Below are 70434 nucleotides of genomic sequence, written 5' to 3'. Positions count from 1 at the left end.
GACCCTTCCGGCGGCCACCACCTTGCCACGCGCCTTGCCCCTGGCAGACGCAGAGGATCCGGCACCACTTCCACCGGCCATGAAAAAAGAGAAGAAACAAATAAAAAGGAAGTACCTGGTACTCCTCCTCAGAAAACAACCCTAACAAAGAAGGGACTACCGGAAGCGACGACGGCGACGGAAGCGCAAAAGAGAAAGGAGGTAAAGGGAACCAAGAAAAGCTCTCGTACTCGAGAAGTCAGAAGAAAGACAGGGAAGAGGCGCGAGAAGAGAGAAAGGCTAAAACTCTCCCCGAAATTCAAAACCGACGCGACACGTGTCAGTTGAAAGGCACACCCGAAGACACACTTATTACCAAACCATCATTAAAAAACCGTCACTGCCCCCAATACGTCAATCAAACGTCTCCAGAGCATGAACAGTCGCGACACGTGGCGAGCCTCCAGCTAGCGTACGCGCGAAGCCACCTCTCCTCTCACGAGCCCGACCTTAACTCCTCGGCCTACGGCCTTCGGAGCTCGGGGGGCTAGTGTACTGACTGCATTTTGCACCCGGGCTCTCAGCCCGGGTTGACATTATAAGGGTCATCCCGGGCACGCGTTGAACAACGTCAGCCCGGAATCCGGACAGACCACGCCCGAGCCCGGAGATCTCGTCCCGGGCCAAAACCGTTCTCCAATTATACCATATTATGTCACAACGTGATCATATCATATTATATGATATCGTATCATATCATATCTTATCTCAGGCCCAAGACAACCCTAATTCACACAAAGGTATGTGCATTATATATACGAGACTCATACTCATACAAACCATAACTTTAGCATCGGAGTCTCTTTTGCAGGTACCTCCCCCATCTCGGAGCACCAATACACCCAGCGAAGGAGGCTCTCCAATCTTACCCGGCGGATCAGCTCTACAGCAGATTTCTGGTAAGAACAATTATTATTATTTCTAACATTCTCCTTTAATTAGCAATTTCTTAAAATAAATTATGCTCGCCGAGTCTTACTCTGGATAATCTTTTAAAATTTTCAAACTTAAGAGATTCAATGATCAACTAGCTCTACTTCATTTTTGTTAATACATTTTCTAATATACTTTTCTGTGACTTCATGTTAAACTCTTTCAAAAATCTTGTTAGCCAAATAGCATAACAAGTGCAAGACGTCGTTGTCACAAACTCAACTTCACAAATAAAAAGTTTAACAATTGTGTACTTTATAGAGTTCCAAGCAAAAGCACAACACAATCACCTATGAAAAAAAAATGAACTAGAGGTGATTTTTCTATCATCATTATAAAAATTGCATTGTTCTCCGCTTCCTTGGTCACATCCACATCCTCTTTTCCATATTTTTCCAACAAAAAAAAAACTTTGGTTTTGAGGATTTGTTCTAATAACTCAACGTGTCTTCTCTTAAATCTTTATTCATGCACTTGAAGTGAACATATCAATTGGTCTACAATCGTTTATTCAAAATTTTCAACTCCTCAATTGCACAAATCACAATCAAGTTTTACAATTAAAGAATAAAAGGATCTTCTCCATCACAAGAAATCATTCCACCTTTTCTCCATGTTGCTTAATTGGATTCACAACATTAACATCCTATTGCAAAAATCTAAAATTAATTCACTCCTTTGTATGCAAAAATTCAAACTCTCCACATAAAGTTTATAGATGCATCATCTTCATCTTGTTAATACCTTAAAGGTAAGTTTCAAAAATCTTTTAAGCTTCTTTGGAGGTACGAAAACATTAGATATTATCTCTATCATAATTTCATCTAAACTTTGATGAATGCAAATGTTTCTCGATCATTCTTGTTCATCTTTAAGAAATTGTTCTTCTCATTTGATGACAAAATAGTCTCATTTCAAATTAAGAAAAACTTTCCTTACAAGCATATTAAGGATTTAGTAAGACTTTCAAATAACAATATTAATTATTATAATTCTCATTAATAACACATGAAAATTAAAATAATTTCAAGGTATTGATTATCATTTCTCATTAAATGTTGCTCTTAATTTGCATAATCTAAGCTCTAGTACTACTTTGTTAAAAAAATTATAAATAGACAAAAAAAAATTATTACTCTTCTCAATTTAGCTACATGAATATATTCTAATTATAATAAATTAAGCCTTGACCATTAACCAATACATCACCTTTTATTAATATGTTAAATTAACATAATAACAATAACATTTCAAATACTTAGTTGTTATAAAATAATAATACCCCACATTACATATTAACTCACAATAACAACTATTTTTATTTTCAAATTATTATTGTTACTATTATTTGTGACTAGGTCCTCTCAGCTATGCTGGCGATCTTTGCTACGAGGTCTTTTCTTAATATCTTTCCGGTGATAGACTTTGGAATTGCGTGAACAAAATGCACTTTGTGTAGTCTTTTGTAAAACACTACCTGCATACGTTGACAAACATATATACCATTCCTTAATTAAATTTCTTCTTATGATTTAACATCTTTTAGGAACATAAGTATATATATATATATATATATATATATATATATATATATTTACCTGTTTAGCTATAAAATCCTTTACAGCCTCTTCTGTTAGTGTTAGATCAAAGCTGACGACAAAAGCCACTGGAAGTTCACCGGCAACATCGTCCTTTTGGCTGTTAATTAACGTTTAATTTGGTTCGAATCATAAGATTAATTATAATATAATTAATTAATAGTACTAGCCCCTAGGTAGCTGTATATATATATATATATAGCAATGATATATACTTACGGGACAACAGCGGCATCTGCAATGGAAGGGTGGCTCATAAGAAGGTCTTCAAGTTCTGCTGGAGGCACCTAATAATTGATATGAAATATATATATTTATAATTAATTTGAGGGGTAAATGAAATAAGTTAACATTAACATGAAGATATATACATACTTGGAAGCCTTTAAATTTGATGAGTTCCTTTAATCTTTCAACGAGGAAAATGTGATCATCGTCATCGACGTAGCCAATATCACCCGTATGAAGCCAACCATGTGCATCAATCATGGCTGCAGTAGCCTGGGGGTTATTGAGGTAACCTTTCATGATCTGAGGGCCACGGACGCAAATCTCACCAGGGTGGTTACGTGGAAGAGAAAAACCTGTTTGAGGCTCAATTACTTTCAACTCTGCATTTCTTACAACTGTTCCGCATGAGCCTACCTTGGTAGGCAATGGCTTCTTTGCAAAGCCCAAACACATGGACAAGACAGGGCCAGACTCGGTCATGCCGTACCCCTTAACATGCATGAATAGTTAATGTTATATATGTTAGTTAAGGTTGTTAATTAATTATATATTATTAAAACAAGGGTAGGTACGTATACGTAGGTAAGTACCTGTCCGACAATAGCGTTGGGCAATATATTGGCTAGAGCCTCTTGGAGCTGGAGGCCGAGAGGGGCAGCACCGGACATGACGAAGCGGATGGAGGTGAGGTCATAATGATGGAGGGCGGGGTTCTTGGTGAGGGCTATGATGAGAGGTGGAACCACCATGGCCACCGTGACCCTGTGGCGCTCTATGGCCTCCAGCAACGCCCTAATCTCAAACTGAGGAATGAGCAGAATAGCGCTGCCCGCTCTCAGGCCACACATCATCACACAGTGCATAGCGAAGATGTGAAACAGCGGAAGCACGCACAGAATAACGTCCTCTTCCGTCATGTACAAGTTAGGGTTCTCTCCCTCCATCATCTGCGCCACGCTCGTCATCAGACTCTTGTGCGTCAGCACCACCCCCTTCGCCACCCCCGTCGTGCCCGACGAGAACGGCAGCGCCACCGCATCCTCCCAGAATATCTCCACCGCCGGAGCCTCCTTCTCGTCCGCCGCTGCCACATCCCAGAACCTCACGCAATTCTCCGCCGGCTCGTCCACCGTCACCACCGCCTTCAGGCCCCACCCCATGTCCAGCTTGTGGACGTTGGCCGCCTCCGTCACCGCGAGCGTCGGCTTGCAGGCGGCCAGGTACTTGGAGATCTCTGCGGCCGTGTAGAAGGGGTTGGCGGAGGTGGCCACGGCACCGAGCATGGAGACCGCCATGAAAGAGAAGATGAACTCCGGGGAGTTGGGTAGGAGGATCATGACGACGTCGCCCTTGCGGACGCCGAGCTTGGACATGCCGGCGGCGACCTTCCGCGACAGGAGGTGGGTTTCGGCGTAGCTGTAGGTTCTGTCGCCGGCGATGAGGCATGGGCGGTGGGCGATTTCGGGGAGTTTTTGGAAGCAGTATGTGTGGAGAAGGACGTTGTTGGGGAGGGGTATGTCTGGTAATTTTGACTTGAAAATGTGGGCTGTTGCTGTTGGTCTTGCCATTTCTTCTAATTTAGCTTCACACAATTCTGTTTTCTTTTCACTTTCAAACTCTGATATGCTGAATTTGTTAACCCTTCTTGATTTCAAAGTATCGTGTAGCCTTTTGTGTGGTTTCGGGCTACCAAAGTGGATCGATCAAAAATAAATAAATTAAGTAGAGAAAAATGACAAATGCCCAACCAAGCAAGAGGTTTTTGATATAGGAATGAACTCAAAGGATGAGAATATACATGTTTATATATATATATATATATATATATATATATATATATATATATATATATATATATATATATATATATATATATAATTCCATGTCATTCCCCGGTCTCATAATATCTCTCGTATTGATTTTTTTTTAATATGTAATACTAATCATTATTTTTATTTAGGTACCTTTCGATGGGCAAAATCCTATTTTTGGACTTGATTTTCATATATGTATATGTGTGAATTGTGTAACTAAGTGATACTTGTTATGTGTTAAGTAATAAGTGATTGTGATAAGTGGTGAAGGATGAAGTGTTATCAATTTTAAAGTGATAAGTGATGAATTATGGAGTATTATTAATTATAAATTGATAAGTGATGAAGCATAAAGTGTTATGAATTATAAGTGATAAGTGAATTTGTATGGTAAATGCATTGAGTCTTGAATGTCATGAATCATGTGCATTAAGTGTTTTGTGATGGGAAGACCCCCTTGTGTAAAAAAAATTGAGGGTTAGTCCTTAGGGATAACTTAGTTTGAAAAGCCTCAATCTTGCTCATTATGTGTGTCAGATATATCTTGGGTAGCTTATTTGTTATCCCGATGAGATTCTACTAGTATATTTTTCTACTGAGAGTTTTGTGATGACTTGATCTGACATGTATTCCTAAACTACTCAACCTTGGAATAGAGAGAAATGTTTTTACTAATGTCACATGCACTAGTGGAAAAAAGACTTTTAAGATTGGTTATTTTATACTTTTACGATTGGTTAAAGAATTGATCTTAAAAGAGACAATGTTAAAAGTATCAATTTTAAAGATGAACAACGCTGGCTAATGGAGGGTTGCATTCAGACCCAACATCGTTGGAGATGAAGAAAATACATTCAGGTTGGGTTTACCAAGTGAGGGAGACCAAGCGAGGGAGGCATATGCAAGGGAGAATGATTGAAGGGGAGTGATGAAGGCGCAAGGGGCTACATTTGCGAAGTAAGGAAGATCGAGCAAGGGAGAACAACTGAGGGGGAGCAACAGATGTGCAAGGTGCTACGTTCGTAGAGCAATGAAGACCAAGTGAGAGAGAACGACCAATAGGGAGTGACGAAGGCACGAGATACTGTGTTCATGGAGCGAGGGAATCGAGTGAGGGATGCGTGTGTAAGGGAGAATGACTGACGTGGAGCAACAGAGGCATGAGAGGCTACGTTCGCATAGCGAGGGAGTTGCACAGGAGGGAGAACGATCGATAGGGAGCAACAGAGGTGCGAGAAGCTGCGTTCGCAGAACGATGGAGACCGAGCAAAAGAGAATGATCAAGGGGAGCGTTTCATACATAGTTATGATACTTTTAAGATTGGTTCTTCTATGATCGATCTTAAAAGTTATGTCTGATACAACTTTTGAGATCGAGTATTAAAATAACCGATCTTGTATACCACTTTTAAGATCGATTCTTTTGTAACCAACTTAAAAGTTGTGTCAGACATGCCTTTTAAAATCGATCATAAAATAACTTATCTTAAAAGTATTTTTAAGATCGGTTAAAATTTAACCGATCTTAAAAGTGTTCACATTATTTACAAAATTGTTATTGCTTGACTTTTAAGATTGGTTACCTCTTAATCGATCTTAAAACCCAAATTTTAAAACTAATTTTTACACTAGTGATGGATATAGTTTAGGAAAGTTTAATCTTTGTATGATCATAACATATTGCTTGTGTTTAAATTGTATTTGATTTTATATTATGGTGGGATGAAATAAAAAATGAGTTGTGTGGTTTAAATTATTATCCTATTACCTACGTATGGATCGAAAAAAGATATGATTATCTATTATATATATATTTTTTGTGTGTGCCTACCCAACCTTACTTTACTAATCGGAATGAGATATGTTCTCACTCCCCCTATTTTTGTGTGTGTCTACCCAACCTTATTGTAATAACTAGTTATTTAGTATTTGACTTTTGAATGTGGTACTTTTTACCTTTGTTTGAGGTTATTTAAGTGCGATATTTATTTTTAATAAACATTACATTCATTTAGAGGGTGTCACAAAGTGAATATATGGGACCACCAAGTCAACTCCTCATATCCTAGGGCAAGCCTTATAACCACTAAGTTAAAAATGTTTATTCAACTACCATATAATTATCGAGTACTATATGAAATATATATATTTTTTTAACATTCATTTAATTATACATGTGGAGTAAAGGGTGTCATAAAGCGATCATGGGACCACCATGTTGACTCCCCATATCCTATGATAAGCCTTATAACCATTGAGTTAAAAATGTTTATTCAACTACCATATGTTTATTCAAATACCATGTGTTTATCGAGTATTATATGACATATATTTAAGTTAGTTTTTTCTTTTTTAATTTAAGAAATGTCATATATATTATTAAAGGTAGAATTGTTTATTTGATATTTTTTCCACTCAAATTTACATATTTGGGGTCCACTTTTTTTTTCCTGAAACTTTTCTCCCTTTTAAAATTCAAATCAACATTTAAATTCATCAATTGTACAAATACATAATCTTTTATAATTATTTACAAATACAATATTTCCTAATTATTGATATTTAAATTCACATTCCTTTTTATATAATTAGTTTCATAGTCATTTCAATATTCTCAATGAATTGAAAAGTAATTATTTATGGTGTTTAATTTTTTTTTAGTTTCAATATAATTAATTTATATTGTTATCCTCTTCAAAAATAAAATTATTTATATTTTCATAAATATATATAAAAAATAAAAACAATTTGGTTAAACAAAAGTAAAATCAACTATTTTTTTTATTAATTTGAATTGCTTAATATGATGAATTTGAGGAAAAAAAATGTGAAAATAAGATTTTTCTTTGAAAAATAAAAGATGAACATTTATTTTGAATTGATTAATAAGGATACATTTTAAAATATATTTTTTTTAAAAATCAAACATGAAAACTACTATTATGTTATGCATCCACTTATTTTCTAAAGAATTCAAACATTTATAACACTAAATTATTAACTTTTAATAAATTTATTGACGTTAATTAAGAACGTCAAGTTATTAATGATTTTTAATGTTAATTATTATTTTTTATGTTTTTTTATTTTATTTTTATAGATTTTATAAGTCATTATTTTATTGGTCTATAAAAAAACAACTATTTCTAATTAATTTGAATTGATTAATACGATAAATTTTATAAAAAAAATGTGAAAATAAGATGTTTCTATGAAACGTTTAACTTTAATTAATTAATAAGATGAATTTTAAAATATATTTTAAAATGAAAATAAAAAAGATATTGACCTTAATATTATTAAAGGTAAAATAGTAAACTATACTACAACTCACTTATTTTCTATAACATTTTTATCTTTAGAATTCAAATATTTATTAAATTAAATTATCAGCTTAAGAAATTTAATATCGTCAATACCATGTTTTTAATGATTTTTTAATGTTAATTATGTATTCTCAAAGTTTTTTATTTTATTTTATGGATCTTATGAGTCAGTTTTTTGTTAGTCCATAAGTAATCTTTATTTCATTGTATTTTCTTCCTTCACCTATTACTTTGTTAGTTCTTTCCCTTTTACCTTTGTGTTTGTTTTTATAAAAATAAAAATGAATTGATTAAAAAAAAACTAAAAATCAACTATTCCTAATTAATTTGAATTGATTAATACGATAAATTTAAGAAAAAAAATGTGAAAATAAGATATTTCTATGGAACGTTTAATTTGGATGGATTAATAAGATGCATTTTAAAATATATTTTTGAACAAAAATAAAAAAATCATATTGAACTTGTGGAGAAAAGATAAATAATAAAAGGGGTTGAATAGTGTGTATCAAAAAATTTGCACATTTTTTTGTAACGAAGTAGTAATGCTAGTCAATTGAAGTGCAAAGAGTAGTTAGATGAAATACTAGGTATTTTTATACTGATTCATCTCAACTATTAAGATTACATTCAATTCTCAATTCAACAAAATTGAATTTTACTATATTTAAATAAAGATACAAGTATTCTTTCAACAAGTTATTTGTGACTCAATCCTAAGTATTTTTTTACTTGCCTCTTCAAGTAACTACCTAAGTATTTTTTTAACAACAAACATCTCCAGACTTAACAATCAAGTATTATTTTACAGTAAAGTCTCTTCAAGCTCAAAACAAATATTCTTTTTCAGACAAGTCTCTTCAAGCTCAACAACCAAATATTCTTTTACAATTAAGCCTCTCTAAGCTCAACCTTATAAGAATGGTTATGAAAGTTGAGTTTAATTTACAAGTTCGTTTCGTTTGTCTTCATCGTTTTGTGATGGCAAGTAACTGTTCAACTCATTTAATGCAAGCATTAAATATCTTTCACCAAATGACATCTCCTAATAATTAAGGCTACTTATCAACTTTTCATATCAAACAAAACTTGTAGAAGTAATGTTAGTATAGTGCAATAATAGTAGTGAATTTATCTGCTTTTCTCTTTATTTCAAGGATCTTTGTTTTTAGTCTTGACGAAAAGTATGATCTTATTTTCCTTAACAGATTTGTGAGTTCCAAAATAATCTTAAGTTAGATCTATTAAGGAATGAAACATTGAAGAATTTTTTTATCATTAGTCTTAATAAATAATAAGTATTTAATGTATATGAGATAGATCATATGTTTTATCTGATTTACATCATCTTATAGACGATCTGTGTCTTACACTTCGTCTGATAAATATTTTCAAAGACATTTTTAAAGGTATTTTCTCTTATAAATTTTTTATTATTTGTTAGCATTAAAAATCTAAACTCAAGAGATTTAAGATCATTTTTTTACTTAACAAATCTTAATATTATTAAATGTAGGATAATAAACTACACTTTGACCCACATATTTTCTAAAACTTTTCTATCTTTAGAATTCAACATTTATAAAACTAAATTATTAGCTTAATAAATTTAATGTCGTCAAAAGACACCACATGTTTAATGATTTTTAATGTCAATTATGTGTTCTCAATGTTTTTTATTTTATTTTTATGGATTTTATGAGTTTGTTAGTTCTTAAATTATTTCTAATTCATTGTGTTCTTTTTGTTCACCTACTACTTTGTTAGTTCATTCTCTTTTATTTTGGTGTTTGTTTTTTTTTATCGAAAATAAAAATGAATTGATTAAAAAAAATAAAAATAATCTATTTTTGATTAACTTGAATTGATGAATACAATAAATTTGAGAAAATAAATGTGAAAATAAAATCTTTTTATGAAAAAAAAAGGTGAACATTTAATTTGAATTAATTAATAAGATTCATTTTAAAATATATTTTCAAATGAAAATAAAAAAAAAAATCATATTGTCCTTAATATTATTAATGTTACACTGTCATGTATCTACTTATTCTCAAAAAAAAATTCTGTCTTTAAAAATTTAAACATTTATAAAATTAAATTATTAAATTTTAATAAATTTAATGACATCAATTAAGGATGCATGTTTTTAATAGTTTTTAATGTCAATTATGTGTTTTTAATAACTTTTAATATCAATTATGTGTTTTAAATAGTTTTTAATGTCAATTACTTGTTTTCAATAATTTTTATTTTATTTTTATGAATTTTATGAGTCAAGTCTTTTATTAGTCCATAATTAATCTTTATTTCATCGTGTTTATTTTGTTAGCCTTTTTTTCTTTTATTTTTGTGTTTTTTATTATAAAAATAAAAATGAATTGATTAAATAAAAATAAAATATTTGATTATTTTGTATTGATTAATAAGGATGTCGCATTTTTAATGTGAATTATGTGTTTGAATGACTTTAATTTTATTGATATGAATTTTATGAGTCAGTCTTTTGTTAGTTCATAAATAATCTTTATTTCATTGTTCTCCTTCTTCAACAACTATTATGGTATATAATTTGTTTCCCTTTTACTTATGTGTTTGTAGTATCATTGAAGTGAATGTTACAATATTAGGGATGTTGAATTGTTATATTACTTAAAAATCAGTTCTTTGAGAAAATTTGTGCTTCATAAGATAAATCTTCTAAGTATTTAAAAATTTAGTTTTTTTATCAAGTTATCTTCTAAACAATTTTAAAACAATAACAAATTATGCAATAATAATATGTAATGCACGAAAACAATGGTAATAAGTAGGGATGTGAATAAACTATATCAGGTCACACTTTGAATATATAGGTTGAGTCTGTTATGCAAAATGAAAGTTTAAGTCTGGTCTATTATCTACCATACTTTTTTCATAGGCCTGGCCTAGTCTTTTTAAAGTCTGGTCTAATCTATTAGCCTGTTTAAAAGTTTATTTAATTTATTAATGTTAATTAAGCTAATAAACTTAATTTTTAAAATTAGCAATTTTTTTTTAAAATATAGTTTACCAAGTATTATTAAAATTTAAATTTTAAAATAAATATAGGATAAAAATTGAATCATTTTCTATTGAAGGGATAATTCATGCGTAGTCATATATGTTGATGTATACTCATGCACGCATAAGTCGTAAACTTATAAACCTATAATACAAAAAATTGTATAAAAAATATTTTAAATATTGATAATTTATTTTTGTTTTATAAATTTATTTGTTTATTTATATTTTTAATTATATATATTAATTTTTTTATTATATTATATAAACAAATAGATTAACATATCCTTTTTATAAGTCGAAACCTATCCTTTATATATATATATATATATATATATAGTCTTTTTTAAAAGTTTAAACTTGACATTTTTATTAAATAGGTTAGACTAAACTTTAAAATGGTTAGGCCATAGGCTCCTATTTTAAGCCTGGCCATTTCCCATCCCTAGTAGTAAATAAAGAGAATCAAGAGATGGAACTAGAGATATTGTAAACAAAGTTTTAAATTAGTTCACCCTAATTTGGACTAAGTTTAGTCTTCACACATTTTTGTGATATTTTTCAGTATACAACAATTGTTGTTCAAGTTACAACACCAACCACGTGTTGATATAGGTTCCACACTACACAACCACTTACCATTAGTGTTTTACACTCAGCCATCTGTTAAGATTTATCCCTCGACAACCTGTTAAGATACCCATTCTCATAACCACTTGGTATGGGGTTTCACAACCAACTAGTTGACTCCTTTTCATTTCTTCCTACACCTCTACACACCAAATCTGGGTAGAAAAGGTTATTTACAGAAATAGGATTTGTGTATCTTAACATTCAACTATGGTTACAACAAATTCTCCTAACTGGAGCTTTCATTGACGAAGATTCACACTTTGTGTTTTCTATTATAAGAATGATTTCAAATGCAAAAGTGGGGATCCTTGAGAATAGAGTATGAAGCAAGCATTACAATTATAAAAGCTTGTATTTTGATTACACTCTTTTACCTTGTTTACTTTAAATTTGTAGCCTTGATTTTCCTTTTATAGCCTTCAAAACAAGTTTGTTGGAGCTAACTTGATTTTTAAGTAGTGTTGACATCATATTATACTTTCATTTTAGTGTTGTTAGCGAATCCTTCAAAAGCAACCACCTTTTAAAGCTTCCTTTTGAGCAACCTATGAACAAAATCTTCAGTATCTGTCTTTTAAGAAGTTAAGCTTGAATTGAAGCTTCCTAATGAGTGGTTCAAAGAAGTGGACTCCTAAGCTAAGTCTTCAAGGCATCTTCTCCAAGGAAAAATGTTCATCTCGAACTCCTTCATTAGTAATCTTTGTGTTCTCATAGAACAACTAAGACCATGGCCCTACACATGAGTTCAAACAGCTTTGGTTGCTTTCTATTGGTGCTTTTGAGTTGAAAAACTTGTTAAGGTTCTGAGTATTAAGCAGGATAAATCTAAAACACTTGAACAATTTTGTTAATACTCCTCATAAGAACTCTTAATGAATAAAACTTGAAATTAAGAGTTTGTCATAATTAAAACATACATTATGACAAGATTCAACAATATCCAAATTTTTGGTCAATTTTTTTTTTTTTGTAAATGATGGATTTATGGTGACAAAGCTTGACAATTAATTAAAAGAATGCACATTCATGAGAATATTTTTTCAAGATTTTTTCTTTTATTAATTCATGATTGAGAAGATTTGATATTTTCCTTTTCACATATTTTCTTCTGTTATAAAAGTTTACCATGAAGAGTATTTTACAGTTCAATATATTATTCAGATTGACTCTATGTGAATTGTGTTAGTAATAGGTATTCAATTTTTTTCCTCTACTGTCCATTTTCATCTCGTTCTCATTATTTTCTCAAAATGTTTTGGATTTTATAACCTCTTTTACATGAGAAGGATAATTGAAAATTTGAGAAATATTGTATTTTGATTATGAAATTGAATAAGGTTAGTTGTCTTGTACTTGAACTAATGAACTCTAGTTATATGTTTGGAAGCTTGTAGTGTAAGCCAATCTAATCCTAGATTAAAAATAATATAGGTTATATTAACTTAACTCCAACTATCAAACTTAATTATTACACCTAATTAACTAATGATTACTAATATAAATTGTTGAAATGTCAAAAACCATGTGACTAATTAACCACTTGGATGGCTAAGTTGACTTGATTTTGGAGTCCAAATGAACATATGGACATGATGTTGTACGTCCAAAATGATCAAACGAACTTCTAAGCCCATGACTAAAATGGATCTTGGCCATCCAAGTCTAATAAGCCCAACATGTCTTTAGTTAACACACATTTCTTAAACTACTATTTACACCCTCAAATAAAATTAGTATAAGGATAAAAATCCCTATACTCGCTACTTGATTCAAAATACAAGATAAAAAATAAAGAAAAATATTTACAAGGAAAAGTATACACAGAGAATAAAAAGAGAAAACAAGTTAAAAAGGAACTTAAAATTCACTAAGAACTTGAACCGTCTTTCTTCATATCTAACTCACTCCTTTTGATTCCTTCAAAATTAAGTCCTTAAGCATGATGTCATCACAACCGGGTAATTACAATAATAACTAAAGTCACCAAGCTCGGATTATGAGAACCGAGTATAATGAATGACCGATTATAAATTGAGTATCAAAGTGAAGTATTATCCAACTTGATTACAGTTAACACTTTTGCTTAAGTGACTGTAATACTTGAAAAAACAGTTATTATAGGTTAAAACAATGAAAACAATTATGAAAAAAAAAGTAACTATTTAACTTTAAATAATTAATTTTATCACATAAATAAATTAATTTAATCTTCAAAGTCTCTTTTGCATATGGACAACCTCTCCTCGGAAAATTTAGAGGACGGAACATTTCATCTATTCTTTACTATCAAAGATCATAGAATTGGAGAGAATATCATTAGAGTGAAATCAGAACATCTCTTACTTCTGGTAAGAAAGAGAAGTGTGTCATGCGATGCGTGTGTAAACTTTCACTTGGGACCTTTTTTCAACTAATAATGATTTGTATGTAATGAAATACCGAGGCTGCGTTTTGTTAAGGAAAATAAACCTAAAAAAAAGTAAAAGAAAGGAAGAAAAGGGAAAAAAAAGTGTTACTCCTAGCGTCATTTAATTAGTAAAAGAATCAACAAGTTTGGTAAAAAAACAAAATAAGTTTCGATTGCTTTAAGCTTCACTGACTTTTAATTTACATTATAACTCAACTTGGTGAATTAAAATTTTACTAAAAGAATGTTAAATTAATTTTGATTTTTTTATAATAGTTAATAAATTACTATATTACTATTTACTAAGTTATAAAGATTTAAAAATTTAATTCTAAATATCACATATTATGCACATTTTCCTATTAATAGATAATTATCTAGTATTAATATAACTTTGTAATTAAAGATGATAATGGATAAGGTCTGGATAAAGTTTTATAATATCCGTCCTCATATCTGTATTTAAAAATATCCATAATCAGTCACATATTTGCGCGGGTAATAATTTTAATCCTTATTCTCATACCTGTTAGTTACTTGTGTATCTTTACCTGCACCGCGATCCACATTTTATTTATATATTGGGTAAATAAATCAATCAATAAATAACATTTTACATAAGCATATATACAATTAATTTGACCCACATTTTACTTATGTATAAAGTAAATAAATCAATAAATAGATAAATTTTACACAAGTAAAAAGAATATTAATTTGTTAGGTCTTTAACATTACGAAAATCTAACATAATAATTTTTATAAATAAATATTACAAAATATTCAATTCTTATAAATAAATTTTTAAAAAAATTAAAATAATAAAAATTGTAATTAAACTTCATATATATAGAGAGAGAGAGAGGAGAGTTCAAACGACATCGATGTAACTTTTACTAAGTGTTACACCGCCCAATAACTTTATATTAAATGTGAATTTTGTAAATCCAACCGTTATTGAGCGGTGTAACACTTAGTAAAAGTTACACCGGTGTCGTTTGAACTCTCCTTAAGTATATATATATATGCATATATATAATTACTTAATAATAATTTATTTTTATATATAAATACATATTAATTAACATAATAATATTACTATTATTTTAAATTCAAGATACAAGTTGAAAGTTGTTGGAATATTTTTTTCTTAAGCTTTATGGCAACTCACCTTCAATTGAAATTAATAATATCAAAAAAATTATACTACCCATTGTTTAAAAAGTATCAAAAAGTTAAAGGAATAGAGAAAAAATCAATTTTATAAATAAATGTCAATGAGTCAAACTTGATAATCTAAATATTAACAATTTTTTTAGTGATTATGACTCATTTGTGAATAATACAACTGAAACACAAACAAAGTTTGAAATAGAACTCTACTTAAAAGAAAAAGTTTTGTTTAGGAGTGCTACTTTTCACATTCTTGGATGGTGAAAAACAAACAAGATAAGTATCTCATTTTGCAAAAAATTGTTAAGGATGTTTTGGTAATCCTAATTTCTACCGTAATTTCAAAATTTGCATTTAACATATAAGATAGATTTTTGAATCCTTATCATTCTATGCTACATGAATTTACTCTAAAAATACTTATGTGTGCACAAAGTTGGTTGAAATACAAATAAAGTAATAAATAATTAATATTTTTATTTAATAAAATCTATTTTATTTTTTATTGTTAATTTTAATTATTAATTTAAATTATCTAATAATTCATTTTCTTGTTATGTAATTTCTATTGATATTCCAAAAGCAAAACAATACATAGACTTAGAAGACAAACGTCTACAAAAATATGAAGAAGTTGATTCTGATGATGAGGTCAAATGTCTACATATTTATTTTTTAAAATTTATAATATATAATTTAATTTATAATTTTAATCTAACTAATTCTTGTATAATTTTTTCACATGTCTTGGAGAATATTGGTAACAGTGATCGTAATGTTGAAAGTTTAATTACAACTTTTATTATGTTAATTTTTTTTAAAAAAATATTTACAAAAATTAAATATTTTGTAATATTCATTTACAAGGATTATAATGTTATATTTTTGTAATGTTAAAGACCTGACAATTAATATTAATATGCTTGTATAAAATATTATTTATTTATTAATTTATATATCTTATACATAAGTAAAATGCGAGTCAAATTAATATTATATTTCCTTGTGTAAAAATGTTATTTATTTACTCTATACATAAATAAAATACAAATCGCAAATACAAATATAAATACACAAGTACCTAACAATTACGAGAATAAGGATTTAAATTACTATCCAAACTCTACCCATTGTTATCCCTATAATAGGTTAAGATAATAAATTTTTTCATAGTAGTACCTTACTACATAAATTTAAATTAATATATAATTTTTTTATTTATGAATATGCATTAATTTTCATAATAATTAAGACTAGAATTGAAAGATATATCAATTTTCAATTAAAATAGATTCAGATTAAAGAAATTATATCAATTTTCTTCGAATTGAAATATATATACCATAAGTATTATATTAAATGTAAAAACTAATAAATTTTGTGACTTAAGTATAGTATTTATGTTTTTAATTTTTTTTTATATTAAATTAAAATATATCTTGTGCATTACTACACATTATAAATACATTAAGGAATAGAATTTTATGTTCGAATAACATCTAACGAATTCACATTAGCTTATAGTTATAAATCATATTTATTTCCTACTTAATTTCGTCATTAATAAAACAACAAATAAAATAAGAAATCAACATCAATCATATTAATGGTGTGTTTAAATGAGAGATTTTACAAATTTAAAAAATTTAAAATTCTTGATATTTAAATTACTTTGATTTTAATTTTTATCATTTTAAAAATATTTTGTTTGGATAAGTCAATTTTAAAATTCTTAGTTTGGATATGATAATTTGATTCCATTATGATAAAATTAATTTTAAAAATATATTCATATGTTGAGATATTTAAATTAAATTTTATAAAAATAAACATTAACTAATTTTAAAATATTTAATAATTTTAAAAATTAATATTAAATAATATTTAATAATTTTAAAAATATTTTTAAATATTCAATAATTAAAAGAATGAAAAGATAAGATATAAGATAAAATATATAAGTGAAATAAGAAAAATAAATATAAAAAATTTCAAATTCTTACTTTTTTGAGAAAATTTAAAATTCTACTATTATTTTAAATTTTTTTATAAATAATTAAATTTTAAATTTTTTTATAAATTTTTCATCTAAACAAAATATTTTATCTTAAAAAAATTTAAAATTCTTCAAATAATTAAATTATCTTATTTAAATTCCCCATTTCAACACTCTTGAGATGGTTATATTAGTACAATTCTCCACTATTGGGTTACAACGATTTTTTACTGGACCATTCAAATTCTAATTTAAAAAAAAAAAAATTTATACTTGATTAGCATGGTTTTGAATTCAGTTGGATTGATTCAACCGAAAACTGGTTCGGTTACTTTTAAAAATTGTTTGACAACGAATTAGTCAAAACTTGCCAAAAACTGGTTCTGGTTCAATTATTTTTTAAAATCTAATTTAAAATATTTTTAATATAAATACATATTTAAAAATTACAAATTTAAATAATTTACTTTTAATATTTTCCTTTTAAACATAATTTAATCGTCTAATTCAATTTTTAATATCTTTATTTTTAATAATTTATATTATATTAATTTGATTCTTTTTATTCAAAATATAAACTTGTTATTATTATTAATGAATATTGTTATATTTTATTAAAATTTAGATTTAATATTATATGATATTTTCTTTAGAATTTAAATATTATATCGCATTAAATATTAAAAAATTTATAAACAATATTTTATTTTAATTTTTAGTATTATAAAATTATAAAATTATATTTATTTAATATTATTTTGTGTTTATTATTATTATTATTATTATTATTATTATTATTATTTTAGTAACGGTTTGATCACAATTAAAAACATTGATGATTAGAAATCCTATTTTTTTTTAGTAAGGAATATTTGTAACTAATTTTTTCTTAAGGACCATCCAGATCTGGCAATGCTACCAAGGTAGATTTACTTTTGTAGAGGCAGATTTATGTCAAGGGAAAATTGAGCACTGAGTTAACAAAAAATGAGTTGGATTAATCTTCATTCACTATCAAACATTTCCGATTTCTGGAATTAACTTTGTAAACAAAATTCATAAGCACACAGGAATCAAGTCCACTCACTGTTATCATTCAGTTGTTAACTGAAGAAGGAAAAAGAATTTTAGGCAAAAAAAAAAAAAGTAATCTGACAAAAAGAATGAACTAATCATATTCATGGGAACTGGAATGAACCACCAATTTGGTTGGTACCAGCAGGGGGGTTGATTGCCACCCAAAGGAGTGATATTGTGATTGCTATGAGGCCTGACCAGACAAAAACAATGGTAGGTGTCCTTCCTCTTCTTCCCATCAAACCTTTTGCAAAAGGGTAGAGATGAGTCAATACCCAAAAACTGAAGAAAACACCACCTAGTAGCCGGCTCCACTGAGGTATCACACTGTATATGGTCCTGCTAACTCCAACTGCTATAGCTATCAAGTTCACCATCATGATTGTGATTGGTGGTATCATAAGGGATGTCCACTTCACAATATAGAGATCAGCAAACTCATCATCCACATCATCTCCACCAGATTTTGATGTCAAGGTGAATGAGATTTCAATCCCTGCAATCACTTTGAGCAAACCCTGCAGCACAGCAGCAATGTGTGCACTTGTCCCTCCAATCAGCCAAAACTGCTCATTTCTCCACCACTCTTCCAGCTCAATTCCAGACCACTTGATTTCAAGCACAGCAAGCATGCACAATGTCACAGTGATGGTCAAGAGATAAGCAAGAAATGTGACATTGAGGGTTTGAACTATGAATTGGCCTGAGAAGAGGGAAAGTGCAGGAAGGAAACAATACACAATAAGGAATATGCTAGTGAATGGATAAATTCCAACATTAAGGTATGCAATTCTTTGAAGAAACTTCATTCTTGGACTAGCCAAAAGTGCATTGTTTCTTGAGAAGAAAATTTCAACTGAGCCAGTTGCCCATCTAAGCACTTGATGCAGCCTATCAGTGAGATTGATGGGAGCAGTTCCACGGAATGCATCACGTTTGGTAACACAATACACTGATTTCCACCCTCTATTGTGCATTCTATAGCCAGTAACCACATCCTCAGTGACTGAACCATAGATCCATCCAACACGCTGTCCCCACTCAGTCTTGTCCTCATACCAACAAGAGATCACACTGATTGCCTCTGCCACTGTGGATGCATCGAGAAGCTCACGAGGAATGGTGAGAGCGCCGGGAGGGCGTCCATTCTTCACTGCAGGGTGATCAGCAAGTGGCCTTCCTTGGAACTCTGCCACAGGGATTGAGTCAATGAGGAAACTTGAGTTTCCAAACTTTTTAGGGAACATTGCCAGGTTCATTTCTTCTTCACCAGAGTCACCCATCCTTAGTGCCAGGTTCTCTTCAGATATGTTAGCATTAGCATTCTTCTTCCTGCTACCAAAGCAGCAACTACAGCAACCAGGGTGGTGTTCTTTGGAGCGGGGAGGGTCAAAACCATAGAGGGCAACCCTCCTAAAAAGACAACCAGTTCCTACATAGACTGGCCCTTGAAGCCCATCAAGGGCTCTCATGTTGACATCAAAGAAGACTGTGTTATGATTGGCATATCTGTCTGAAGGGTCAATCCCCTCAAACCTTTGTGGGAACTGGACATAGCAAATGCGGTCACCACCACGATCCATCATGAAGCACATACCTTCCATCATTGCCTTGGAATTGTAGATGTAGTGGTCACAATCAAGGTTGAGTATGAAAGGACCATTGGACATGATAGCTGAGGCTCGAACCAAGGCATTCATGGCACCGGCCTTTTTGTTGTGATCATAGCCTGGACGTTTCTCTCTAGAGACATACACAAGAAGAGGAAGACGGATATCAACATCAGTGAGGTCAATGAGCTTTGTATCATCAGCATTTCCAAGAAGAGGTTCATCACTAGGAGGTTTCAACATCACCTGCATCATTCATCAAGTATGAATCATTCATTATTCTCATCTCTCAAGGAATAAACTTGACACTTGGGAATTGGGAAACAACTCCACTAGGAGTAATATATTTAGTACCTGAATTATACCAGCATGATCACCCCTAGAGTGATCAGGTGAAGGGTTCAACCAAGTTCCTGGCCAATAAGTTCCATCAGCCATCCATGTTGCTTTTGGAATCTTTACATGTTCTAAAGGTTCATATTCCTTGTTTTGTCTCTGAAGTTTCATGGCCTTGATTTCCTCTCTTGCATGAAATGCATCAGATCGACGACGAATGGAGTCAGGAAGACCATTGATCCTAACCTTGAATTCATCATACTCACGCTTCACCCGCCTGCGGTCCTTGACAAAATCTGGTTTCACTTTGTTTTTGTAGGGATCTCTCTTTAGGTTGAAATATGATTCAGGATTTCTAGGCTCTATATTATGCTTACGGCAGAATGGAACCCACACATTAGCAAAACTGGCAGCTTCAGCCATTGCCTCAAATGTTAGAAGTGCACCTCCATCATCAGAAACATAGCAAGAAAGTTTCTCAACTGGATAGTCTGCAGCTAAAATAGATAAGATGGTGTTTGCAGTGACAAGAGGTGGTTCTTTCTCAGGATCAGCAGTGGAGACAAAGACATCTATGCCTGGTAGATCAGACTTTCCAGTAGGATTGTTAGGACTTGGCATTTCAAATTTTTCCTTCAAAACATTAAGATCTGTGGAACGGTTTATTGGGCATAGCTTTGGCAGTTGATCTAGAAGCCAAGAAAAAGCAAACCATATCTCACAAACCACAGACATGCCCCATAGCCAGATTGCATCTGTATTTTTGTGCTTGACCCTCCAGGTCAGAAACAGTACCAGGACAACCATGCGAACAAAAATGATGAGTCTGTAAAATTAGATTCAACAGAAGAAAGGTAATTGTCAGAAGACTCAAGATTTGATGTAATGCACATTTGATGCAATAAGCCATATAGTATTACATTTCAAGATTGGCAGTGTTAAGTCTGCAAGTCATAAAAATAATCCATCAAGTATTCTTTTTTTCTTTTTGTATATATATATATATATATATATATATATCATCCGTTCAATCCAACAAGAAATTGAATATATGTAATTCTTCATAAAGAAACAAACCATCAATTATCATTGTACATTGACGAAAACATTGTGGGGATAAAATCTTAATCATGACTACATACATGACAATGATTACACAATACTGGTTGTTTCTAAGCCTATTATTTGAAACCCACCAAAAAAGCATACTGACTCAAACATGTTATAAACTAATATATACTTTTCTTTATGGACTTACCAATCATGATGTGGCACAGTCAAACATGGTCAAACATAATCAAACCCAATGGCCATGCGGAATAAAACACGGCTTGATTAGTATAAAAAACTTCTAAACAAAACATGCAATTGTGGTTATTATTTTTGACACCCATTTAACTTTTTTCTACTAAAAAATCTTACCGATATGGGCTGAGAACAGCAGCAGGTATCTTCAGTTTCCTTGTAAGTGGTCTCCAGGGTCTGTTCATCAACTCAGTTGGCTCAACAACATCATCATCCTCGTTTCCATTTCCAAAATTCCCTCCCTTTGGCCAAATGGCGTTGCCATAGCCATAGGTACCCTTTGTTTCAAAGAGCCACCTATTGTGATCAAAGTCTCCAGTCTGGCTTCTCATTAGTGCTGACTTTGTTGACTTCATCAAGGACAATCTCCTCTCCATTTTAGACACTCCACTTGAGGGAGGAAGTGGAAGTGGCCTTCCATTTCCATCATCCACAGCAACTTCATCCAGCTCTGTGTTTTTATAGGACTCTTTACATCCAGGGCACATTCCATCTCCTGTTTTCACAGCATCTATATAGCAATCTCTACATATCTTAAAATCACACTCACAAGGAAGAATATCCTCACCACGTTCGTCACTCATCACCTTACTATCACAACCAGGAATTGCACATGAAGACCCTTTTGCACCAGCCATCTGTGGATGGTTTGCTTCAGACTCTATCACCTTATCCATCAGATGCGCGCGAGTAGCACTGTTGAACCCTCCTGTGAAAAGTGAACTTGACACATACTGCTCCTCAACTTTCTGTGATATTGATGGATCCATAGGTTGGTTATCAGGAGTTGGTGGCAAATGCACTGTATAATTCATGAAGTCATTGCTCCCTATTTCACTGTCAAGATCATCTCTGGAGTAGCTTATGTAACGACCCGAGGTAGTTCTTCGCCCAAATGTTACAGTTGGAGGCAAAGGAGGTCTCGGCCCTTCAGATGCATCAGAAGATGCTGACTGAGATAACCGGCTTGGCTTGAATGGTTTAGATGACATTTTTTGAGGACAAAGACTAATCTTAAAAATCCTGCAAAATTCAAAACTTAGTCAAATCATATCTTCATCAGCATTGTACTTCTTGCTACTCACTAGAAATAAATCTATGGTATGAACTGTAAAGATCAACATCGAAGTTCAAAGGTGAATCTTAAATTCATAATCATTACTTTAGTACTATGATAATTGATGAGAGAAATAAATATTTAAGTGAATTGTACCTAACGCTATCCTAACAATAAAGACGCATCATTCAAGTCTCAATCAAGTACAAGCTTTTCAAATTTTGTGAAAAATTCTCCACTGTTCAAAATCAAAATTTAACTAGTGAATACTCTACACCATACCGACAGTTAAACAGAGCAAAACACTGGATCTCAGTAAAAAAGTTGAAGAGTTTAAAGAAAATGGCAAGTTGTCAACAAATCTCTGATATATCAAAAAAGGAGGAAAAAAGTATCAAGGAATCAAGAATCGTTTAACATTTAAAAGGGTAGAGAATCAATCACCTGAATCTGAAGTACCCAAATGCAACTCACGGACATTTAGTTGGTTAAACTTCTAGTACAAGATCCAAAACTCTGCTTGATCATTCTCACAAATTCTGAGAAGTCCAACCAAGAGCCACATTAGGACTAGGATTCTGATGAAAAGGGTTCAATCCGAAGAAGAAAGTAAAAAAAGAGAAACAAAAACAGAAAAAATAAAAGAAACACTGTTGAACCGAACCGTTATGAGTTAAGACAGTCACATCAAGTCAGGCTGAGTTGGAAAAACCCTTTGACTTCCGTTGCATTGCTTAACCTACAAATCATCAAAAGTCTCAAATCTCAGGAAAAAAAATAAAATCCAATACAATATTGAAAAATCTTCCCATTTTCACTTTTCTCGCCTTTATTCTCGGCAATCAATTAGCCCGTTACATATGCAAGAAAGGCATCACATCACAATCACATAAAGATCACACCTTAACTCGAAAAAAACACACCCCATGAATGCATATCTCAGAAAAAGGGATCAAGCAGAGAGTGATCACAAGATGAAAAGGAAGCATACCTGATACCTGTTTCTTGAAAAACTAAATGCCACTAGAGTTTGAGATCTGACATCCTTATAAGAAAGTGATGACAACAGTGATTCAAAGACATGCTCTCCTATTGTCACCTTTTATAGTACATTAGTCTATGCACAGACACAGAGGTAGTTAGTCGTGAGCAAAACTAAGCACTACAGTTCCATGATTGAAGCCTATCACATCATACTAAAAAGTATTTTTTTACTTGTTTCATTTTCGTACTTGAAAATACAAAATTATATATGAAGGTTCTTGGATACGAAAGAGAAGTGGGCATTACTCGGATGTTATCAACTTATCATCGATCATTTTATTTTATTTTATTTTCCTTCTAATGACAACCATTTTTCAAACTACTTTCCAAATTTTGTATAGATACTGTAATAAAAGGAGAATTCTAATATGTGGCTGCCAGCTCAGTCCAATTCGGAGTTTCTTGACTAATAAACCCATTTATTGTAAATAATAATTAATGGTATACTAATTCAAAATCTATTGTAAATTAAAAATAAATGCGCCTTTAATTTGGAATTATTAATAATAATTAGTTTCAGAAATTAAATTCCAAACACGTTTGACTCATTAGGCTGTCAAGAAGCTGTAACATGTAATGTAACACGCCGTGTCTCCCTTCCTGCAATGCAATTCGTATTTTCAATTTATATTCACATTTTATTTGAAATTTCCTTTTTCTTTTGTTCTTTTTTTAATTTTTATGGAAACTTCAAAGTTGAAACTTGTCTTCCCCAATCCCCTACTAAGATATTTTGATTCCTCAAATCCCAAATAATTATTAGACAGGATTAAAACACGCTTCATCCTTTTATTATTTGTTGATTCCGAGCTTTTTTAAGTGAGTGGGTAAAATGAGTAGTCTTAATTATTAATAAAAAAATAATAGTTAATATTACATGTATTCACATAATAAATTACGTGTTAAAATATTAATCCGTATTTTTTTTATCAACAATTAAGATTACTTAATTTAACTTTAATCACTTTAGAGCAGCGGTATTAATGGGTTGGGTTATTTCGAGTTTAAGATAAAAATTAAATTCAAGTCAATCATATTTTATTTAATTTAGTTGAAGTTTTGGGTTTTTTTTTTTTTTTTTTCACTATTAGAAACCAAACTAATCTTATTAAATTTGGATTGGTTTATCCTATTACGATGAAGAAATTCATGTATTTTTTTAAAGAAATTAAATTTATTACCCATTTTATATAAACATTTAATTTATATTAATGTAAGGTAAACAAATTTCGTGTCATTTATTGATTAATAATTTACTTTATTTAAATTCTAAGTTTTTGTAATTTTTTCGTTTTACGTATATCATTATTTTATTTACCAAAAATATAAAAAAAATTACGTAATAAATATGTATAAATTAAGACACTTGATAACGCTAAAGAAGATAATAAAAATGAAAAGAAAGAAAGACTAAAGTAAAAGAAAATGTAAATATTAAAGTCTAAAATGTAGTAATATAAAAGTTAAAAAATAGATAGTTGAGTCATCAAGTTAATTTGTATTCAAAATAGATGATTAAATTTGATAATCAAACTAATTATATTTGGTTTGATTTTGATTTGAAACGAACTTATCTAACCCAAACTAGTTTAATTAATTTGATTTGAATGGTGAGTCATCAAATCAATTAAATCCAACAAACACCTAATTTAGAAGAGTTAAAACTTTGTTATTACTTATTTTTTTTATTGAGAGTTTTGTTAAAGAATAAAAGTAAAAATAAAATTAAAAAGTTACATTGAAAATTATGGAATATGTTGCTACACTTTCCGATAATAAAATTACTTTTTTTTTTTTAATTTCTTAATGAATGCTCATAAGAGCATTAGTTAGCATTGTTTTTCTTTAAATATATGTTATCCGAGGTAACACAGTTTATATTTACACTTTGAAGATTAAATAATGATAAGAAAATTTTGAAGATTTTTTTTTTTATGTATACCACACGTATTCTTAATAATAATAAAAAATGTTGAAGTCAAGTAAGACCACTTTAAAGATAAAAGTCTTTTACACTTCATTTTACCATAAATTATCATATGTAATGTAAAATCATAGACATTGCATCAGTAAAGTTATTTTTCCACGCTTGTTTTTCCCTTATTAAAGCCACACTTTTCCGGCGCTACAATATCATGGATATTCATAACTAATCAATAGGCACTTAGAGGATCACAACTCTATGTTAATGGAGACAATTTTTTTAAAAAAAATAAAAATTAATAATAATCAAGTTCACATATAAAAATAAAAACATAAATATAAAAAAAAAAATAATCATAAGTTCAATATATAAAATTAAAAAATATAAAATATCATATTTTTAAATATATATTAATAATTTAATTAAAATGAAGTCCACCCTCCCTACGATGTAATAGAAATATGTGGTCACTTTACAGTTTAGTCTGAAATCTCGCCGACTTTGATGTTATTTCCAATCAAAACGTCACCCATTTCCATTAATTCAGCTGTTTGTGGGCCAAATTGAGTGGAACTGTGGAAGGTAGTGACATGCATGAGAAGAGAAACAAAATCCAAGGGAAAGCAACGGCCCAACCACGTATATCATTTGAAAAATTGCATTTTTTTGGCCATGCTACAAAATCATACACATTTTCAAACCATTTTAAAAAGTATGGACATGTTAACCTGTACTAACAATATTGATGTTTTTTTTATCATTTTTTATATTTGCACAAAACACTCAAGTCACCATGAAAACCACAAGCCGAGGGTTACACCAGCAGTCTAGCCCATGACAAGCATTGCATTCGCATCAACCTTCCCTAGAAAGTCTATAAAACAAATTTTATTCTCACAACTCTTCAATATAACTTGCAATTTAAGAGAAAGATGAGATAAAAAATGCGAAATAAAAAAGTACTAAAAAGGATAAAAATTAGCAATAAAAAAAATGAGTTACAGAAGACATTGCAAAAAGTGCACATAAAAGTAATATAAAAAGCCACACAATCACCTGTGAAAACCAAAAATTAAATTAATAAATTTCATTTATTGTTATTCCATAAACGAAAAAATAAAACAAGATGCGAGTGTCAGGCATTCAGCCTGGTCACAAAACTGGTTTTCCATCATTTTACCTCATCATACAACAACCCAGCAAGGTTTCAGCCACAACGAACTTAAAGGCAAAGACAATTATGATCTTTGATTACCATTAGCTTTCATCCAAAGCTAATCATACTGCAGAGGACAACGTGAAAATTCTTTTTTTCCGTCATGTACTATTTTAGTTAATCAAGTTATACAACAAACTAGCCCACCAAAGAATACAAAAAAAATAAAAAAATGCAGGAGACAAATACAAGGGTCAAGGGTGGTGTGGGAGCGGATGAGCAAAACCGCAGATAATAAAATTATATAGAAAACAAAGTGATTCAAGAAAATATTGAAGCAGTATTAGTGGTGTTGCCAGGCCTGCATTCACATGTACACCGACTTCTAGACCCTTCCACTACCCGTTGAGATCTTCTGGTGTGAAGCTTGATGTTCACCACCTTGCCAGCCATCTGTAGCACCATAACATACCATTATTCCTTTAGAAAACAAACTCCAGAATACACCCAAAAATGAGTCATGGAAACATCAAAAAATATAAGATGCCTACTGAATCATCTAAATGGTTAAGAATTATCAAGAGAATCATAAAAATAAAAATCATATGATAGAATTAGAATGTAAATTCTACGATTCCCCAACAGATATTGCTGATGGTTTCCAACACAAATTAAATGTGCATTTATACTAAGTTCTCTAGAAAAGAATAACATCAGCATGTTTTCAGGAATTATTTAGAAATATCATCCAATCTTTTGACAAAATCTACAGTAACCCAAGTAAAACCAAAATCAGACCAACTAACTTCTAGGCTCGGCTTACAAACGGATATAAGCACGAGGAGATATGTAAGTAAATAGTGTCGTCATATGCTTAAGCCAAAATCACTGGCTAGTGGCCAACAACATATTGCTAGCTAGCAACCAACCTGTATTCCAACCCCCCGCCCCCGGGGTAAAGTAGTAAGTAAACAGTATCATACTGCTAGTATGATACTTCATCCTTCTATATCTTGAGACACATCTCATGGACATATGACTAGCGTTACACAAATTCATAATCTTACGTGATAACATCTAGAAAATGAAAGGCTCTTGTTACAGGCTTACAGCTTTTAAGCGAACCTAAAACTACTGTAAAATACAAGTAAACCAAAGCTTATTCTAAAGTAACAAGTCTGTGAAAGTGAAAGTACAGTTAGGTCTGTCAATATTAAACCTTATATATTTTGATCACCATCTTTATCTTAATGGCCGTTTCACTTCATCATATGGCGTCCAGAATTAAACTTACTGAAAGTTGTGGAGCATATGATATATCAACAGTGCATTGAATAAAAACAGAATAATTGCATTTCATTTTTCAAAACAACAAAACTACAATGGAAGAAACCACTTGATGGGCAAGCTGAGGGTCAAACCTCAGCTCAAGTTCATTTTGTGACCAGTGTCTAGAATTCTAGAAAGAATATTAGGAACAGAAACTAAATAGCAAAACAAACAGTAACAAACCATTTTCCAAACCAAGTCTTCAGGACCCAATGGTTGAGCAGGACTAGAATACAAGAAATGCCTCGAGTACTGAAAAAAAAAAAAGAAAACATAAAACACCAAACAAGCAAGACAGACAATGCACAAATTAGTTTTCAAAAATGAAAAATAACAGTTATTATTGCTACAAACATTTGCACAGTGCACAATATTTTCAGCTTGGCATTTTGCATCTATAGAAAGTTCTAGCAAGATTGACAGCAAAAGAATAAAGAAACACAAAGGGGGACGGAAATGAAGTAAAATTCTACATCACCCCAATTACAAACCTTGGCAAGATTTTGTTGAATTTCTTTGATATGAGCAGGTCTAATGCCTCTTAAATATTTCAAAAGCCAACCTGGCTTTACAGCGTCATTAGAAGAAATGAACAATGCTATCTGCACGTATGACAAAAAGTAATTAGCCACTTTACACTAACAAATCAAAATTAACATTTCATAAAGCTCTGGCTTATAATATAACCATATACCAGATTAGACAATGCAGTTTTGGTCACTGGTTGTTTACCTTGAGTTTTTTTTTTTAAAGGTTTTTGTAATGACAAAGGGACCAAAATTCTGTAACAGTGTGCAGTCAATTTTGTTTTTTGGTGCATTTGGTTGATAAAATGCAACTAAATTTGTCTCCTGTACTTAAATCTTGGGGATAGGATTATGATTTTAGCTTCTCTTTGGTGTTATGCCCATGGGCCACGGCTATGTTGTGGATGTTGTTACCTCCAATACATAGAGACAGATAGACTGGATATCCCTGCTAAATTTTTTGGGTTCCTGCTGTCCTTCTGCAATTTTTTTTTAAATGATTGTTGATACTTTTACACCAGCCTCATTATATTTCTCTTCAGTAAATTTTCTTTTCCTACAAAAATCTACTCAATTTTCAGAAAATGAGTAATTAAAACAAACTTAGTTAATGACATAATTCACATGAACACGTCCTGCTATCACTTAGTCTGTTCCTCTTTATGTGCCAGGGGTCCAATATGGTATTCAAATCTGGATATTGTATTCCCCCTCCCCTGCTCTCACTCAAGAAAAAAGTTCTTAGGATGAAACTAGTCAATAGACTCCATACTAATAATCTGAAATAGCAGGTATGATATAAAATAGATATTGGGCCTTATATACTCTTGTAACAAATTTATAAACCAACAGATAATCCCATAGTGATTTGCCCACACTGTCCACACCGAAAGGAATAATATCCAAAGCTAGCGAGTTATTTTCATTCACCATTATTTAACTCTCAATAATGATCATAATGTAATCAACTACGTCATATAAATAATAAATGCATACACACCTTTCTGTAATCAAGTATTCCTTCAAAAGGAAGCTCCAGCTCATCACTAATTATAACTGGGATGCATCCACTAACAATAGCATCAAATAATCTAGCAGAGGATGGAGTGTCACCAGCTGGGCTTAAGCAAAATAGAGACCTGATGATGTGCGAGGCAAGCAAATAAATACAACAAAATAAGTAACCAGAGTACATTTATTCAAGTGCTGAACTTATATTACTTGCGCATGCCCCTTTGAGCAGCTTCTTTACCCCCCTCTCCAGCTGTTCCCTCCTCTATAATCACACCATCGGCACCAATTAATTCAGCTCCAAGTTTAGAGCGAATCTTCCCTCCCTGAAATGGAAAGGTCACAAAGAAAGCAACTAAACTCAGAATATTATAGAATATGCAGGTGACAAAAAACTTGAGAATGCTGCACACTCAAGTAGGGCAATACATGATGAGACTTCTAGTCCAGAAACTATAAGATCAGACAACCAAACAATAAAAACCCATTACCTAGTCATGGTTCTACCCCAAATGGCACAAGGCCTTCCTTATAGAGTTAATGAGTTCATGAACATACATAATAATAAAAATATGGTTTTGTTAATATTAGTTCTTAAGGCTGATTTAAAACAAATAAAAGTGGAATAAAATAAATTATTGGGAAATGAAGCATTTATCATACAATTGTATTTTCAAGGTACCACTTTTTCTCTCAGTAAAAAATTTCTGCTTTTAGTTGCTTAAAGTCGTTTCTAACTCCTAAGGGCCGATGTTGGACAAAACCCATAAAAATATACTACTGAATAGATACTCTCCACTACTGACTACAATTGAAAGTTAATAAAAACATATTTCTGAATTTCAAGTGACGACATTCTCAGATATAACTTTCAAAGCATCCACCTGCCAGCCAATCAATTAATCAGCTATCACAAAACATGCTCACCGCATTTCTTTTAAGCCGGCCCCGAAAGAAAAGCAGCGTGCTTCTCTTCTGATTCGTCTCAGATAAACATTTGGCATCACATAAATCAACATTGGGAACATAAGGAAGAATGACGTCTTTCTCCAGAAAAACCTGTCCAGGCTTGTACCTGAAAGAGGCAAAAGACCACTCAAAGCCATTCCCAACAAACAATATCAATGCATTTACAAAGAATCGGCGGAAGTTCGAGAATAACCAGTTGCCAGTGGAATCCATATCAGGCAACAGCCAAATTGCATTCTTGACGTATCTGCGAACAGACTTAAAAGACCAGGGATGATGCACTGGGAGTATGTGATCTCTACCACCAGAACGCTTCCATGCAGGTTGATCAGTGATCCACTTCAAAGCTTCCTAAACCCACAACAACCAAAACTACATCATAACAACATGCCATCAATCAATAAAAAACAGAGTAAATGGAAGTTTGTATTGTATGTAAGATCTGGTTGGATGAACTTCTCCGGAAGCACTTCTGGGAGACAGGAAAAATGATACAAGCTTCCCCATAACCTAAAACTAACTTGTATACAAGCTAATTTGTAATTTTTTTAATTCTATAAATTAGCTTATGGGTAAGCTAAGTTTAATTTATGGAAAAACTAATTTCACATTTTTCCTCTTAAAAGTGGTTCCCAAGAAGTTTATCTGAACAATCTGATAATGTTGTTAAAGAGCGTTAGAAGAGCACTCACACCCTATAAAGGGCCTTGCATTGCTGTTTTTCCATGAGGAAGAAGCTGATGGTGGTGAAGAATGGTATGTAGAACAAGTCAGCGTCCTCCTGCCGGTGAACCCTAACGACGGAGGTCAAGAGCCTCTCCGATTGGGGAGCGATGAGATCCGCCCAGAGCCAGTAATCAATGGAGTGCTGCATTAACGACAGAAACAGATCAATAAACGAATGAAGAGACGAGAAATTGAAGGATTATAATTATACCTGTTCGATGAGACGGTGAACGGGGCTTCCATTGGAGGTGAGATTTGAGGTATCTGAGTAAGTTTTTTTGAAGAGCCAGAGCAAATCGTAGGTGAATTTGCGGGGCATGTCGTAGACGTAAACCCTAAGGGGAAGGGAGAGCGGGTAGTAAGGATCGGAGTAGAGCCTGTCCATGTCGGAGCGATAAACGGCGTCGTCGAGCTTGGTGGTGTCTTGATGTTGTTCGTCGGAGAGGGAGAGTGGCGTGGGAGTGTTGGCGAGGAAGTGGTCGAGGGAGGCGAGGAAGGAGGTTTCGGCGTCGGGAACGTGGAAGTGCGTGGCGGAAGAAGGAGGAGGCGTGCGGAGAGGAGAGAGAGAGAAGAGGATTAAGAGGAGAGAGAAACCGAGGAGGAAGAGGAACACTGTCATTCGCGAATTGGATCGCGGCATGTACTTTCCTGCCATTCTTTCATGCAAATCGCTCTCGCTGTTTACAACAATTTCAGATGCAACTCGCATTCACATATAATGTGCTGTCTATGAAATTAAGTGAATTTTTTCTATATTAAGTTACTTTTTTTTATTCCAAATAAATAATTAATGCCGTCGATTCATGCTAAGATAGAAAATAATTAAATCAAATTGTTCGACTCATTCAGATATTTATTATTTTTTCCTAATCTTTGTGGAAAAGAAAAACTTAATCATCACTTATGTTAAAATGGAAGGAATAATGATTTGCATCAAATTAGATTGGTATATTAACATTTCAATCCTTCAAAATTCAGACATAAGTTCCAATTTTATGTACCAAAAATACTTGGTATTCGAAATCAAGTGTTTTTCTTGTTTTTCCTTTGTGTACAACTGTGTCCGCAAAGTTTGAACATAGAACTTTCTTATCTCAGATAATTATAACATCAAATTTGCTGTAATACATCTAAAATATACCGATTTCATAAACAAATATAAAATATATTAACATCCATGCATGGAAAGTGTATCAGAAGATTCAGAACTTGGTTGATATATAATAAGCATATAGAATTGAAAGGAACAAGCCATCAAGTCAAAGGCACTGTCCTAATAATATTCAGGCTTTGGCTTAGTTGCAACTCATAAGGAGATGAGATCATCTTTAGATGATTGCTGTTTCTTTGGATATAATCCCCCATCAAATGCATCCCTTCCCTTTTTCCCAAAAATCATCTCATCAAGATCATCTATCATATCATCGTGGCTCCCTCCATGGACTCCAACTCTTGAACCAGATGGTTTTCTAATCAGGGCTTCCTCTTTTGTAAAATTGGGTGACTCATCAGGCTCAATAGCATCAGGTACCATAGCTGGTTCAGCCTCATATGGAGCACCTGTAGCCTTCTTCTTCTTCTTCAACTCTTCATATTTGGAGAGAACCTTCTGAATCTCATCATTAATATCCAAAGCCTCAAAAAGCAGTGCTTCATTATCCCCATCAGTCTCAATGATTCTATGGACAGTAGACTGGGACTGTCGACACTGTTGTACTAATGTGGTGGTCAAATCATCCTGCAAGTATATATTACAAGCAAGTTGGTCATTAGTATTTTTGCTGGTTGGTTCCTATATATCTACACCATAACTTTCTTTGGAATAGAATATATGAAGGTGCATGTATCATTAGTGCATTTTTGGTTTTTATTTCATACTTTGTTAAAGATTCTATTTATATGATGGTAATAGATTAGCATATAAGTGAATAACTTTCTCCATAAAAATAACTTATATAAAGTTGAGTTAACCTCAAATTTACATTCTTAAAATGGTATAGAGTGAAATTTGAAGGAGACGTGAAACTATAAAACACTCCCCTCACAACAATACGATAAAACTTACAATGATTTTATCATTATAACTTACAGAAACACAACCATGTGCGATTTGTACCAAAAGTAAGATTATGATCTGGAGATTTAAAGCAGAAATTGACATGCAGAAGCTATGTTATTGACATGGCTAAAACAAATGAAATTGTACCCATAAATAGAATATTCTAATTAGTCCAAACTCCAAAATATATCGATGTCAAGTTGTCAACTTAAATGAGAGCAACCAAAAATTAAGGAACACAAAGATGCAACGAGTAGTAGAACACAAAAAAACAAAACAAAATAAAATACCTTTAAAACATCCTGGTGCATTGAAGTAGATAACACAGTAGAAAGAAGCTCAATGCTATTTATCGCAACCTCAAAAGCTTCCTTTGTTTGTTCAGACGTAAAACTTAGCACATGAATATCATGCTGCTGCATATGATGTCCAAGATTGACATCAGCCTCTGGAGCAGTGGCAGAATCAGGAGGAGTTACAGGCGAAAAACTTTGTACATGAATATCACGCTGAATAAGATGCGCAAGATTCACAGCAGCTTCTGGAGCAGTGGCAGAACGAGGAGGAGTAAAAATAGGAGCTAAACTTTCATTGTCACGGCCAGGGAATCGAATACCCCTTGACTTCAAACTCTGGACCAGAAAAGTGTTAGATATAAAGCCATTCATTCATGAGCCATTCATACATTGTTATGTTGATCATAACAATGTATTGGACCATTTATGATAAACAACATATTTGGATAAAAATTTAAAAGTATTTTCGAAAGACTTTTTTTTTTTTTTTATTGAAAATAGTTCTTTATTTTTTATTAAAAAAACACTCAAAAATATTTTTAACTTATATTTAAATGTTTTTATTGAAATTCAAAAATATTTTTTTAAGGTTGCCTTAATCCTTGTTCACTCCTATCAACCGAAGTTTCTAAGGGAAAGTAGATTCATAACAAAATGTAAAGACAAAAAAAGTTCAAATACAAAAATATCACACTAATATAATTTGTTAACACAATTAGAAATTTCATTAAGGTGAACTACTTTTATTAAGGGAAAATAAAATATTTTTAATCACTTTATTTTTGGTTAGTAAAATGCGATCCAAGTCATATTGATGATTTTTTTTTTATAATATAAATTTACATTAAGACAATATACAACTTATTTCCTTATATATAACTTGAAAAAATGATATGTACAAGGAAAAAGACTGGTATTGAGTCCACTCTAAATAACACCTAATGGAAAAGAAGAGTATAAAAGAGATAAAGAGAAAGTGAGAAACAAGAGTTCTTAATGAGGTGTTTAAAGCATGGAGATTAGTCATATTGCAAAGTATTTTGGCATGTTTTGGTTCTCTTATTTAAGCTAGGAAGCAAGAAAAGTTGTAGAAGTAGACCTTGTAAGTTTGTGCATAGACAGGCAGATAGCGAAGCTCAATGGTTGACTCTCCCCACGCCTCAATCATCATCAAAGCCTTATTACGGTTAGCAAGAACAGTCTGAGGGTCATGAATGAGCTTGAGCATCTCATCAAGGACCCTCTCAGTGGCCACCTCCAAGAAAGCCTTGTCACAGTTCTTGAGCAATGCTTCAAGCAAAACCAAAGCCAGGTACTGAGCAGTAGGACTCTTGGCCACGACCCTTTTCTTTATAGCACGTACCAATTCACCAGTGTTGAGTTTATGAGCATTGGTCAAGTCACATATATGAAGAATGATGGACCAGTCAGGGTGATGAAGAGCCTCAGAAGTAGCTTCTCCAACGAGTTTATCAGCATGGGTTGGATCATGGAAAAACTCCTTCACCTTGAAGCTCACAGAACTCATGCCAGCACTCATCTTCCGACCCACCTCAGCCCCACCTACTTTGAGACGCTCCCCCAAAGCGTTGACTTTTTCCATCAAATTCTCACTCATTGCACTTGGAGAAAAGCGCAATTCACAACAAGAGAACAGAAGCGCTTCCACTTGTTTGTTGGTGTTATTGACTCTGTTCCTTGGAGTTTCAGCCTTCTCCTACATAACTCCAACACCTTTCTTCTATCATATCCAATGTCTTTTTCTCTTCTCAATTTGCATTTCCTCGTACGTTACGTTACATTACATAAAGACAAAGTCATCAAAGATAAAACAAACTTCAATCCCACCTGAAACTTTTCTTTTTTTTGGGCCATCCCTTGTGAATTTAAACAGGGCCTTTGAGTTTTGGGGGAGTGAAGTGATGCATGCTTTCTTGGCCTCCTATGAATGCGAATATAGAATGGGCCTAATAACAATGCATGAAGGCTTTAGAGTTGGGTTGTTTGGGCTGATCCACCACCCGATAAGTCAGTTAGATTCTGAGTGAAACTTCTTTTGGTGTTTGTCTCGACACTTTTTAAGTTTTAATCTTGGCTTTAATAATTGTTTGGTTGAAAAATATTTGCAATTCACTCATTTAAATATATATATATATATATATATATAATTATCAATTAAAATTTATTTGAAATTATATAATTTTTTGTGTCTCACTTTATATTTAATGAATATCATCCATAATTTTATAATATCTAATAAATCCTATCTAATTCTCATAACTTTACATATCTTATTAATATATTTATTCCATATATATGATTAAAAAAATGTGCTGACATCTGAAATATACTAATCTTTTGCATTTCAAACATTAATTTAAAATGTTAACAATAATTAATCGAATTATCATATTATGTTAGGTTAAGAAGTAAAAATAACTAATTAAGTAAAATATTATTTTTATTTAAATTGTCGAATTTATCGATCATTGAGTTCGATAAACATCATCATTATCATCGTTTTTGAAAGAGATGGTGAAATATGTTATACGTGACCATCTTCTATACTACAACTAGGTACAAGTCATGTGATTGGAATCCAATAAATTTTCAGGTACCATAAAGAAATACAACACAAACCGATATACAAAAGTATTATTATAAGTATAACATATATAAATATAAATTCATTTAACATATAATTATTATAATTTTATTATTAGTTTTAAATAAGATTTAATAATATACTACATGTCAATATTATTTTTATTTATATTTTTTAATATATATTAATATATATTATATTTTATATCTATAATATAAATAATAATAATTTTTAATAGCAAATATTACATCAATATATGATTTAGATGTCACTATTATATATATATATATATATATATATATTTATTGCAAAATTTGTTTGAATTATCGTATGAGTCGAAGTCAAACCGCGCAGAGTGCAGACTATTGTCCAGTCAACTAACGTCTTTTGTTGCGCTCCTTCTTAGATTTTTAGACCACACACAACTTACACCTTAAAATGTTTTCAAATTCAAATATACTTCAAAAATTAAATATTATAATTATTACTAAATTATAACAACTATTTTAAAAAATAAATTGTATTTTTTGAACATGAGGCTGCCTCTAATTAACCATTAAATAAAAACAAATATCATTTCATCTTCTCTTCCACCAAACAATCTAAAAATCATATCACTTTTTGTTTATTTATTTTCTTTCTTCAAATTGTACAAACAAAATTGAAGAGTGACACTTGCACAACATGCATGTCCGTACTTTCAAGTAAAACAAAACAGTATTTATAATCATAGCTTACGTCAATTTTGACCACAGAACAATAAAAGTAAAACAAAACAGTATTTATAATCATAGCGTACGTCAATTTTGACTACAGAACAATAAAAGTAAAACAAAACAGTATTTATAATCATAGCTTACGTCAATTTTTACCAAAGAACAATAATTTAAGACGGCTACTCACAATGACAATTATTTTTACAGGGAGAAAAAAGGTACTCCGTGCTTGCATTGTATTAAAAAAAATGAAAAATTACTCATAAAAAATGTAATAATTATTAAAAATAAACAAAAAATAAAATAGTTCATGTAAAAATAAAGATCAAAAGTAATCATTGAAATTGGTATCCCTTATATATTAGTATAAATTCATTAATCTCAAGTTTTTAAATTTGATTAATAAATATTTTTTTTAATTTTTTAAAATAAAAAAGTATAATGATAAAAAAAAAGCGGAGATTAAGGTGATTACTAAAAAGTATATTCCCTTTATATATTAGTATAGATTGTTTTACCACACTGGTAAAAGTGGGGCAAATCACCCGGAAATGTTTTATGTAAATTATTTTTTATCCATATATATTATAGCACGGGTCTATAATTTTTTTTAATAAAACCAAAAAATAGTCTGTAATATTTATATAAGAAAAATATAATTATTTTTTTATAAAATATATATATTTATGACAAAAGAATCTAAAATACAAAAAAAAATTACAAATTATTTAATAATTAGAGTATTAATTCTCATTTTTTTTCTTTCAATTTGATATTGTAATAAAATTTATATTTATTATCTTTTAAAACTCGTATAATATTAAAGAAGCGAAATGGAATTATTATGAATGACTTAGTGATTAAGGGTTGAAATAATATACATCAGGTCTTAACTTTGAATTATTTTATTGTCATCATTATAATTTTTATAAATAAAAAAAATTAAAATGTTAAACATTAAAATGTTAAAAATAATAAAATAATTTTTTTTTATACATTTTATAGTTTTTTGTACTCATTTAAAAAAACTTATTTTATGGGGACAATACCTATTTTTTTAGGAAATATTGTTTTTTTAAGTATGTATAATTAAAATATAAAACTTTGTGGGAGCAATTGTCCCATTAAACTTAATGTGGATCCGTCCCTGTATATTATAATAAAATATATTATTTATCATATGAAATATTAAGTATTTTATTAATTTTTGTGTTTTATATTGTAAAATAAATGTTAAAATGAATATATTATTTTTGAAGTATTTTTTTTAAATGCTTTTGAATGTAATTTGTTAATTTAATTTTTTAAAATAAATAGATGTAAGTTATTAAATATATGTGGAGTTTGTTAACATACATCCTCTTCTTTTCTAAAAGGAATATATCAACAAGTTATAAACGTAATGTTTTTTAAAATAAATTTAGATATAACTTACTAACTTTCTCCTTTTAAAAAAAATAAAAATAATTATAAAGTAGCAAACTCACATATGTATGTTAATTATAGTTAAGTAAACTTAGTCAAAAGATTATAATTTATCTAAGTTCATGTTATACTTAAAAAAAAAATATTTTAATGTAATAAATAAATGATCAAATAATGATTTTGTTATTTATATAAAAAATAATAATTTTGAAGATGTTGAAAATGAGAAAATCATACGATATTTTAGAATATAAAATATCATAAAGAATAATTAAAATATATATTTTTATCTTAAAAAATATATAATTATATGATTATTATTACAAATTTGTATAGTCTTCACTACTTAAAATTTTCTGAATTTGTAACTATATCAATTTCTTTATAATGTGCAAGTTTCTTCCAAATTTTTTTTTTTTTACATCTAATAATAATAATGCGCAAGTTTCTTCCAATTCTATTTTTTTTACGTCTAATAATAAAATAATGTCAAAGCTAAGATATAATGTATCATATGGTTCAACATATAAAACCAAATCCACCGTAAAAAGTTTATTATTATTGTACATGCATGCATTATTGATAAAAAAAATATTTATATAAATGTTTAATAAAATTTAATTATTTTATTACATCAACATGTTTATTAATATTAGTAAAAAGACAAGGCAAGCACAGGGTATTTATTTGCATTTTTAATTTTTTTTTAATAAAATGTTAGTTGATAGTTTATATGCAAGTATATAATTCAAAATAGCTCCAATATTCTAAAAAGTTTTTTCTCTATCAATATAAAACATATTATTTATTTACCAAGATTCAAGAGGGAAGAGATATCGAATAAAAGTTGTGCGATTTTTTTTTTGCTGAATAAAAAAAGTTGTTTTAATTCTTCATATATATATATATATATATATATTAATAAAGTAAAATATTAAATATTTTATTTTAATTTTTACTTTTTTATCAATATATTAAAAAAATAATTGAATAATTAAATTATTAAAATTTAAAATGGATTTATGTTTAAAGTAATAATCCCTCTTTCCCTATATAGTGGGAAAAAAAATTGTATGGAATTAAAATTTGAAACGCAACTTGTTTGTATACGAGGGTGCCGGCTGATGTGGATGGACACACTTCGTCGGGACTGACAGTGCAGAACATGCGTCAACAATAACCATTTTAATTAATTCTTTCTAAAATTCTTATTAAATGAAAATAAGTACTTTAAGTATAAAATGATCATTATATTTTTCTTTCATTAATAAGTAAAAAAATAATAAGAGAATGTTATAAAAAAAAATAGAAAATTTTTCTTAGTGAATTCTTAAATAATAATAATAATAACAATATATAATAGTAATGAAGCATAAAAAAACAAAATAATGAACCATTTATACTAATTAACATAAGCTGGTATTATACCTGATAAGTTTACACTTTATAAATATTAAAATTCTTCGGCACAAACATTACATCATGATTATTATAAATTGTTAATCTTGATTAGCTTATGTCTTTAATTTTATAAACATTATTACATAATTAATCCAACTATATTTTATTAAGAACTCTTATAAACTTGTTCCGGCCAAAGGGTGGACTAGAGTTTTTTCCTAGATCGTGCCTTAGAGCCAGAGCATTCAAAAGTGTAATCTGCCCTCTTAACTCTAGGGTTTTGGGTTATATAGTTTCTTCTTTATGGGCCTCGCGGGCCCCGAGAATGTAGGGATTTCCTTAACCGTTCTTATCCGTAACCGTTCTGACCGAGCAAATTCTTAAGCGAGGGGGGGGGGTGGTATATGGCCGGCTAGACTCTCGTGGAGAGGTTCAGTCGGGAATAGACCGACTACCTGTACCAGAGGGGTTGGCCTAGAATCTGATCGATTTGCCGTATGTGGTGAAGTCGGGGTCGGACTACGTGAACCAGTCGGAATCCGACCCCGACGGTACACTTGCCTTCCAGCCCTGAGCCTATAAGGCGAGAGGGCTAAAGTGAGGTCGGTATATGACCGGCTAGACTCTCGTGAGGAGGTTCAGTCGGGCATCGACCGACTACCTGTACCAGAGGCCGATTGGTATCGCCGACTCGCCCGTAGGCTGATTGGTGTCGTCGACTCGGCCGTAGGCTGATTGGTATCGCCGACTCGGCCGTAGGCCGATTGGTATCTCGGGCTATAAGGACTACACCTTAAGCCTTTTCGCCTTATAGGCTCAAGGCTAGAAGGCAAGTGGACCGTCTCGACCGTAGACCGATTGGTATCTCGGACTATAAGGGCTACTATGCGTGTGAGGCCGACTATAAACCTGTGCACTGCCTAGGCCGATTCACGACCTGAACTCACTCGACTGTAACCTTGGCCGACTCACCCGACTGTAACCTTGGCCGACTCTCCCTCTCAAAGCCAGATACCGATCGACTCCCACCCATGAAGGCTTACCCGATTGGACACTCAGTAAATGACGAGGTCCCACCTTCACTCACCAAGTATTTTTCAGATTGTAACGGCTAAAGAGATCCCCATATTCTCGGGGCCCATAAGGCCCGTGAACAAGAAACTATAAAATCCAAAACCCTAGATTTAAGAAGATAGATTACACTTTTGAATGCTCTGGCTCTAAGGCAGGATCTAGGAAAAAACTCTAGTCCACCCTTTGGCCGGAACAAAACTTAATTAATATTACAAAATTTAAAATTAACAAATATTTCGTATAATTACTTAAATTTTTAATATAATATGTTATTTATTGTGGCTATAATATTTGATATATCTAAAATTTAACACTTAAGAATATATGAATTTTAGGTTAATTTAACCTTATAAACTATTATATAAGGTAAAAATTATTTCTCATTTATTTATATATATATATATATATATATATATATATATATATTATTTTTGCTCATATATTTGATCAACATGTGATATCTAATATACTCTTGAAATGTTCTTAACTACACATTTTAAACATAGAGCTTGTAATATTAAATATTTATGAATAATTTGATAACGATAAGTAACAGGCGGTCTAATAAGTCAAACAACATTAACTGTTAAGATAAATTCTAATATCATTTTAAGAAAAATGAATTATATATTTAACTTAACTTTATAAAATTGACTTATATGATGATAGTTGTTTTTTATTTATATTAATGTAAATGAAATATCACTACAACAAAATAAACTATTAATGATATTAAATATTGTTTTTAGTAATAATAAAAATGACTAATATAACAGAGTTTGCATGGGACTTAAAATTTGTAAGGTGAGAATTGTTTTCTACTTATATATATATTTTAATTATTTTAACTACGATTGATGTGAGACTTAGAATAGTAAATTATGAATCTAACTCAACTTTACAAAATCAATTTATAAGATGAGAGTTATCATCCATTTATATACTCTTTAACTATTTTATCTTTAGTCGATATGAGATTGAAATTTTCTTCCAACAAATAATTGTCGTTAATAATAATTTTTTATGTAATGAATATATTTTTAGTAACTATTATATATTAATCATTAATATTTTTATTAGATAATAAAATAGAGATAATTAATTTATTTTTATTAAATAATTATTGTTAATAATAAATTTTGTTATAGTATAAAATGAATGAGTTTTATCTCATGTGTGTAAATTAAGTCAAATTGTGCTATAACATAAATCTGTTATTTATAAAAATGAAAGATAATGGAAGTAAGCATGAGTGTTATTTTGATTTAAACTGCTTCTGTGCGTACCGCTATGAACTGAATTCATGATATATTCCCCATGCAAGTTTATACTTATTAATAAATTAATACTAACCAATAGAGGAAAGCGGAATTAGTGCCGCCAAATTTATTGCGAGAGGAACGAAAAAGGAGAAATTTGGAATTAAAGATGTCAGGAGCATTTAATTCTCGCAAAGAGTACAACACTCTAGGGTCTTATCAGAGAAAGAAAATTGAGGCGTTGGAAAACATTCTTTTTCAGTTACCTCGAAACAAATGTTTTCTAGGGGGCATTTGTTAGTATCAAAAAAGAATTCGAAGATACTCGAAATACAGGGGTGCTCGAAATCTTAGGTGATTGAAAAATGACAAAGAAGTTTCTGAAGAAGATATACGAAGCCTGAAGAGAATCAAGAGATACGCGAAGACATTTTTCGTGAAACTCTCGAAATCCTTAAACCAGGAAAGATGCTGCTCATGAGAAAGGCTCACAGCCTCGCAACCTCTCAAAGTACAAGGAAATCAAGAAGCATGCAAGTATACTAATTTTTGTTGGCCACTCGAAATCCCAAGGATCCAGATATACACGAGCATACTTCGCAACCTCTCAGAATGAAGAATTTAAAGGAGACACGATTTAAGAGCGGTTGAAGTAAATCATGGGATAAGTGTCAAAGACTGCAGAACGGTTTGGGGAAGTTAATGAGTGGTTCCAGGAATTATCCAAAGACGTGCTCGAGAATGAGCCACGATGTGAAAGTTTAGAACGATTATGCATTTTCGGAGCACGTCAGATACAGTTACCTTTCCCAAATCTTTGTCTATAAATTAAACGAGCTATGCTCGTAGCAAAGGGTCAGAAAATCACACACCCACAATACCTCACACGTACTCATCGCCTGCGCATAAGGCACACCGTGCATACGAGACAGCTTTGGGTACGATTTCTCGACCACCTTTCTTTTTCTTTTTTAGTGTAGCATAACATAGCGTAGTCTAGTGTAGTGTATTCATCTGAACCATTTTCGTTATCCTTACGAATTGTAATTCTGTTACCATTTAATGAAGGATATGATTTCTACAGTCAATATACATGTCATATGTTCAATTCACATTAATTCTTACATGCATGAAATTGATTGTATAATTAGCATAAATCTTCTTATGTGCTAAAACCAGCATAGATCTTCTGATGTGCTCAAACAACGAGCATAGATCTTCTGATGTGCTAAAACAACACCCTAATTACTTAACTTTATTTGTTGTTTGTACGATTTTATTTTTTCACTGAATATCTTCGATTCTGTCATATCGCGAACACGCATAAATTAAAATCGTGCTAGTTCAAATAAAAAGAACCTACGAACGAAATCCTCCACAAACACCATTATAAAAGACTCCAAACAACCAAAATGACCGAATAATAAACTAACACATGACCTTCGATTTCGATATACAAAACTTGTCTAAATTCTTATTCTTATTTATTTTGACTTTTATTATTTAAATTTATCATTTATTGACCGCCATATTAAGAACATTATACACTTTAGAAGAACAATGCTACATAGTAGCTAGGAACAATTTACGAAATAACACGAAACCAGTCAAGGAATTTTTTATTATTATTAGTTTCATAGCAATGAAATAAATAAAAGGTTAATTTCTATGCCTAGTATTTAATGTTTAGGGTTTATAGATTTGCTTTTTGTGGTAATTCATAAAATCTTGTAAAGATGAAAATATTTGATGTGTATATAAAATCATGTTTTAAAATGTGAGAGTTTGTGGATGATGTATTTGCATTTATATAATTATATATGGCTTAAATATGTTTTTAGTCCTTCAAATTTAAGATAAATTTGTTTTTGGTCCTTCAAATTTAAAACTGTTATTTTTAGTCTATGTAATTTTCAAAAATCTTGTTTTAGTCCCTTAAGTCACCAATAACATATTTGAAAGTGACTAATTAAGATAGTTATGTAATATCAACCGGATTTAATGTGATATTTTCACTAATAGGGACACTAATAGGTAGATTTTATACAATAATATTTGATAAATTTCTTAACAAAATTTGAATATAATGACTAAATTAAGATTTTTTAAAATTACAGGGACTAAAAATAACAATTTTAAATTTGAGGGACAAAAATAAATTTATCATAAGTTTGAGGACTAAAAACATATTTAAGCCATTATATATTGAATGGCGTTGAGCATTTGCACATATAGATAGAGAGTGTGTGATGGAGTTTGTAAGCTGTATACTCCTCCTTGTGTTAGCTTTAGCAACGTTTGCACAAACTCTGCAATGGGTGGGTTCAAGAAGAAGGTCGAAACTGCCACCAGGACCTTACCCTCTTCCCATGATTGGAAACCTTGTTCAACTGGGCACAAAGCCTCACCAATCCCTGGCCCATCTCGCTCAAATTCACGGCCCAATCATGAGCATCAAACTGGGCCAAGTAACCACCATAGTCGTCTCTTCCCCTCACATGGCCAAAGAGGTTCTCCAAACCCATGACCGCTCCTTCTCAGACAAAGCAGTTCCACAAGCCGTGCATGTTCACAACCACCACAACCACAGTGTCGCCTTCTTACCCGTTTCACCTCTCTGGCGTCACCTAAGGAAAATTTCCAACCAAAACTTATTCTCCAACAACACTTTGGACTCAAACCAAAACCTCAGACGCAACAAACTGCATGATCTCATCAATGATATCCACCAAAGTAGCCTCCTTGGTGAAGCTGTGGATATTGGAAAAGCGGTTTTCAAGACTTCTATCAACTTGTTATCCAACACTATGTTTTCTTTGGATTTGGTCCACTCTGCAGGTTCTGTTGGAGATTTCAAGGACTTGGTGGTCAACATCATGGAAGAGTGTGGGAGACCAAACCTTGCTGATTTCTTCCCTGTGCTCAAAATAATTGACCCTCAAGGCATCAGGAGTAGAAACAGTGTTTATGCTGGCAAGATCATTCACACCTTTCGAGATTTGATTCATCAGAGGCTGAAGCTAAGGGAAGACCAGGGCCTTGACTCAAACAATGACATGTTGAATACTTTGCTCAACAGCCAAGAGATGAACCAAACCATGATTCAACATTTAGCTCTGGTATATATTCTCCTTAGACTGTTCAAATCCCTCATATGGTATAAGCATTCTTTTCAAGTGTGAAACGATGGCTATATGTTGGTAGGCTTAAAAATCCATAGCATTACCCTTGCATTTGTTTTCATGTTAGTAGGCTTAAAAAGCCATAGCATATTATATGTGTCATATGTCACATGCATGACAAAACCATCGTAGGGTAATCCCTATTCATTGAGTGTCTTCTAGAAATTACTATATATATCATGGATCAGAATTTCACCCTATCTCAGTGAGACTTACGGTTCATGCATGTAGAATTTAATTAAAAAGCACCAACAGGCAACAATCTAATTAATCACTACATATGTACATTGTGATGTCAGCAGCATTGAATTGATTGTGCTGGTTTTGAGTTTATTTTGTTGTTTACTAGACTTTGTTTGTTGCGGGAACGGATACAATTACATCTACATTAGAATGGGCAATGGCAGAATTGGTGCAAAATGAAAAGGCAATGTCAAAGGCAAAACAAGAGCTAGAGGAAATCATTGGCAAAGGAAAACCGGTTGAGGAATCAGATATTGCTAAGCTTCCTTATTTGCAAGCAGTGATAAAAGAGACCTTCCGGTTGCACCCTTCGGTCCCATTTTTGGTCCCTCGTAAGGCCAATACAAATGTGGAAATTGGGGGGTACACAATCCCAAAAGGTGCACACGTGCTAGTGAACGTGTGGGCTATTGGGAGAAATTCAAGCGTGTGGGAGAATGCAAAGGTGTTTTCACCCGAGAGGTTCTTGAACACCAATATTGATGTGAAAGGTGGAAACTACGAGCTTACACCGTTCGGTGGTGGGCGTAGAATTTGTCTTGGCTTGCCCTTAGCCATGAGGATGTTGTATTTGATGTTGGGTTCTCTTGTGAACTGTTTCAATTGGAAACTTGAAGAAGATGGTATGAACATGAACATGAACATGAACATGGAAGACAAGTTTGGAATAAGTTTAAGGAAGGCTGAACCAGTTAGAGTTATTCCCGAGAAAGTAATGTGATGAAATGTAGTCCATTAATGTTGAATAAAATCATGCATTGCAGTGTATGATTACTGATTAGAAATAAAATGTTGTATGTTCAACTCAACATTCAAACAATGTGTTAAGCAGATAAAATACTATACTATATGCTGTGTTAATTGGGTTATATTGGAAATAACAAAAACTATAAAGTATATGAAGAAGGTATGGACTGGACAGCATGGTGAACGGTGCTAAAATAATGACGGATTGACGCTGCTGCTAAAATAATTATCAAAATTCATAACTTATAAGGATAAAAATATATTTTATTTTATTTTATTTTCTGACTCTCACCATCACCTGTTGTGTATCCCTTACGTGTTCAAAACATGGGTGGCACATCCCCTTTAGTCAGCTAATTGTTCATTTTTAACGTTCCTTATTGTTTACGTATGTGTTAAAAACTGCTGTTCAAATTCATTTAGTCTTTTAAAATTTTATCCTCAATTTATTAATTGATTTCTTATTCTTTTAGGATGCCACAATGTTAACTTCTATAAAAAAATATTAATGCTTACTTTGTTTGGTTTACTATGCTACCACGTACCATCAAATTTTGTATTATTTGCAATAAGGTTTAGATGCAAATATACATGAAGATAAATTTGAGACAACTATTCATTAATCAAAATGCATGAATTTATAGTATACATAATATATGCTACAAAGCTTAATTTCAAGTTTATTTTATTGTCAATTGGTATGATTTTGTCATTTGATAAAGGAGTTATATATATATATATATATATATATATATATATATATATATATATATATATATAATGGATTTGAATTTGCTCTAAACTAATGTCTTAACTCAACAGAAGTTCAAATTGTGACTCAAATTAAAGTGAGTAATTTGCTAGTTTAAAACTAAAATTGGAAAAAGAATTTTCAAACCTTAAAGTTGGAGAGCACATTCAATAATCACCTAAGCCTTCCTTCTGATGTCAATATTTTTAACTTCAGTTTATAGATATTGTTAGGATAATTATATCCAAAATATTGTTCATTTTAATATTAAGTCGTCATAATTTTATATTAAAAAAACTTAAAAAAATTAAAAATTGAGTGTGTATAAGTTATATTTAACCTCAACTCTTATGAGATATGTGATTTTATTTGTCATACTATAACAAAATCTCAAAAAGACATTACACGTAATGTTAGAGAGTTCCAAACGTTTCTTCTCAATCTGGTACAAGTATGACAATTGTAAGACATGCACTATTTTATAAATTACTTTGCCAAATTTTAATTATTCATTTTTAGTAAAGAAATCAATTGAGGATCAATTAATCTTTGGCATCACAATGAAACGAAACCAAAAATCAATCATCGGAAAGAATTTGTTCAAAAACAACAATATCCAATTACAAATTCAAACAAAAGTCAACAATTACATTCTCTTGTTTACATTATTTTAAACTGAGAATTAAAACATCTAACAATTTTAAAAATATATATTATTAATCTAATAAACTGTATATGAGAAATTAAAATCTTTTTTTATTTAAAAACAAATATAAACATACCTTTATAAATTATAAAATCTCGTAATCTAATGATCATATTTATTTTAGTTATTTTTTAAGCATGGGTTCAGGTCTAGTTCCTAAGAAGATATCTGCTACAGCTGGTTGGCAAAAAAGAACAAATTCGAAACAACTGATGTGGCAAATCGAGAGAGTGCAATGCCAATATTGCTTATACGTTTATCTCACATATCATATCAACCTAAATTTATATATCGTAAATGAATAAATAGATTTCATCATCAAAAGGAGGAAAAGGAAAACAGAAAAAAAAAAATCACTCTTACGTAAATAACCATTATTAATTCCGTTACCAAAACTTCAAACCCCGTCTTCTTCTCTGGGGAGAGATTGATCTCTGACATAGCTTCAAATAATTTACCAGCTACAATATGGTTAGTTGCACGCCTCTTTGATTATTACTTTCTCACATGATTTTGTTTATAATTAAAAGGAACAAATGTAAGGCTATGTTATTGATGTTTCCATTTTTTGGAATTCTAATATTATAGATCTGGTAAAGATCTCTAAATTCTTATAATCAATTTATGCTAGCTTATTAAAATCCCTTCTTTTTTTTTTTTTTTTTTTTCCTAACATGGGATGAGATTATCAATATCTGTCTGAGTTTAGTGCACCGATTTAATGCTTTTCCATTTTGCTTTGTGGGCATTATCATTTATTTTGTTACATATAAACATCAAAATTGGACACAGTTGGCCTTCTCATCTATTAACACATGTTGGTGAAGCATATTTTATAGCAGAAAATACAAAAGTGAAAACAAGAAGACGAGGCCTGTGTGATATTCGTTCTTTTCATCCTTTCCTTCCTCCAGAAATCTTTGAAATCAGGAAACGTGAAAAAGAGCATGACATTTTTATAATTATTAGTGAAAATATAATTAAAAACAAAAAAAAAAATGTCTTTTGAACAAAACATACTTAAATAATAGAAATATACATGGGGTGCAAAGAGTAAAATGAGGAGAATCTGCGAAATGAAGAGCATACAAATGTCAATGCACATATTTCTTAACTTTTAAGTTTTAACCATGATTTTTTTTTTCTGATAAAGAACCATGATCTGGTTTATGAACATCAAGAAATTTCTGTTTTGACTTGAAATTGCTAATCAATTTGTCTTCTTTGTTTGTTTAACAGGTGAGATCAGTGAAAGTTAGCAACATCTCTTCGGGTGCAACCGAGCAAGATTTGAGGGAATTTCTTACTTTCCCGGGAACAATCGAACATATTGAAATGCAAAGGTTTGTCTATACTCTACATCATATCAATTCCATTATCTGTATTTGTCATGTCATGAGGCCATTAGATGGCACTAACTTTCTGATAGAACATTTAGTATATAATTTCTCTCATTTTTCAGTGACACCGGAGGTTCCCAAGTTGCACATGTTACCTTCAGTACTCCAGACGGGGCTGAAACTGCAGTTCTTCTCTCGGTAGATTCGTTTCTCAGTGCCTTCTGTACAATTTTGTTGTTAACAAGTTTTCTCTATCTGTTAAACAGACATTTTCTCTTTGTTTTTTGAGAAAGCATTAATTCTTTTGTCGCATAATTAACTTCATGTGTTTTTTTTGAAGAGCTAACATGAAACTTTTGTTGGCGTCTCCAGGGAGCAGTGGTGTGTGGACAGTCTCTAACCATAGATTTGGCTCCAGAATATGCTCTCCCTGGCTCTACTGCATCTGTACTATCCATTCCCTCTTACTTTCTAACTTAAATTCCTGGGAATACACCCTAACATGAGAAATTATTACATAGTTCGAAACTATGACATATGTATAGTCTTAACCAACGAGACATGTAGCTAAGTTTTTTATTTACAAGAAAGAATAAAATTCAAACTACCAGTTATGTGGAGATTTGTTGACATCATAGTAATTTGATCTTAGACCATGTAATAATTTCTCTTCTGACATATTCTCTATTATTGATTAAAATTTATTAAAAACAATAAAATCATAAGTGTGTTAGTAAATGTTTAGTGTTACTTGAAAAATCTTGCAATTTCTAATAAATTTTATTGCTTCTGATCAGGAAACACAGACTAGTAATGATGAGAATCCTGAATCTGGTTCTGGTTTGAGAAAGGCAGAGGATGTTGTAACCAGCATGCTTGCTAAGGGTTTCATTTTGGGAAAAGGTGCATTGGACCGAGCAAAAACCTTTGATGAGAAGCACCAGCTTAGTTCCAAGGCGACAGCAAAAGTTGTTTCTTTGGACCAGAAGGTTGGTTTAAGTGAAAAGATCAGTGCTGGGACAGTTTTGGTGAATGGCAAGGTTAAAGAAATGGATGAGAAATACCAAGTATCTGAGAAGACCAAGTCTGCAATTTCAGTGGCTGAGCAGTCAGTGAGTAGTGCTGGATCAGCCATAATGAAGAACCGTTATGTGTTGACTGGGGCTACATGGGTCACAGGTGCTTACAACAGGGTTGCTAAGGCTGCTGAGGAGGTGGGACAGAAAACTAAGGAGAAGGTTTTGGCACAGGATAATCAAGGAAAGACTGAAGAAGGTAATGTCCAAAACCCCACGTCTGAAACCACCACACCTAATGAACCCTCCAAACCTGGACCTCATCAAGCCACCACGGGTGATCATCCTTCCAATCCTGTAACAACTCAAGCTTTGACCACGGGTGATCATCCTTCCAATCCTGTAACAACTCAAGCTTTGACCACTGGTGATCATCCTTCCAATCCAGTAACAACTCAAGCTTTGACCACAGGTGATCATCCTTCCAATCCTGTAACAGCTCAAGCTTTGACCAAGGGTGATGTTCCTTCCAATCCTACAACAACTCATGGTATGACCACCGGTGATCATCCTTCCAATCCTGCAACAACTCAAGCTTTGACCACGGGTGACCACCCTTCCAATCCTGCAACAACTCAAAGTTTGACCACAGGTGATCATCCTTCCAATCCTGCAACAACTCAAGGTTTGACTCTCTGATATGCAAACGCCTGTCTGTGGAGTTTGGGTTATATTATATGAACATGTTAGTGAATATATGGGAAGTTAGATGGTATATATCGAATAAGTTACTGTACTGTAAAAATAAAATACAACTGAAGAGCTTCTGTGTATTGATTCTTCTCTGAGAGATGACTATTTAAGTATGACTAATCATTACAATGATTTGTATTCCGCAAAATAAACTACTGAGATTACTCTAATTCAGAACAGATTGAATGAAAGATACATTTTCCTCCTCTCTATAGAATTGCATTTACGATCAGGGATCACTAAAACAAACACACTTTAGAGTAGGGTTTGTAACACACTTTTATATTTACACGTCAAACTAAAAAAAAACAAGCTACACAAAGTAGTGGCTTTGAACTTGATGCAGATCAAATCCTTCAGATGTGCAACCACATATGCAGAGTCGTACTCTCGTGCATAATCGACTAAGTTATCTATTTAGTTGTCTCGTTGACATCTCAAGTTATGTTTTAATGTCTAACATCATTGTCTGATTTTCTAAAGTGTGTCAACAATTGACTGGTTGAAAATCACTAGGGCTTTAAAAATCTTTTAGGTTAAAATTTACAAAAATGCTAATTGTTACTAATTAAATATCCAAATATTTACACGAAGTGATTTCTGACATATCTCAACTTTATATATACATATATATATATATATATATATATATATATATATATATATTAATTTGTTCAATCAATAGTGTGATTCAAAAAATGTTATTTGTCCATGTTCAAGTTCATGCAATTAGTGCGATTTTTTTCTATAATATATAGTAATAGTAGTACTGTAAAATTTATTAAAAATTACAAAACTACAAAAAATTGCAATTTCCAAATAAATTTCAGCCAACAATAATATATTAAAAAAAATTATGAGTATATTGATATTAAATCCAAAGCACCGCAAGACGTTGATAAAGTAATGGTATACATTCCTTGGAGGCTATATTTTTAAATATGTATCTGTTAAGAAGATAACTAAGAGATATAATTGAACAGCGGCGAGCACATAAACAACTAGATATGTTTTTTCATCAAAACAGATAATAACGGTGAATACACCATAGAATGATTCAACCATACGAATGCATAAAGAAAACATCTATTACTTAATTCTATATCATATCATTACATCAGAGCTTTCCCTAGTTTGGATGTGCATTTGCAAATGACATCGTATACAAATAAATTATTGATGTGAAATAATTACTGCAATGTGTGCTCCCCAATCACGTCCCGTATCAAATGGGCAAAAGACTTAACCAAGAACTCAAAAAATGTGTTAGGCTGATATCAATTCACTTACTGATGTCTCTCCAAAAACTTCTCTATTACAACGGAGAACGCTGCAAAACCAGCACAACCAGCACACGCTGCTTTTGGGCCACCTAGAATCATGTAACAACAGGGGAAACATTACCAGACATCGTGGAAAAAAAAAAAAAAAAAAAAACAGAGAAAAGACTCATAAAAGGAGCAAGGTTGTGTTGTGGATTTCAGTTCTTGATTTGCCGGTTCATTATCCTTTTATCATACCTCTCTCTACCTTTATTCTTTTCTCATTACATCTATCACATTTTTTCATGTCCCTCCCAAGGTACTACTGTCAAAAACCCATGAAACTGGTGCTTACCAAAGTGTATTCTATGATTTTCAGTTTTGATCAATACAAAAGAATATTTAAATATAAAACTACTTAGGAAACAACCACACCATGACAAGATGCATTACAATCTTCAATCACAGAGAGCTTTATTCATTATTTATTCTCTCAGCCATTCTCTTTACCATCATCCTTTCCACTGCCCTTGCCATCAGCAACCAGCAAGCAAGCATGCTGCAGTATCTCAAACTTCAAATATTAGTTACTAATTTACAGCTACCTTAGATGGTCCTACTGCTACCTAATGTTCAAAATAGGTGCCTCACTTTGTTTGTCTCACAAGAACACCCCATTCATCAAATCTCATCCTAAAACAGCTTGGACAATGGCCTTCTACCTTAAGCTTTATTTTTATCATAGTAATTATAATTCCTTGCATCTTCAGAAAAGGTAGTAAATTGAAATATCAAAATAGAACAAAATCATTTTTCTAGGGTCATAATCATTAAACTCTGTTGTAAAACAGGTTTTATAGTGGAAATAAAATGTGAAGGTTATATGCCCTTTCATAAATAGAGCCTAGATGCAAAGCAGGGCAGAACTTACTATTGTTGTAAGTTTATCATTATCCCAAGCAAGATTACAAGACTAGAGTATAAGCTCTTGAAATCAAAGATAAACTCTTCAAATTTCTCATCTTTTCTAGAATACGTATTACCCTAACTTTCACTATGATGCATTCATTCTAAATCCCATGTTGTCAAATTTGTCTGCTCCTTCAACATAGTATTTAATTTCTATAACATCAAGTTATTCTCTTGTTGGAATTTTACCACCTAATATTCAGTTTCATACAACATCTCACATCATACAGGTGTGCTAAAATTCTCCTTTAAGCTTGAGTGGTACCTTTTTGCTCACAGATAACACTTGAAGAACTCCTCCATTTCATCCAAATCACTTCAATCATATGATTTAGATCACCCTCTTTACAAAGGGCACACTCTTAAACATATTGTGAAAAATTACTTTCAATGGTTATCAATTGCCCAAGTGCTTACCACCCAAGGATAAGCAACCCTTAGGCTTGTCACTTCTGGTTCTGGTCATCCTGCATTAGTTTTATAGACATTGTATGATCTATAATACAATAACTAGCTATATTTAAAAACCATCATACTCCTCAGAGATGAGCATACACATATCCCTCCTTCAAGTACAGGAAATAATAAGCAACTAAAAATATGATTTCTTAATATTTCTGCAAAAGATAAACCACTTCACAAAGTGCATCTTAGATGCAAATCAAACATACAAAAGCAAAGTGGAATCTTGCAGTATCACAGTTCTGGGTATAAAGGTTTACAAGTCTGTTCTATACATGCTTTGCCAGGTCATGCATGGCCGTCATTTGTTAAACTTAGAGTTAGATATAAGTTAAGAGAAAGAAAAGCACGATAACAATGAGAGAGGGTAAAAGAAAAAAGAGTTACCTTTTGCTGATATTGCACCTCCAGTTACACATCCAGCAACAACAGTATTTGTTGTGTCATGTTTTGCGCGAGCCTGGGAAAAAAATCAAGGACCGAGATGGTAAGAAGAATGAACCTTGAATGCTTAATGTAAATTTATGTGCTCATTCCTCAAATGATCAAATCCATTAGACCTTCTCGACAACACACTCAGCAGCTGAGAATACGAAACCCATAACAGCAAATGCTTTGGCTGAACTCCAACTCCTTCGCCCCATCTGCTTTGCTTGATATATAAACTGTTGTTTGCCAGTCATTTCCTCCTGCATCAACGGGTTGTCAAATGCACCAAGAAATAAACCCATGACGATTCCAAGCCCGCCCCCTGAAAGAACATTACATGAATCCCAATAAACACGGTTTTTAAAATATACATCTCAACAGCTGTAAAAATCTAAAAGGGAAAGACAAAAGAAAAAAGAAAAAAGGCTCGAGTTCATTTAAACATGACAGTCTCATTCATTGTCAAACAATACTAACTACTAAGTAAAGCTAGGCTCATATACACAAGGGTCGACCTGATGCTCTCTTAAATTAATGTTCGATCAATTCATTGTCAGCTATAAGACATGGAATGTATCATATCCAAGAACAAAAAAAAAAAAAAAAAGTTACGCTTATATGACCTCTGAATCATTTGAAATCCTTAACCAAGGAACACTAAACTTATAAAAGAATTACGTAAACATTTGGAGCATGCCAATACAATTCATGCAGACGTGAAATATGTGCTACAATGTATGAAAAAGTGAGGATCGAATGTCATACCCATGACTCCACTAACAACACTGCGCATTGCACAATTGTTCCAAATGTCTTGACCTCGGATTTCCTCCACAGTGGGAAGTCTTATGGGCTCAATCTGAGGCTTCTCTACTTCTGTTGAGTTCGAAGAAACATTTTCAATTCCTTTACCCGCGTCATCAGCCATTGGTAAAAGCTCAAATCCAGGATATGGTAAAGCTGATTGAAATCCCCACGAGAGCTGCGAAATGAACAATGAACATTCTTATCACTAATTCGTTGGAAAGAAGGTGATGCTTCTACCTAGTGCTTAAGGATAATCCTTGTGAAGAATGAGAGAAACTTTATAGTGTGTGTTGGCGAGGACATGGAATGAATGAGGCAGAAAAGCGAAATTCGAAGATAGTATTAACAGATAGCGTGTAAGATAAACCTAAAGCTTAAGGTAATTAGAAGATTTGTTACCAGTGGACGGAGACGTGAGGCAACGGTGGAGGTTCGCCGTGAGAGGAGGGACGGCGGCAGAGGGATCTCTGGACGAAGAAGAAGAATCAGGCTCCTCGATGGTGCTCACTAGGGTACTCATGTGCTATAATAGTAGAAGAATAAAAAAAAATACAATTACAACAAATAAAAAAAAGTTATATGTTTTTAACATTCAAATATATATAAAAAATTGAAATTAAATATATCATAATAATTAAGTCTAAATTGATTTTTGACTAGTTTTTATATATTTGCCGGTCTTCTAGTTTATTGACAATTTTTCTCCCAAAAGGATTCATGATTTATTAATTTGAACTAGAAACTTACTAATTCATCGATTTTTTGTCTAGCCAATTGATTCAATTAGGTTTTCAAAATAATAAGAAATGTATAATTCATTTGTTTAAAATTATTTCTTAAATGAAACACTTTTTATGAGAACAATTATCTTCATGTTTCCGATCGAAGCAATTAACCAACGGGAGTTATTACCGTAATTAATGAGAGGTTTTGATACTGTATTGTATTTAATGTGGATGTACACATCATTTAAATAAATTTTATTTTTTATTTAACTTTTTTTATATTATTTATTTTTGGGGTTTAAGTAATTTTCATATCCATCATCTGTATCATGACCCTGACCCGACCCAAATCTACATCATAGACTACTCTTGCCAGTTGCCACCGCCCCCCTCCTCACTTCTGTGTCTACTTCAGTAATTCATGAACTAGTCCACTCTTGCCAGCCTCCGTCCACACCATCCCCCAACCCCTCCATGGCCGCCGTTAGGGAGAAAGTCGAGCAGGTTGTGTTCTCCGTTAACCTCTTTGCCAACATCCACGTCAAACCCAAACACATTGGAATCCTCGTCGTCAATCACAACCTCTTCAACCCCACCCCTTCCCTTTCTGCCATGATCATGAACGGCTAAAAGTTTTGGGGCTACGGTACCAGCGTCATGGACATGTTTCAGGAATATATGTTTAAGTTACTGATCCCAAAAATAAAATAAAAAATATGATTTTTTAATAAAATAAATCAAAAAACAAATTAAAATATACAAATACAAAATAATGATGTGGCTAAAAAATGATGATGTAGCAAACAATTTCAAAACCCTCCCAAAATAGGAGGGAACGGTAGAAATTCTCTAAAAAAAAATGAGAAATTTTATGGTACCTATCTTATTTGAGAGAGTACCGGTACAGTTTTTTATATTTTATATTTTTAATAATTTATTTAAATAATATTTATAATATTTTATTTTTTTAATTTTTAAATTATTTAGTCATTTTATTTTTATTTTATATATTCTAATTTATTTGTAATAATGTTATTATATATTTAAATAGTTTAATTTTAATAATTTTTTAAGTATATTTTTATCTTTTCACTTAAAATTTTTGAATTTCTATATTTTAATTTTAATAATTTTTTAAGTATATTTTTTGTCTTTTTATCTTAAATTTTTGAATTTCTATATTGTAATTTTAATAATTTTTTATTTGTACTATTTATTAATTTTTTTCTTCTTTTTTTAATATTTTATAATATTATTGAAATCTTATAATTTTAATCTCTATAATTTTATCTTATTTTTTATTTTATAAGTATAATTTGAATTATTTATTTTATAATTAAATTAATTTTTTTAAATCTTTTATGAGTTTACATAGAAAAAATGTATTGAAACTCATCGATCTTTGATAATACCGTAGCAACTCCTAAAAAAATTCCTTGACTGGTTTCGTGTTATTTGGTAAACTGTTCCTAGCTACTATGTGGCATTGTTCTTTTAAAGTGTATAATGTTCTTAATATGGTAGTCGATAAATGATAAATTAAAATAATAAAAGTTAAAATAAATAAGAATAAGAATTTAGACAAATTTTGTATATCGAAAAGGAATTGAAAGTCATGTGTTAGTTTATTATTCAGTCATTTTGGTTGTTTAGAGTATTTTATAACGGACATTAAAATATACCTATTTTATAAATAAAAAAAAAATTAATGGAACATGGTTATATTATTATTTTAATATGAGCAATCTTCTAGGTATGAGACTTATACCTAGTATATATAAAATTTTTACATGAGAAAATTATGGAAACTAAATTGTCTTGAGTCATATCTTCTTTAATCTGGCTTTGGAACATAATACAAATAATATAAATGTTTATTTTGAGTTTTGATTGATGGTGCACATGATAGTTCATTAAGAGATATTTTAATTTATTTTTATTAAAGAAAAATTATATATATTTGAACCTTGTAATTGTTGTAATTTGAAAATATACCTTGTCGTAGGAGTAAGAATCAAAAGATTTTCACATAGTAAAATATTTTTGGTGTATTTTAGACCATTACCCGTTGAATACTTGAAATTCATTTTTGGGATTACTATTCAAATAGAGTTAGGTGTTTGTCATTATGACTAATAATTGGACTTTAATTCTATTTCTTCGATGATTAAAGTTTGTGTTGATACGATTTTTTATTTTATTTTATCGAATCTACAAAAATTATATGTGACTTTCATAGAATCTTTATGAATCACATAATTATGTCCTACACAAATGGCTAAGAAAAAATAACATCATGAGCCTATCAGATCAATCGTGTATAATGAAAAATCTTTGAATCAAAGAACATCATTTCAAAAAATATACTTAAAGTAATAAGAAATAATTCTCCAATAAAAAAGATAATTTTAAAGATGTAAACTTTACTCATCTAGTGTATTGTATCTGTTTTTTCAACTAACAAGATTTATATATAGAGAGAATATGCGTATCAGTTGCAAAGAAACGACACTATATGCCTAAGAAATTGAAAACATATCAAACTTAGTTAAAGGGATAAGTCACTTTTCTTAACCTGAATTTCTAAATACAAAAGCATCCAACAAAAGACAACGGCCATTTAAAAGACATGGTCAATTAAAACAATTAAAAACATAACCGACTTTTGAAACGTTAATTAAAAGTAATTAAAAATATTAAAACATAAAACTGATTTAATAAAAAAATTTACTTAAATTTTTAAATTATAATAAAATTTTCCAACAGAAACTGATGAGTTCAATAAATAAACACCTATAGTCTATACCAAAAAATAAATAAATTAAAAATATTTTTAAAAATGTGTATGGAGATTGGAGAAAACCATGAGACATGATTCTTGAATATTATACATTGTTCAAAGGGTCATAAATGAATGAAAAGTTTTTCATCTCCTATAAATAAGGAATCTTGTGATGAGATTAGATATCTCTCTTAGAGGAGTCATCAACTCACCTCCTCATATAGAAAGAGAAAGTGGGATTATCATCCTATGTGGAAGAGTTTTGTAAAGGACTAATTTTCTCAAGTTTATTTATAAAAACTTGTGATATGATTTAAAAAAATAAATATTTGTTGAGACATTTTCAAAATGGAGACAAAAGGTGTTGAATGAGGTTAATATTGAGTCTTCGTTATTTTATATTTATGTGTTCATATCATACCTTGATCATCATTGGGTACGAAGAGGATTTTTCCCAACAGATTTAGATTTTTAAGGATTCAAATTCTCAAACAAGCCAGCTCACAACTTCTAACTTGCTCTAATTTTTGTATTTGTAGAGCCAACGTTCAGAATTAGTAAACCAATCAGATGTAACCAAAAAACTTTATTAATAATCATCAGGTTTTGGAGTCACTAACTCCAGTAACAACTTTAACCTGATTCTATATAGCACGTGCTTCTCTACCTGGAGAACGTGTTGGTGTGTCTGGCATATTCATGTAATCAGAAACTTCCATAACCAATGGATAAACATCTGTTTTGGGATTGTATTGCTGAAACACTAAAACTGATGCAGAAGTGGAGAACTCCGAAGAAGCCAAGTAGCTTCCAACAGGACCAAGTTCGGGACAATCACTTCTGTTTATCAAAGGTGCCACTGGCTGCATTCTACCTACCAAAATCAGATTGCTCTTATTCTTCTCCCTCAATGCACCTATAATTTCTCCTTTGCTTTCTACCAACCTTTCCTCATACATTATTGACTCTGAGCTGTTGCAACACACAATCAAGAACTCAGACCAAAATTGAGCATCCTGTTGTTTTTCTTCATCATAGGTAGAGCCATCATCCACTTCTATCACCTTCTTGTCCTCGTTGGCTGTTACACCAATCAGCTTGGCACCAAAGGCCAATGTCTTGCCAACTGGAACTACAAACTTCACAACAGCAAGTGAAACTCCAGGGTGTTCAGCCATTCTCATTCCATAAGCAAGTGCTTCTCGGTCATCACGTCCTCCAAAGAAGGCCACAACAACTGTGTAGGATACATCACTGGCTTGGACTTGGCTTGTACCTCCAAGGCCACGATCAACCAAAATTCCCACTGAGCAAGGTGCATGTCTAAGCACATGTCCGTTCATTGAACTGAATGAGTTTCCTAGTGACTCCATTGTGCCATCAAAACGTTGATGTTTGTGGAATGGTAGGAGAATTATTGCTGCTCTTTTTTGGTGTGCACTAGTACAAATGTCTTCATGGATGGTGTTGAAAGCTGATATGGCTGTCATGGGACGAACATTGACACTACTTAGGTGCCCATAAGCCTGAAATGCAATCACCATTTGGTCTCTGTTGTCATGTTTTTTGTTCCAAAAGGGCATGCCATTGTTGCGTGCCGTGTGAACCATTGTGATGGCTGAGGGTCGTTCTGAGAGTTCCATCAAGTGCATGGCGTACACGCATAACTTTCCACGCTTTCTGGTTCCACGAGATGACTCTATTAGGTTGATTAAGGTGGGAATATTGCGGGAACTGTGAAAGCATGCCAACACTCGTAGCTCTGTGTCAGGATCATTGCGTTGAACTGTTTTATGTGTGTAAGGTGATCCCCTACGTGCTGGTTTGTACACTGCCATTACTATTGGGGTGGTGATGAAAGTAGTGAACAATGCCATCAAAACACAAATTGCAAATGTTTGGTCATTCAGCACCTACAAATTTTGCAACAAATATGATTCATTAGTTTCAAAAGTGTTTTTTTTTCCCCATAGGAATTATGTTAATGAAAACGGACTCCAACTCCCACCATCAGGCGGACCCTAATAGTTCAGAAGCTTTTGTTATAAGCATCATATTATATTTGCAAGATTTTTACAAGATACCTTGCGATCCTTGCCAATGTTGAGAACAATGAGCTCCACCAAGCCCTTGGTGTTCATGAGAAATCCAAGGGCTAAGGCTTCTCTAAAAGGCACCTTACACAACAATGACACAAGGAATGTGCCAATGATCTTTCCGAAGCAAGCAGTTAAAATAACAAGCACCAACATAGCCCAAGAGAGTCCTCCACTTATAGTTGCCACATTAGTCTTCAAACCACTAGACACAAAATAGAGTGGCAAGAAAAGGCTCATTACAAGGTCCTCTATCTTCTCAATCAGCACCCCAGCAAAGGGACCATCCTTAGGCATAACAACGCCAACCACAAAAGCCCCAAAGAGTGCATGAATGCCAATAGTATCAGTGACAAAACTGCAAGCCAATACTAGTGTCAAGGTGATGCATATGTAGATCTCCTGCACTGGCTCACCCTCAGGAGAACGCTTAGCCATTATTGCAAGTATGGGTCTTATGGCAAAGGTAGCAAAGAGGACAAAAGCAGCAGCACAAAGTATGACCCACAGAGAAACAAGTGGGGATGTGTTGGAGCCAGAGAGAGCTATGGCAAGAGCGAGTAGTATCCATGCTGCAACATCATTCACAGCAGCTGCAGACATTGCTATGCGACCAACATCAGTTGTGAGGAGTTTGAGCTCAGCTAGGATACGAGCAAGGACAGGAAAAGCAGTGATTGAGAGAGCAACACCCATGAAGATAAGAAATGGTGTTGAATCAACATTTTTGGATATGGTGGCTCTAAGAGCATAGGAGGTGCCAATGCCAAGCAAAAAAGGGAATGTGATGCCAGCAAGGGCAATGCCTAAGACCTTGTGACCAGTTCTGCGTATAGAACGAAAATCAAGCTCAAGACCCACAAGAAACAAGAAGAATAAAAGACCAACATTGGCCACAGTTTCAAGCACAGTTAAGCTTCTCTTGGGGAAAACTGTGTCCAGGAATTTCTTACTCCTCCCAATTGCAGATGGTCCAAGTAGTATTCCTCCCTGCATTTATTTTCCAATGCAAGATGCATCCAACCACACGTTAAATTTTTTCCATGAATAAGAATAAAAAGAATTTAAATGGAAGATATCATAATTTGTAGCCTTTTAGTTTGACACATGTGAAAGCAAAAGAGATGCAAGAAGACTCATTTTTAGAGATAAGCAAGGCATTTGTTCATTAAAGAAAAGAAAACAATGAAGGGTGTAACTCTAATTTTTATTCATATTCAGATGTTTTGTGAAAAAGAAAACTTACAATGACCTCTGCGATAACTCTCGGTTGTCTGAGAGGTTTGCAAAGGAATGCAAGGAATCTGGTGAAGGCCACAACAATACATATCTGAAGGATTAATAAGGGAAGCGCATAATCCAATGGATTTTCGTGTTGGAACGCCCCATTGGACGTGGCCTTCATTGGTGGTGGACAAGTTGAATTAGGAGTTGCCATTTCAATTGAATCAGATTTCAGAGTGTGAGATGAAACACTTGATTCATGTGCACAGGATTAACGAGAGTTTCTTTCTTCTTATATTTAATGAATCTGCTAAGTGAAAGGAAAAGTAAATGTTGGGTTGTAAGAAAGGGGAATACATACACTTGGCATTTATGGTACGTAGCAAAGTCAGATAAAAAAAAACATAAGAGAAGGCATGACATGAATTGGATGTTGGTGATGAATTGTGAACACACACTAACGCAAATTCTGCTAGATGTCTATGGTGATTGGAAAAGGCAATGAAGCTTCCATCACTTTACTCCTTTGCTATATATAGTTTCTTGTTTGTTGACTTTTGTGACACCAACCCAATGTTTCCTCTCTTCTCATACAAAATATACCTTTTCAAATAATACAAGATTTCCATTTTGTTTAACTAAACCTAAACCCATACTCTTTTTTTTTTGGATATTTCAAATGAATGCTTCAAAATTTTAAAACTTAAAATTCTATACAATCCAATAAGTCAACACAAACTAACCCTCAGATTGAATCGACCAATGTTAATCATAATTTTTTTTCAAAAATCAACCGCAACAAATTCCGATTAATTGTTTTGAACCATCTTCTTCTAAATCTCCTCTGTCTAAGTTTTTTTTTTTTATAACAAGTGTTTGTGTTAACAACTTTTAGTTTGACCAATATAATTTAATAATGAGAATAAAGTCTATGCACTAACCAAACAAACAATGATTTTTACTAATTTTTTTTGCATCAACAATACATTATTATTAACCCTGTAATTACTAGTTTACTAAATAGTTATTGTAAGTTTATGTTTTTTCCTGCCATGTAAGAATGATCCAATTGACTAAGGGGGGTGTATTGGTTTAGGATTTCGTAGGATTTTAAAAGACTTTTTTTGAGTAAAAAAGTCCATTGGTATTCAATCAGGATTTTATGTCACTTAAAAACAATCCAGTGGTATTCAATCTGGATTTTCAAGATTTTTTAAAGAGTCCATTAAAATCCACTGGTATTCATTTGAGATTTTTTACAACTTAAAAACAATCCATTGGTATTCAAAAATATAAGGATTTTAAAGGATTGTTGTGTGAGAGGGATTTTAAAGGACTTTCTAGTGTTATCTATAAATACCAGATTCATAAAACAATCCCATCCAAACCCAACGGATTTTGAAGGATTGTTTGAAGTGATTTTTCAAGTGTTTTAATAATTTTCAAGTGAGTTTTTCATCTTTTTTTTCTATGCTCCTGTCTTCTCCATTTTTTCTCTACTAATAATACTACATTATTGTTCATTGCTCATATATAATATTGTAGTACTGTTCTCATCTCATTCTCCTATTTTGTGAAACTCTGATATGTAAATGATAGTGTCATTGACTTGCTCTATTTTTCTGTTCGTTCTCTTTAATTGACTTGCTTTATTTTATTCTATGTAGTTGAATTTGTTCCTTTATATAACAAAAAAAATGCTTGAAATTTCAACTTTTAAGTGGTAATTTTTTTATAACACACGTCAAGAAAAGAAAAAGGTGAAAGATGAAATTGATATCATAATCTCTAAATATATATATATATATATATATATATATATATATATAAGATGAATTTGTTAGGGTTTCTGTGAGTAGAATGAGATGAAAATGGATCTTAGTTGGGAGAAGAACCCTCTTAGCATAAAAACTGCGAACTCTCTCATTCCCTTGAATTTGTTACTCTTATCCCTCCTTTTATGACTCAACAATTATTTTATTTTTTTTACTATGAATTTTTCTTTTTATTTTTATATTGTGAAATTAAGATTTTTTTAATATTTTTAAAAAAGAAAATTAACATAAGACATTGCAATATCTAATTTTTTAGGGTTTAGGATTTATGCCTTCATTAGCTTATTTTTAAAAAAATGAAATATTGTTAAAATATTTGTTAGAATAATTTACATTTATAAATATCGTTAAAAATTATCATATAATATATAACTATATATATATATATATATATATATATTCTCTATATCTAAATACTTCCGTTTATATAAAAAGATTATATATCTAAATATTTTCTCAGTATCGAATATACTGATTTTTTTTATATAAAAAATTATCTTTTGTTTTTATATTTTCGTTTTTACATTTTTTTATAATGATTGAGATATTTGATCCATTTGGATAGCCAAGATATATTCGATCTTGTATAATTGGTGTGCTTCTAAAAATAATAATATAATTTTATTGATTTTGTCTCTTATCCATAATTATTTATATAACTAGTTTTCAACATATATTATTTTAGTAATTCAAATGGGAGATTCACATAGAAATAATAAAGAAAAAGGAAAAGAGAAAGAAAACTATGAAGCTTGAACCAAGGAGGATTCCGATGAATTGTTACAATTGATAGTGGATGCTATAAAAAGATGATAGAATATTATGGAGAATTATTATTATTATTTATCTAGACATTATTGTTTTTTTTTTTTCTTATCTTTGACTCTTTTTAAATTTGAATGTATGAATTTTTTTTTAAATCTTATCAAATGTCAAAACTCTACAAAATCCCACAGAATCCATTAAAATCCTGATTTAAAAATCATGTAGAATCAATTAAAATCCTGATTTTAAATCTTGTAGAATCCTACAAAATCTTAAAAGTCATGAAAATCTTGCAAAGTCTTTTAAAATCCGCAGGATTTTTTTTCACTAAAAAAGTCCTTTAAAATCCTAATCCAATACATCCCCCTAAGTCTCTTCCCTCTTATTAATTCTTTTTTTTACAACAAAAAATTATGTTTTTCCTGTTTTTTGTCTTTTAAATTCTCATTCATAAAAAAAATACTATAATTGAAATTGGTTTTAGAATTTTAATTTTACAAGATATCTTTTTACAAAATTTAAAGAAAAAAGTATACTTCTAAATTAATTTTACTTCATACATAATTGGAATAAAAATAAAAATTCTAAATTATAATATTAATCCCGTCGCAAAATGTATTCTTAAAGTTGTTTACTGGTAAGATTGTATAATGTATAGAAATTTCATGAGGGAATTGTTTGTACCTTGTAAAATGCAAAAACATTAAAAAAAAAAATTATTGAGCAATGAAGCTAACAATGATTACATTTACATTTATTCAGATAACTTATGAGTTGTGATTTTTTAATTTATTTCAACAAAATTTGTAATATCGTTTAATAAAAGTTCATGAAATAGATAATTCATTGAATATTTGCCTTTTTTTTTTTTCTATAGAAAGCAGAGTGTTACAGATATTGTGAACATATTACAGATATTGTGGATACATATCCCTAATATTATGGAAACTAATCTAATCATATCCCTAATTGGTAGTGAGGATAATAACCATAATATATGTATCCACAATATCTGTAATATATTCACAATATCTGTAACACTCTCCCTCAAGCTGGAGCATATATATCATATGCACCAAGCTTGTTACAAATGTAATCAATCCAAGGTCCTTTAAGCGATTTTGTGAACACATCTGCTAACTGGTCATCGGAGGCGGTCGGAGGCGGCGATCGGAGGCGACGACCGGAGGCAACTATCGAAAGCGACAGTCGAAGTCGACAACTGGAAGCGGCGGTCGGAGGCAGCGATCGGAGTCAGCAGCAACCTGAAGCGACAGTTGGAGTCGGCGGTTGGAGGCGGTGGCCGGAGGCGACTATCAAAAGCGGCGGTCGGAGTGGGCGACCGGAAGCGGCGGTCGGAGACGGCTATCGAAAGTGGCGGTCGAAGTCTGCGAACAGAGGCGGCGGTCGGAGTCAGTGACCGGAGGCGACGATCGGAAGTGGCAGTCGAAGTTGGCGACTGGATGCGGCGGTCGGAGGCGGCGACCGGAGGCGATGACCGGAAGTAGCGGTCGAAGTTGGCGACCGGAAGCGACCACTGGAAGCAGCGATTAGAAGGTAGCAACCGAAGGCGGCGGTCGGCAGTGCGACAACCGGAGGCGGCAGCCGCCGGCACAGCTGCCGGCGGCGGCCGGAGGTGGCATCGAGGGCCTTAGCAAGAAGAGAGAAAAAATATATTCTAAAAGAAAAGAACCTAAGCTCTGATACCATATTGTAATTCAGGAATTGTATGTATTGTTGTACACATACCAATCTTATTTATAGAGTGAATACAATAAATGATAAAGATACTAATCTCTAATATTATGGAAACTAATCTAATCATATCCCTAATTGGTAGTGAGGATAATAACCATAATATATGTATCCACAATATCTATAATATATTCACAATATCTGTTACAGATATTGTGTAACACAGAGGTTGAGTTAAGGAATATGTTTAAATTTGTAAAACGGTAAAACGCGTAATGAAATTCCAATTTCCAAACATATCTTGTCTTTTTATCTGATTTGCCAATTAAATTGATCATATCTGAACATAATTATTAATTAATGAAACTGAGTTTACTCCTTTGCATATTTTCCAGCCTCTTTTCTAGCTAAATATATATACTGTAATTCTCTCCATGCTTTTTTTAGAAAAACTGAAAGAATATGATTAATAAACAATGAAAAATGAAACATTTTAAGGATATGAGTTTGTCTAGTCATTAATTAAGGAGGTATGATTAGATTCACGAAACGGTTGCAATCAGGCAATAAAGTTGAATGAAATAGTAATATCTTTTCCCCAGTAATAATGTAAATAAATGATATAAAGATCAAGTTTATTTTTCCATCATTTACATATATCGATATTTTTTATTTGTTAGAAAAAAATTACAAAATTATCTCATCTAAGTTTTCATATTTCTATCCTAATCCTTTTTGGCCAACTACTAGACTAATTTGTAATTATTATAATTTATTATCAGAATATTCATTACTTCTAATGAATTTTTATTTTAATCATATTTTCTTTTATATACAAAGGATGTGTTTGAATATTCATCTACATACATTCTTATGCATTCAAATAGAAAAACATAAGTATAGGTGAATTAAGTTAATGTACGTTTAACTTTTTTAAATGATAAAACAAACATGCATAGAGCTTTTGAAGTTGAAATCTTATTTAAAGTATCTAACTCTAATTTCATCCTGAAGCATATATATTATGTTAGTAATATATCGGATATAATTTTATTATTAAATGAAATTCGAATAAGATAAGATAAATTAGAAATAAAATTTATTAAATGGAGAAAAAGACCCACGTTATTTAATAAGATTTATATACTTTTCATTTGATAAGTGTGTCAAAAACAGAATTTAATTAGAACTAATATTTTATTTTGCAATATATTGTATAGAATTAAGGATTTAAAATATATTAATTTTATAATAATTGAGTTGGACTTATCATGTAAAAACTTAAATGTTGTTTTAAGTTTTCTAAAATTTATAAATAGTAAATAAGTAAATATTAAAATAACAATTAAAAAAATATCACATCAATTAATTATTGCTTACCTAAAAAATGTACGATTAAGAAAAAAATTACAGCATAAATTAATTGTTGTCGTGGCATATAAGCATCTTATAGAGGCAGCTTCAGAAAAGATTCTATGCAGCAAAATTTTGTCTTAACATACACGTATTTTATAATTTATATCGTATATTTGTTTTGTGGTTGGTGAGTTTGCTACATCGATGACATAGAAACATACACCAGAAACAGTGAATTGTTACAAAAAGTAACAAATTAAGCCTGCAAGATTCTGTCTTCATATGCACTTACTACACTTTATATTTTGGTGGTGTCTTTGAAACTTTACAATTCACAAACATTGCATTTTGGTTTTGAAGGTAGAACATGTTTGGGGAAGTGGAGCATGAGCTAGAGCTGCACGTGCCGGCACGTGAGGCTTGGGATCTGTTTGGTGGCCTTGAAATAGGAAAACTCGTTGGTCGAGAGCTTCCGGAACTCTTTCAAAAGGTGGAACTTATTGAAGGAGATGGAGGCCTTGGCACTGTTCTCAAACTCACTTTTGCACAAGGTCATTTTTCATACACATTTCATTTTCAGATAACCCCTTAAATCAATTTCATTCTGAATCAATCACTAAGAGTTTATCTAAACATGTTATTTGGATATAAGTTAGAAGTGCTTTTGACACGTTTTCTACTTTTAGAAAAGAAGCTCTTAGAAATATTTATAAGATATGAATATGACTTGTTTAATCAGGTGTACCTGGGCCAAGTGGTTACAAAGAGAAGTTCACAAAGATTGATAATGAAAAACGCATAAAAGAAACAGAGGTAGTAGAAGGAGGGTACTTGGAGTTAGGATTCACTCTGTTTAGAGTTCGTTTTGAAGTGATAGAGAAAGGTGAAGAATCGAGCATATTCAAATCCACAATCGAGTATGAGGTCAAAGAAGAGAACGCCTCCAATGCCTCACTTGTTTCTGTCCAGCCATTGGTCACCATAGCTCAACTTGCCAAAAATTACCTAAACAAAAACAAGCATGCAAACTAGTTATCATTTCCTCCTAAATAATCTAATAACACTTTGCTTCCTGCATTTATGTTTCATCATTTCATGTATCCCTCTCTTCTTTCTAATTAAGATGATTTGCATATATACTATGAAATGTGAATTGGGTGATATCATATACATTTTGTGGATGAGAATAACATTCAACAATTTAATCATCAGAACATGCAACATGGGGTTGGAGTTGGACCATATGAGTAGCTTAATTTAGATATTCAAAGGTCCAAAAGAATAAAAAAGAATATATGAAACTTGTATTTGGCTTTTGCTTTTATTTTCTTCATTATTTTGCCAGGCACGTGTTTTTCACACAGTATGGCCTATAATATCTCACCGATAATTGAATTGGAGAGGTTGAAATCATTAAACTTTTATCTTCATGTCTTAAAACTCAACTATCATTAACCATGTTTATTTATTAAGTGATTAAATCTACCGATATCATGAAGGTGACACGTTTGTTTGCTTTGTTATTTTTTTCAATGTGATTCCTTCGTCTTCTATTTTTTAACATGCTTCTCGTTCCCGGTTTCATTCCACTCCCTCTGTTTATTTCGTGTTGGACATCAACCACGCTATTTGCATGACAACCATCGAATTTTAAATCAACCAACAAAGAGTATGCATGGCCATTTAAAGGAGAAAAAATATAAATATAATTCTCCAATAAAACAATATCACGTGAGATATGTAACTTTTCGTAATACAAAAATTCATTTTCCATAACATATATCAATTTCCTCTGATTAATGTTATTTTGTATGTTATTTTTTTTTATTATGATATAAGTAATATTTACTATCAAAAGAAATCACTAATTTTATCATGAACCGGGAGTGTATATATAAAATAAATATTCTTTTTTAATATAATTTATTTCATATATAAAGTTAACATTCAAATCCTAAACATCTTAATTATTTATCACTTATATGGTTGAATGTTAGTATCTTAATTTATAATGAACTGAAATTTGTGGAGAAAAAAAAGGCAGAGAAAGGATGATCACATGAAAATTGAATAAATAAGTTCTTAGTGGGACTCGCGTCTAGAGCTGTCAAAACAGGTCAGTCTGATTTATGTGGGCCGGCCCACCTTGACCCACTTTAAAAATGGGTCAATTCAACCCGATCCATTTTTGATTTGGCAGATGATAGACACACCTTCACTCTCGTATAAACACACTCCCTTTTTAAAAAAAAAATATATAAAATGTCTAAATTACCCTTAAAAAATAAAATTCTTAAATTTACACCCCCTTCCCGTACCCCGTTCCCTGCACTTCCCTTCCCCTCATCCCACACCCCCCTTCCCCGCAATATATAATAAATAAGAGCAGCGATATATAGGTTCAATTACTGCTGCAATTCTCAACCGTGTAGGGTAAGGCCAGTGCTTCGTCGAGGTTGAGGCCTTCTCCCATTACCATGAGCTTCACGAGTTCAACGTCGGAGGAGTCGAGGGCCCGCCTCATGCAATGGATTTTCTGGTCCTCGAGGTCGAGAGCGGCATGGTGGTGGTTTGAATTAGCACTTCCATGTAAGGCAATAATAAATGGGACGGGATGGGATGGTTGTGCAGGAGAATTAAAGGACCCTTTTTTTAATTTTCTTTTGAGGAGGTTTGTTCTCTTTTCGAAAGTGGATGTTTGGGAAAAGTTTCGTGCGCTTACTGTGTGCAAGACAAGACTGCATATCATGAGCTAAATTTAGAAATTCCTGAGTGTGCGTCGAAGTGCTGGAAGAACGGCAATTCGAGAAAAAAGGAGGTGTAGGGTGTGGGGGTGCGGAGAAGGGAGGGTGTGGGGAGCGGGGAAGGGAGTGTAAATTTAAGAATTTCATTTTTTTAGGGTAATTTAGACATTTTATATATTTTTTTAAAAAAAGGAGGTGTGTTTATATGAGAGTGGAAGTGTGTTTATCATCTGCCTTTTGATTTTTCAAAATTTTTTTAGCCCGGTCCAGCCCACGATGGGTTGGTGGGTTATATGGGCCAGCCCACCAAAAATTTAAAAAAAAAATATCAACAAAATTTAAAATTTTAAATTAATTATAAATTAATATAATAGTCATAAAATTAAATCATTAATAGCCATAAGTTATAATTCATCATACAAAATTAAATACAAATCATGATAAAAG

General features: G+C 31.7%; 9 protein-coding genes across 12 annotated transcripts; 3 read left to right on the top strand and 6 right to left on the bottom strand.

Moving 5' to 3' along the window:
• Positions 1-2165: 2165 nt before the first annotated feature.
• Positions 2166-4590, bottom strand: LOC109799009 (4-coumarate--CoA ligase 2). The gene is made up of 5 exons (XM_020359480.3): positions 3392-4590; positions 2946-3290; positions 2790-2857; positions 2571-2670; positions 2166-2449 (listed from the first exon to the last, which is right to left on the bottom strand). The coding sequence occupies exons 1-5, from the start codon at positions 4367-4369 to the stop codon at positions 2327-2329; spliced, it is 1614 nt and encodes a 537-aa protein (XP_020215069.2). The 5' UTR covers positions 4370-4590; the 3' UTR covers positions 2166-2326.
• Positions 4591-18169: 13579 nt separating this feature from the next.
• LOC109798525 (cellulose synthase-like protein D3) lies at positions 18170-23848 on the bottom strand. Of its 4 annotated transcripts, none has more exons than XM_020358846.3 (6): positions 23569-23848; positions 23242-23316; positions 23022-23155; positions 21638-22543; positions 20234-21041; positions 18170-20125 (listed from the first exon to the last, which is right to left on the bottom strand). In XM_020358846.3, the coding sequence occupies exons 4-6, from the start codon at positions 22510-22512 to the stop codon at positions 18371-18373; spliced, it is 3438 nt and encodes a 1145-aa protein (XP_020214435.2). In that variant the 5' UTR covers positions 22513-22543; positions 23022-23155; positions 23242-23316; positions 23569-23848; the 3' UTR covers positions 18170-18370. The 4 variants fall into 4 exon arrangements, with proteins under 4 accessions (XP_020214435.2, XP_020214434.2, XP_020214437.2 ...); XM_020358845.3 differs by having other exon boundaries at positions 23022-23116; XM_020358848.3 differs by having other exon boundaries at positions 23576-23848.
• A 2919-nt stretch (positions 23849-26767) lies between these two features.
• LOC109799213 (Exostosin family protein) lies at positions 26768-31991 on the bottom strand. The gene is made up of 9 exons (XM_020359765.3): positions 31475-31991; positions 31232-31405; positions 30731-30888; positions 30496-30643; positions 29779-29894; positions 29558-29696; positions 28522-28632; positions 28214-28282; positions 26768-27154 (listed from the first exon to the last, which is right to left on the bottom strand). The coding sequence occupies exons 1-9, from the start codon at positions 31970-31972 to the stop codon at positions 27023-27025; spliced, it is 1545 nt and encodes a 514-aa protein (XP_020215354.2). The 5' UTR covers positions 31973-31991; the 3' UTR covers positions 26768-27022.
• Positions 31992-32392: 401 nt separating this feature from the next.
• Positions 32393-35726, bottom strand: LOC109799203 (TOM1-like protein 1). Its single transcript, XM_029271405.2, has 3 exons — positions 34718-35726; positions 33613-33954; positions 32393-33001 (listed from the first exon to the last, which is right to left on the bottom strand). Exons 1-3 carry the CDS (start codon positions 35234-35236, stop codon positions 32570-32572), a joined length of 1293 nt encoding a protein of 430 aa, XP_029127238.2. The 5' UTR covers positions 35237-35726; the 3' UTR covers positions 32393-32569.
• Positions 35727-44320: 8594 nt separating this feature from the next.
• LOC109798980 (geraniol 8-hydroxylase) lies at positions 44321-46371 on the top strand. The gene is made up of 2 exons (XM_020359441.3): positions 44321-45217; positions 45630-46371. Exons 1-2 carry the CDS (start codon positions 44348-44350, stop codon positions 46242-46244), a joined length of 1485 nt encoding a protein of 494 aa, XP_020215030.2. The 5' UTR covers positions 44321-44347; the 3' UTR covers positions 46245-46371.
• Positions 46372-47864: 1493 nt separating this feature from the next.
• On the top strand, positions 47865-51045 carry LOC109798678 (binding partner of ACD11 1). Its single transcript, XM_083062428.1, has 6 exons — positions 47865-47907; positions 48271-48320; positions 48967-49070; positions 49190-49265; positions 49440-49514; positions 49865-51045. The coding sequence occupies exons 1-6, from the start codon at positions 47865-47867 to the stop codon at positions 50780-50782; spliced, it is 1266 nt and encodes a 421-aa protein (XP_082918554.1). The 3' UTR covers positions 50783-51045.
• A 779-nt stretch (positions 51046-51824) lies between these two features.
• Positions 51825-55324, bottom strand: LOC109798776 (Mitochondrial import inner membrane translocase subunit Tim17/Tim22/Tim23 family protein). The gene is made up of 5 exons (XM_020359171.3): positions 55165-55324; positions 54724-54940; positions 54090-54280; positions 53917-53989; positions 51825-52208 (listed from the first exon to the last, which is right to left on the bottom strand). The coding sequence occupies exons 2-5, from the start codon at positions 54884-54886 to the stop codon at positions 52123-52125; spliced, it is 513 nt and encodes a 170-aa protein (XP_020214760.2). The 5' UTR covers positions 54887-54940; positions 55165-55324; the 3' UTR covers positions 51825-52122.
• A 3274-nt stretch (positions 55325-58598) lies between these two features.
• LOC109798878 (cation/H(+) antiporter 19) lies at positions 58599-62225 on the bottom strand. Its single transcript, XM_020359302.3, has 3 exons — positions 61615-62225; positions 60357-61358; positions 58599-60185 (listed from the first exon to the last, which is right to left on the bottom strand). The coding sequence occupies exons 1-3, from the start codon at positions 61804-61806 to the stop codon at positions 58917-58919; spliced, it is 2463 nt and encodes an 820-aa protein (XP_020214891.1). The 5' UTR covers positions 61807-62225; the 3' UTR covers positions 58599-58916.
• Positions 62226-67472: 5247 nt separating this feature from the next.
• Positions 67473-68661, top strand: LOC109799308 (norbelladine synthase). Its single transcript, XM_020359855.3, has 3 exons — positions 67473-67491; positions 67604-67794; positions 67983-68661. Exons 2-3 carry the CDS (start codon positions 67611-67613, stop codon positions 68273-68275), a joined length of 477 nt encoding a protein of 158 aa, XP_020215444.1. The 5' UTR covers positions 67473-67491; positions 67604-67610; the 3' UTR covers positions 68276-68661.
• The last annotated feature ends 1773 nt before the right edge of the window (positions 68662-70434 follow it).

This window comes from Cajanus cajan, chromosome 8 (genome assembly GCF_000230855.2).
Source record: "Cajanus cajan strain Asha chromosome 8, NIPB_CcT2T_4, whole genome shotgun sequence".
Taxonomy (NCBI): Eukaryota; Viridiplantae; Streptophyta; class Magnoliopsida; order Fabales; family Fabaceae; genus Cajanus; species Cajanus cajan.
Note: the sequence above shows the minus strand (reverse complement) of the source record. Positions and strands in the feature narration are given on the sequence as shown.

Excerpts from the sequence above, each read along its gene's own strand:
- LOC109799009 (XM_020359480.3), bottom strand. The coding sequence starts at position 4,369 with ATGGCAAGACCAACAGCAACAGCCCACATTTTCAAGTCAAAATTACCA. Across the intron at positions 2,858-2,945 it reads TCAAATTTAAAGGCTTCCAA|GTGCCTCCAGCAGAACTTGA; the intron begins GTATGTATATAT and ends ATCAATTATTAG. Across the intron at positions 2,450-2,570 it reads AGGATTTTATAGCTAAACAG|GTAGTGTTTTACAAAAGACT; the intron begins GTAAATATATAT and ends CAACGTATGCAG.
- LOC109798525 (XM_020358846.3), bottom strand. The coding sequence starts at position 22,512 with ATGTCATCTAAACCATTCAAGCCAAGCCGGTTATCTCAGTCAGCATCT. Across the intron at positions 21,042-21,637 it reads GCTGTTCTCAGCCCATATCG|ACTCATCATTTTTGTTCGCA; the intron begins GTAAGATTTTTT and ends CTAATTTTACAG. Across the intron at positions 20,126-20,233 it reads ATCATGCTGGTATAATTCAG|GTGATGTTGAAACCTCCTAG; the intron begins GTACTAAATATA and ends TGAATGATGCAG.
- LOC109799213 (XM_020359765.3), bottom strand. The coding sequence starts at position 31,972 with ATGCGAGTTGCATCTGAAATTGTTGTAAACAGCGAGAGCGATTTGCAT. Across the intron at positions 28,633-29,557 it reads GAATACTTGATTACAGAAAG|ATAGCATTGTTCATTTCTTC; the intron begins GTGTGTATGCAT and ends TCATACGTGCAG. Across the intron at positions 27,155-28,213 it reads AAGACTTGGTTTGGAAAATG|ATGGCTGGCAAGGTGGTGAA; the intron begins GTTTGTTACTGT and ends ATGGTGCTACAG.
- LOC109799203 (XM_029271405.2), bottom strand. The coding sequence starts at position 35,236 with ATGAGTGAGAATTTGATGGAAAAAGTCAACGCTTTGGGGGAGCGTCTC. Across the intron at positions 33,955-34,717 it reads TCTATGCACAAACTTACAAG|AGTTTGAAGTCAAGGGGTAT; the intron begins GTCTACTTCTAC and ends TTTCTGGTCCAG. Across the intron at positions 33,002-33,612 it reads TGCACCAGGATGTTTTAAAG|GATGATTTGACCACCACATT; the intron begins GTATTTTATTTT and ends ATATACTTGCAG.
- LOC109798980 (XM_020359441.3), top strand. The coding sequence starts at position 44,348 with ATGGAGTTTGTAAGCTGTATACTCCTCCTTGTGTTAGCTTTAGCAACG. Across the intron at positions 45,218-45,629 it reads TGATTCAACATTTAGCTCTG|ACTTTGTTTGTTGCGGGAAC; the intron begins GTATATATTCTC and ends GTTGTTTACTAG.
- LOC109798678 (XM_083062428.1), top strand. The coding sequence starts at position 47,865 with ATGGGTTCAGGTCTAGTTCCTAAGAAGATATCTGCTACAGCTG. Across the intron at positions 48,321-48,966 it reads ATTCTAATATTATAGATCTG|GTGAGATCAGTGAAAGTTAG; the intron begins GTAAAGATCTCT and ends TTTGTTTAACAG. Across the intron at positions 49,515-49,864 it reads TCCCTGGCTCTACTGCATCT|GAAACACAGACTAGTAATGA; the intron begins GTACTATCCATT and ends GCTTCTGATCAG.
- LOC109798776 (XM_020359171.3), bottom strand. The coding sequence starts at position 54,886 with ATGGCTGATGACGCGGGTAAAGGAATTGAAAATGTTTCTTCGAACTCA. Across the intron at positions 54,281-54,723 it reads TGTTGTTAGTGGAGTCATGG|GGGGCGGGCTTGGAATCGTC; the intron begins GTATGACATTCG and ends ATGTTCTTTCAG. Across the intron at positions 53,990-54,089 it reads CTGAGTGTGTTGTCGAGAAG|GCTCGCGCAAAACATGACAC; the intron begins GTCTAATGGATT and ends TTTTTTTCCCAG.
- LOC109798878 (XM_020359302.3), bottom strand. The coding sequence starts at position 61,806 with ATGGCAACTCCTAATTCAACTTGTCCACCACCAATGAAGGCCACGTCC. Across the intron at positions 61,359-61,614 it reads GAGTTATCGCAGAGGTCATT|GGAGGAATACTACTTGGACC; the intron begins GTAAGTTTTCTT and ends AAATAAATGCAG. Across the intron at positions 60,186-60,356 it reads ACATTGGCAAGGATCGCAAG|GTGCTGAATGACCAAACATT; the intron begins GTATCTTGTAAA and ends CAAAATTTGTAG.
- LOC109799308 (XM_020359855.3), top strand. The coding sequence starts at position 67,611 with ATGTTTGGGGAAGTGGAGCATGAGCTAGAGCTGCACGTGCCGGCACGT. Across the intron at positions 67,795-67,982 it reads CAAACTCACTTTTGCACAAG|GTGTACCTGGGCCAAGTGGT; the intron begins GTCATTTTTCAT and ends TTGTTTAATCAG.